At 37.1% G+C, this 72,089-nt stretch overlaps 4 protein-coding genes and 1 pseudogene across 12 annotated transcripts; 2 read left to right on the forward strand and 3 right to left on the reverse strand.

The window, feature by feature from the left end:
- Window positions 1–2,748: 2,748 nt before the first annotated feature.
- Window positions 2,749–11,891, forward strand: LOC141591883 (uncharacterized). 7 transcript variants are annotated; one of them, XM_074412371.1, is made up of 15 exons: window positions 2,749–3,097; window positions 3,270–3,385; window positions 4,174–4,256; window positions 4,646–4,815; window positions 6,899–6,990; window positions 7,930–7,999; window positions 8,077–8,175; window positions 8,451–8,522; window positions 8,608–8,722; window positions 8,916–8,984; window positions 9,489–9,810; window positions 9,904–9,980; window positions 10,206–10,280; window positions 10,541–10,862; window positions 11,444–11,891. In XM_074412371.1, exons 4-10 carry the CDS (start codon window positions 4,768–4,770, stop codon window positions 8,963–8,965), a joined length of 546 nt encoding a protein of 181 aa, XP_074268472.1. In that variant the 5' UTR covers window positions 2,749–3,097; window positions 3,270–3,385; window positions 4,174–4,256; window positions 4,646–4,767; the 3' UTR covers window positions 8,966–8,984; window positions 9,489–9,810; window positions 9,904–9,980; window positions 10,206–10,280; window positions 10,541–10,862; window positions 11,444–11,891. The 7 variants fall into 7 exon arrangements, with proteins under 7 accessions (XP_074268472.1, XP_074268475.1, XP_074268478.1 ...); XM_074412374.1 differs by having other exon boundaries at window positions 3,273–3,385; XM_074412377.1 differs by lacking the exon at window positions 2,749–3,097 and adding an exon at window positions 5,379–5,452 and having other exon boundaries at window positions 3,106–3,385.
- A 3,579-nt stretch (window positions 11,892–15,470) lies between these two features.
- Window positions 15,471–18,056, forward strand: LOC141591887 (uncharacterized). Its single transcript, XM_074412381.1, has 2 exons — window positions 15,471–16,224; window positions 17,476–18,056. Exons 1-2 carry the CDS (start codon window positions 15,644–15,646, stop codon window positions 17,882–17,884), a joined length of 990 nt encoding a protein of 329 aa, XP_074268482.1. The 5' UTR covers window positions 15,471–15,643; the 3' UTR covers window positions 17,885–18,056.
- A 4,005-nt stretch (window positions 18,057–22,061) lies between these two features.
- Window positions 22,062–30,733, reverse strand: LOC141591885 (transcriptional corepressor LEUNIG_HOMOLOG-like; annotated as a pseudogene).
- A 7,805-nt stretch (window positions 30,734–38,538) lies between these two features.
- Window positions 38,539–39,788, reverse strand: LOC141589825 (uncharacterized). Its single transcript, XM_074410449.1, has 2 exons — window positions 38,869–39,788; window positions 38,539–38,761 (listed from the first exon to the last, which is right to left on the reverse strand). The coding sequence occupies exons 1-2, from the start codon at window positions 39,786–39,788 to the stop codon at window positions 38,539–38,541; spliced, it is 1,143 nt and encodes a 380-aa protein (XP_074266550.1).
- Window positions 39,789–43,238: 3,450 nt separating this feature from the next.
- Window positions 43,239–59,240, reverse strand: LOC141591886 (chromatin modification-related protein EAF1 A-like). Of its 3 annotated transcripts, none has more exons than XM_074412380.1 (23): window positions 58,844–59,240; window positions 56,553–56,733; window positions 56,426–56,480; window positions 56,228–56,325; window positions 54,861–56,145; window positions 54,636–54,755; window positions 54,228–54,458; window positions 53,390–53,584; window positions 52,686–52,766; window positions 52,126–52,183; window positions 51,530–52,044; window positions 51,361–51,414; window positions 50,358–50,415; window positions 50,067–50,260; window positions 49,607–49,660; window positions 49,443–49,523; window positions 48,928–49,065; window positions 48,621–48,737; window positions 47,966–48,066; window positions 47,662–47,841; window positions 46,970–47,342; window positions 44,427–45,752; window positions 43,239–43,677 (listed from the first exon to the last, which is right to left on the reverse strand). In XM_074412380.1, exons 2-22 carry the CDS (start codon window positions 56,693–56,695, stop codon window positions 44,505–44,507), a joined length of 5,379 nt encoding a protein of 1,792 aa, XP_074268481.1. In that variant the 5' UTR covers window positions 56,696–56,733; window positions 58,844–59,240; the 3' UTR covers window positions 43,239–43,677; window positions 44,427–44,504. The 3 variants fall into 3 exon arrangements, with proteins under 3 accessions (XP_074268481.1, XP_074268479.1, XP_074268480.1); XM_074412378.1 differs by having other exon boundaries at window positions 56,553–56,764; XM_074412379.1 differs by having other exon boundaries at window positions 56,553–56,742; window positions 58,844–59,221.
- Window positions 59,241–72,089: the final 12,849 nt, after the last annotated feature.

The following is a 72,089-nucleotide window of genomic DNA, read 5'->3' on the forward strand; positions in this document are numbered from 1 at the left end:
TGTTATTTAAATAGTGTAAAAACTCTCAAAATGGTAAAAAAAAATGTTCAATCTGTCGTTATCAAACAAAACCTAAGTTTCTGCATTTTTTTGTCATGTTCAACTTAATCTTAACGGGATGTAAAAATGATGAAGTTCAGAAAGTAACGGTTAGTTTTCTGTTAGTTAGATGGACTTTTCAAGAGAGAGATGAAAGCTTTACATTTTAGACCGTTTTATGTGTGAACCGAAGGGATTAAGTAGTGGGCTAAAGGCTGTTTCGAGTGGGAATACGGTTGATTACGACGAGTTAGTTGACTAAAATTTTTCCTTACTAGATCTAGAAAGGGGGTAATAATTATGAGATAATAAAATTTGAAGAAAAAATGACAATAAAAATGAGATGAAGGTAGTTAGATTTATTTATGCAAAATGAAATAAATAGCAAAGTTCATGTATATATATATAATATTCAAACTTATTTAGTTTACAAACAAAGTACCCAAACACTTTATTTGAGTATCTAGAATGGAGGTAGGGAAGGGGGCGAGAAAAAGACTAGGAAGGAAAAGGGAGAGAGATAAGAGGGAAGATTGCTTCTTAAAATTTTCTTTGTTGAAGGAGAAATAAATTATCTTCGATAAGGTAGACGAGGATCCATATCATCTGGAGTAAAGAATGGTGTTTCATGGAGGTGAATGTGATTTATGACTTCTTAGATGTAAAACGTGGCAGAAAAGTAGTGATAGTAATAGTGGATTGGAGGTTGTTTCAAGTAGTAAGAACTAATCACAGTAGCTGATATTTTATTTTACGGGGAAATTAGTGGGGTGAAGGGAGGGTGCATTTGTGGAGGGTGTTGAATTTAACGAGGATAGTGATAATAAATAAGGTTATTTATCAGCAAAATATCGCTCGCATTAAAACATATAGGTAACATGAATAATAACAAGAAACCTCAAAAGATCATACTGATAAACTTAATCTTGACCCCATTAATTCAAATTAAAGTAAAATCTTAATTCTAACAACATTGTCAAGAGCAAGGGTTAGTTTCTATTGGATTGTGGATTTTTCTAGAACAAGGGTTTAGTTTTTCACTTGGTTGGATAAATTTGAGAGAAGTTTCGAAGACAAGGATCGATCTTTCAAGGGATGAGATTGTTTTAGATCATGTGTGTGAATAGGGAAGAACAACAGGGATCTGGGTGAAGGATTTTATTTCAAATGAGAAGATGGGGCAAGACTATTGTTATAGGGGGTGTCATAAAAATTGACCATGTAGTATTGCGTTGGAATTTGGTTCACATTCAAAGATACGTCTATAGTTTGACCGGGATATATAACATTTAACTACCTGTAAATGTTTTTACGTAACTACCATTTGACCCAACAATGATTAAATTATGGTTGTTATTCTAAAGAATGAGATTTTTTGCATCATTGAGTTGATTATGCAGAGTAGATATTATTGTTTTCCTTGACCAATTGAAAAACGCACAGGTATTAATGAATACTCCCTCCAATTCGCTATAATGTTCCCTGTTTCCCAAAACGGATTATTCAGGTAATGTTCCCCTTTCCTTTTTTAGTAACTTTTTTCTCTTATTTTATTCATTTCTCTCTCCTATAATCAAACCCCACATAACTTTTTTACTCCTATTTTATTACTTTTCTTACTATTTTGGCCCCACAACTCATTATTTAACTCCTATTAATTCATCTCTCTCTCCTAACATCAACCCCACCAATGTCCTTTATTCATTTTTAATAGTATTTCTTAAGTATCGTGCCAAAAGCAAATGGGAACAATATAACGAATTGGAGGGAGTATAATCTAAAAACCCTCAATCCCATGTATCATATATATAAACTTCATATTGGTTTTATTTTCCTAAAAAAACAACATTGTCGAGAGCAGGGGTTAGTTTCCATCGGATGGTGGAATTTTCTAGAAGTAGGAGTTTAGTTTTTCACTTGGTTGGATAAATTTGAGAAAAGTTTCGGAGACAAGGATCAATCTTTCAAGGTATGAGATTGTTTTAGATCATGTGTGTGAATAGGGAAGAAAAATAGGGGTTTGCGTAAAGATTTTGTTTCAAATGAGAAGATGGGGCCAAGACTATTGCTATAGGGGGGTGTCATAAGCAGCCCTAGCCATGTAGTATTTTGTCGGAATTTGGTGCACATTCAAACGTATTTCTATAGTTTGACCGGGAGATATAACATTCTAACTACCTCTAAATGTTTTTACATAATTACAATTTGATCCAGCAATGATTAAATTATGGTTGTTATTCGAAGCGGGAAATTTTCTTTGCATCATTGAGTTGATTATGCGAGTAGATATTATTGTTTTCCTTGACCAATTGAAAAACAAACAGGTATTAATGAACAAATTCTAAAAACTATCAGTCCAAGTATCATATATATAAACTTCATATTGATTTTATTTTCCTAAAAAAAAAGTATTTTATTAATCAAACACTCTTTTATTCTTATGTCAATATTATGTTAATGGAAATTATTTGTTGGTCATGCGGCATACATAAAATCAGAGACATGAACGATGTACTATATGTCTATATTTCATTTTATTGTGAAATTTATCACACATTATTTTAATATCCGTGCAACGCACGGGCAAAAAAACTAGTTATCATTAGCACAGGCTAATACTTTGACAAGCCTCTATTATATATATACCCCCATGTATACTTATTAACTTTTATTTAATTAATTATTCCACTCCTTTTTGAGTTACAGAAAGAACAATATGGATGATATCCTAACTCTTTAAAAAACCACAACTCCCTTTACTGTTCCCAGAACAGTATTTCCCGTGCCCCTCACGTGCACTAGAACAGATAGCCTCTATTGTCTTCCCCCCTCTCTATCTCTCCCTCTCTGTCTTTCTGATCTTTTGACGGGATTTGTCGTCTGTCGATTACCTTTTTTTTTGCCCTTCGTTCTTCTAATGTGTATCTAATCTAATTCTAATTCCACCACAAATTCGTTCTTTCTTCATCTTTGTTCAAGATTTTCCACAGTTTGTCTTCCTGCAGTTTCTGCTTTTTCATTGATGGGTGCTTTTGTTCAACGATGGGTCACACTTCAGGTCAGTCTTTTGCCTTTTTCCATATTCTTTTATGTATTTGTGCCATTTGATTAATAGTTGTGGCCTTATGTTCTGAATTTAGTTGCGCTATTTATAATTTTTGTTCGTTCATGCTCATATTTTCTCACGTTTTCCTAATTTTTTTGCATTTTGTGTCTTCTGGCACGGGAAGAAGCTCTGTCCTGCTACATGTATGCCCGTCATTGTCATTGATTGGCGGATGCAGTCCACGTGTTTGGTGATTTGCCTAATTGGGGACATTGTTCATGCAAGTGTCGGGTAGAAATGGTATGATCTTTCGCCTTTTCAGTCGCCTATTTTATTATTACAGATAATATGTTTCTTGCCTTTTTGGGGGGTCTTTGCATGTCGTCTTGCTTAACTTCTGCCTGTGATTTGGGATGGAGGGACTTGTGAAATGTGCATAATTGATGCTTCATTGATGGAGTTCTCGATTATATGCGTGATGTATGAATATTGGTCTGACTAGGTTAATTTAACGTTTTCTAAGTTTACTGGGGTTTAATGAGTGAAGTTAGTGACCATTTTAGAGGATGAATGATGGAGCTTGGTCAAAGTTAGGACGTTATGTATGATTGAGGGTGGAGGTTTTGAGCTTTATTTTTACCATTGGCGAGTTTAGCTATTGAGATTCTTCTTCGAGTCAATGGATTGCGACTTGAATAGTGTGGCTTGAAAAAATTTTGTACTAAGTTTGGCTAAATTTTTACTAGGTGAGACTAAATTTGGGGTAAAAAAATCAATTTGAGGATGTCCTGGCCGTTTTCATGAGATCATGACACAGACACAGAGTGACATAAGGTCAAGCCATGTTGGCCGGTTCCGAGAACAAATCTTCTCACACTGAGATTTAGTATCACGTCCTCCTATAACTCCACTTGATAGTTGATATGTTAGGGTTCTCCAAATGGTAATACTGTAATTTCCGACATCACTAATTTCACAAGTGAAATGTGATTTGGGCAACTTTCCTTAGTTATAGCAGACGATCTGTCTTTCATGTGATAACTTGAACATACTGTGTGAATAATCTCGTATCTTATTTTACTTTTTAGGAAGTGAATGCTATCCTTGGCGAGCAACTATCTGCTGAAGATGAAGAAGCTGTTTAGCAGAGTTTGACAGCCTAGAAGCAGAGGTACTGATCATAAAGCATCTCATATCAGTATTGGCAACTGTAATAAAACTAATTAACTAACCAACCTGGTAAAATAAAATGGAAAATAAAACTTTTAACGAAAATGCTGCGAGAAATTAGGTAAAATATGGATTTTTGCCACATGTTTTGCATGAATACCTTTGTGTATTTGGATTGGTCTTACGATAAACTCAAATAAATGGGAATACATAAGTATTTGGGCTGGTTGCATCGCTATTTCATACAAGACTTGCGTTTTCCCATCAAGTTCAATGCTTTCCACGCCATCTAGCTTTAAAGTATCTTGCTTGTGGTTCAGGGTTTGCACTTTGAAGTATAGTGTTGTGAGTGTGGTGGATTCTTATGATTATGTTTATTTGTTTCTGTAGCTCATGGTCGAAGATCTGCCAGAAGTACCAGATTCAGTTCCAGTTCCAGAAGTTGACGTTGACGAGGAGCTGGAACTCCCTGACGTTCCAACAAAAGGCCCCTATTGCTTCACGTGTTGCCAATGATGATGTCGATGAGGATTCTACCATTATACCCGAGAAAACTAAAGGTATTTGAATCTGCATCCAATTCAAATTTTCATACTTTCAATCAACACAGTCACCAGTTTTTCTTCGGAGTATCGTTTAGTAACATCCTTAAAAGAAATTACTCCGTAATTCCTAGACCTCGGGTCATTCACAATGTCTTGATATCTACCAAAATGAACAAATGACATGAAAACAACTATACAACTGCAGTAAAACATTGTGTACCATTTTTAATATCAAATATATATAGTCTCAGATCACTCACAATAATAATTGTCAAAGCAAAAACAGACGAAGTCGGATATACCAAGAACATAAAACCATCGCTCAGGATTATCTCTGACTTTTAGATAATTCTTATCACCTTAAAATGGCACTTGTCCTTTGCACCTCCATCACTACCTCAAGTATATCATGACACATGAGTAGGTTGCTTCATCAATATACTTAACCGCTTTACATAATTTTAGAATAGGTATGGGTGAATGATGAAGCTTCGATGCCTCTCCAGCGATCATGTATTTGACTAAGCTTAAATGGTTGTCTACGGATTTAACTCTTCCTTTACATGTGTTCCACAAAGGTGAAGATGAGCTCGGATTAATTTGAACCTGTCCGAGCCTTATACGTTGTTTCTTCTTATAATTATTGCAGTAGGTGCGTTTTATATTCTCGCCTTGATAATCTGGGTTTTGTGAATTTCTTATCCTCACTTCTCATCAACAACAAAGAGCCTTAGTTATCCTTAACCTCGATACCGAAATTATTCTTCCTTTTGGGATCACTATCCATATATATGTTAATCGGTATTGCTAGCTTTACTTATCCTGCTGGTGTTTGTTTTTTTTGGATTGCAAACGCTGTCTTTAATTGGGTTCTAATGAATTCTTCATAATCTGGTGGGTTTTCCATGTTTGGTGATGTTGCTGGCGTACTCTTGAGGGTAACAATTTGTACATGTATTTTAGTATTTGATGTTTTTTGACAGATTTAGTGTTTTTTTATTTATTTAATTTAAAGAAATTAATTTATTTATTTTTCTCTCCTTTACTTCACATTTTTTCAACAACCACTTTCTTATAGATTTTACCTGGTTCATTCCGGATCCTTAACTCTATTTCGGTTTTTAAAAATCGTTTTAATCTTTTCTCTCGTTTAAATTTTAAGTTTTTATAAAAGATAGACGGAATTCGATTTTAAAACCCCTAAGTTCACCTTGACTTTCCATTACATTTTCGTTCTCCCTTTTTGTTTTTCATCTTCCCTTTGTTATTCGCATTTTGAGGCGTGCGTTCACCCATGGACGGTTCGAAAGGATGATTCATGTCAGCCGACCCCAAATCATTTTGGGATTAAGGCTCTGATGTTGTTGTTGTTGTTGTTTTCTCCACTGGATTAGAATACTAGATACGGCGTATAAATCAAGTTTAAGCAGGAATCATATCAAGCGTGTTTGAAAGAAATTATTTCCACTTTGGGAGTTTTGGTGCAATTTGAACCTTGCACCACTATTATGTGCGTCATTTACTCAGCTGATGTGCCACATTTTATTTTGTTGCGGAAAAACACTATAAGATTGCCTTATTCCTATTTAGGACTTTAAGTATTCTGGGTCAGTTAATATAGATAGGAGTAAATGGCAAAAGGAAGACAAAAAAAACAGAAATATACAGCCTGTAAGTTCATGATTTGTGCAGACAATGAGTTTAACATAATCATGTTACTCTCCTTTATTTATTGAAAATAAGAATGGTTGCTACTTTGTTCAGGGTTTGTGTTCTAATTGGTGACTTGGGATTTACTTTGATAGATGAATTTAGTGAGATCGAAGCAAAGTTTCTGGCATTGTGATTTTAGTTCTTATGCATTTTTGGCTGATTACTGTGGTGTAGGGTTAGAGTTTTTCCTTTCTAGATTGTGGGAAAATTAAAGATTCTATATTGTTGAATAAATGTGAAATTATCGAATACTATACTGGTTGTTGTCGCACTTTCATAGTTCCATGTATCCATTAAATTGTCCATTTGGTGGTGTTGGATATATGACCGTGTCTTTTTTTTAGTTTTAATGCGGACTAATTACTATATTTATTGTTCCTATTAGGACATGGGTTTGCATGCATGGTTGACTCATGGGCATGCCTTTTACTCATACAATGCTAAAGAACTAGCTATTTCTGAAGCTTTTGAACTAAGGTGTGCTTCAAAGTTGCTGTCTTTTGTGAATTTTTGTTGTTTCTTTATTAAGGATTGGGTGAAGTCTTTGAGCAAGCGATATGAAATTAAACAAAGGGTTTTCTCCACCGTGAGTATTCTCCACAATATGTCCCTTTAGAAGATTGAGTGAAGAAAGATAGACACATTGGTGATTGGTGGTGTTGTTAATGTTATGAACATGGATTGCTTCTCTTTAGTTATATTCTGTAATATTATTGAGATTCAGGAGTAGTACATTAGTGGTTGGTCAAACTCAAACTAAGTAATTATGTTAAACAACTTTTATTGTTCAACTCAGATCCTTGTTAGATATTCGAAAGCAGTATAATTAAATCTGACCCTTAATTTCTTTGGACGTGAATTCAATTTGTTAATTCACTTAATTGGCCCATTGTTGGGAATATATTCTGATTTTCCTTAAGAATGATGGTAAATGTGTTGAATTATTTAAGAACTTCATACTTCCATTTAAGTATGAATAAATTGTCTTTGTATGATTTTAAAGAGGTTATTGAGTACTAGGTTCTGAATTTGTTGTTTCGTTTACATGGCTTAGTACGAATTCACTGTAGAGTAGTATGGACTTCGACTCAGTGATGTGGTGTCATTGGTGTGCGGAGAGGAGAACATTCATCATAAAACAATCTCCTTTCAATTTGACGCCCTAGCAAAGTAACATCTCTGTATGAGCGTAGTTGAATTCCCCATCGTCTGTACCAATCTTTTAAATGGATTTGATAACTTATGCTTTGCTAAGCAGTCACTAACAGAGAAGCCGCAGTTTGGTGTTGATATATGTTTAGATTTATTAAAGTTGATTACATGTGCTGATGTGTCGATATTATATTATATAAACAACATTGACATCTATTCCTTTTCTCCCTATTTGTTTGTATAAATCTTCTTATTATGTTGTAGGTTATGTACAAAAGTAGATGTGATAATCGACAATGAAATTATTGAGCGTGCTTCTGCTGACAAGCGTGAGGTATCCTATTCTTCGGGTCTGCCTTACAATATTGAATTGCAGTCACCTTGTGTAGAGTCTAAAGAATGAGTTTTCAGGCTGGGCTTCTAGGAAAGAAATATGAAGGAAAATATAAGCAAGTTGAAGAAATAGCTTCAAAGTTAACGATCGAAAGGGCCAAATTCCGAGAATATCAGGTATTGCGATTGTGCCTATAGACTTTTGATTGTTGTTAAACACGTAGAATTGTTGGTTTCAATGACGTGAAATTGTGAACAAAGCATTTACTTTCTTGGTAAATCTATTGATAAGACTTTTTAAAAGTTGACTGCTGAAGTTCTCATGGTGAAACTATTTCCTCTATACAATTCTCCAAGATTTTGAACAGAATAATTGCTACTCTTGAGCTATTAATTTGTAGGCTATTCTCTGTTGCTAACCTGAGTCTATTATATGCCATAAAACTTTCCAGGAGCGGAAAATGGAATTGCAACTAGCAATTACTAACATGGTACAAGGTGGAAATTCTGATGGTATTCTTCAGGTAAACTTTGATCCATCACTTTTTGGGTCTAATGCTATCTTCAAAGAAAATAGTAACTTCTACTGATGAGTTGCTTTATATCCAGGTATGTGCTGATAGAATACCGTCATATTTTGAGGAGCTATTGAAGGCTTTGTCTGAACGCTGTAAGAAACATGGTTTAGAAACTAAGTCGGAAGCATTAATTGAGCTCCCCAAAGGTAATGCTTGAAACTATTCTTGGTGCTTCCCTATTGTTCCTTGACCATTTGTGTTTCTTGTTTGGTGATTTATTTTTCCCAAAGAATATATATTCATCACTCTGGATTTTATTTGCCAGAGTAACCAGACAGGGTAGGAGAATGCATTAGCTTCTCTTTGGTATCTGACTTTTATGCTATATTTCTGTTAAAGGCTGGCAGTCCGGGATTCAAGAAGGAGCTGTGGTATGGGATGAAGAATGAGATCAGTTTGAAGATGAAGGTAACAGGGAAAAAAAATCCTTTCTTCCAATGCCCGCTTTTAGCCCCCTGTTCTCCCTCTGTGGAGAGTGCACTGCAGGATTTCTTCACAATCATCTTTTGTATAGCCATATTTAGTCGCGGAACATTCTCCCGTTGCAAATAACTTGAGTCTTGGGCTCTTGGCAATTGAATTTTGGCACCTTGTATAGTTTCCATTTCCAAATGGAGCCGAAGGCTCACTATTCTTTGGTTCTAGATTATAATGGAATATGATTCACTAAACAAATTACACTTTTTTTTTATGGTAAAGTAGCTGTCAATCTGTCATTGCGTGCAGTTCGATCTCAATGCAATTTTCATTATGAGTCATCCCCAAACATCCTCTCTTTGGTGTTAAGATTATGTAAATCCGACCCCTCTTACCATCGTATTTGATAGAGCTTTTGAGACACTGGGATATGTTAGTTTGATGTTGTATTGTTGTGTCTGTATGGTATCTGATTGCCTGATTGGTTACTTCCAGGATTACAATTTGACAAGGAAATTTTTTCGGGTATTCCAAATGCAAAAACCTCTCCAAATTCGACATTATTCGAGAATGGCACATATCCTCACAATGATTCATTTGACCCTGATTCACAGTCAAATGTCGATAACAAGTTAGAGAAGCAGTCCAGTAGAGGCGAGCGGGCTCTTGATAGTGAATCTGGGCATACTCACAGTGAAGATGATTCGGTAAAAAGCCCTCGTGGAAGCATGTCGCCTTGAACTACATCAGAAAGTCCGTCACAAGATTTTCCTAATGTATTTGCCAGGAGCTTTGAGGCAGACACAAATCTTCACCGGTATGGTTTACTAATTTTTGCCCATCTTCTCCTCTATCACAGACTCACAGTGTCTTATGAGTCTTAATATGGAGCTCCCTTGTTCTCTCACAGAAGTTTTAATGATCAAGGTTGGTGTACCTTTGATGGCACCGATGATGTGGATTTCGTTTTGGGGATTTAACTCCAAGGTATGCCAGCCCAGCTGTATATATCATCTACCTATATTACTCAGACAAACCTTTTTTCAAGTTTCGGACCCATGTATGTGTGAATAACAAACATGGCCTTTCATCTCAAACAGTCGGGCTTTTACCTAAAATGAAGTGATTTTTGCCCATCTTATCCTCTATCACAGACTCACAGTATCTTATGTCTTATGAGTCCTAATATGAAGCTCCCTTGTTCTCTCACAGAAGTTTTGACATCAAGGTTGGGGTAACTTTGATGACACTGATGATGTGGATTCCGTGTGGGGATTTAACTACAAGGTAAGCCAGCCAGCTAATCTACCTATATTACTCACACAGACCTTTTTTTTTTCAAGTTTTGGACCATGTATGTGTCTGAATAACCGGCATGGCCTTTCATCTCAAACAGTTAAGAAGAATATCAATTTTTGTGAGACCTTCTCATTTAAGAATTTGTGAAGAAATGTAATTATACATGTGTGAAGTATGATGTTCCTTGTTGATTACTCTATTAAAGATTTACCACTAGCAACATCCCTTTCCCTTTTCTGTCTTTGCAGTCTGGTTTTCATCACTCTTGCTCTTTGTTTGAGATTCTAATGGAGTAATGGTTACGGTTAGGGGTGGCTGCGTGGGCTTAGATGGGAGGAAATTTCGAACCTGAGAGCACTGTGCTACTGGCATCAATTGAAAATATGCAGTATACTGTCACAGTGGATGTCCTTCAGACAGTATTCTCAAGAGCTTTGCGAGTTCCACTTGTTTGCTTCCATTTTATCTTCTTAATTGATTGCCTTCTTGACCTGATCCGCGGTTTTTTTTGTGCCTTCAGATTTGTGCAGAGTGCCAGGTTTGACAAGAATGCCTTGATTCAGTACCCGGGTGAGTGCTTATGCTCTTCCTTTCTTTTTTTCTCATTTCGCAATTGGCCTGAGATTGTAGGGACTGTTAATCCATTGTGACTATTTGAGAGTACATCTTACGCTTCACAATCATGGCAGTACATATGAATTTAGTCTTGCTCCAGATTTGGGTCTCAGTGCGAATCTGGCAAATACCATCTCTGCAAAGCTGTCTAATAACATGTACGACTACTTGGTTCGAAGAACACGACTCCAATTAATAAAGGGTCTGAATAACCTAGGCATATGAATTTTATGACCATAGCTTCTTAATTTTGTTTATACTCTAATTCTCGTGTGAGATGGTCTTGTGATAATGTTATTGTGAAACCTCTGCTTGTTATTCTGAACACATCATTTTTTAATAATTAACCTACTATATATATAACATGGTTTTATTTTTTTGGCTTTTTTAATCAATGTCCAAATAACAATGAGCGAATTATTTAGTATTGACTCTTCCAGTATGCTGAAGTATGCAACTTTTAATGCATTTCTACGGCCTGTTGATCTTTGGTTAGTATTTGGTTCTGGTTTAAAGTTATTGTTATTTGTTGACAGCCTACAACCTATCCGCTAGATAAAGAAAAATGGAAATTGCCGCCAAAGGACATGAAGAAGAGAAAGTGAAAGATAACCAGAACGAGAATGAGGATTAAAAGATGACTATCCAGTATTTCTAATTTGTTAATGTCCTCATATCGTTTACACAAAATTATCATTCACGGGAATAGTTTCGCTAACAATTATGGAGCATTTCTATAAATTATATGTTTATTTGGTCTATGTAGTATTTGCCCTATATTCTAAAACAGATAGTACTAGGTTTGGTGCCCGGCTTCGCCCGGGCTACCTCTATTTACCGTTAAATTTTATTTTTAATATTTGTAATATATTTTTCTACGGCATATCTTGTAATTATGATGAAATGTAAAATTTATTTTCAAATTATGAGACACGTTTACTACCCCGCTATTAATATTATTAATTTCACGACATTCTTTCTTAATATCATTACGTTCACTACTAAAGTTACAAATTTTTCTTTTACTAATTCCTCTATTTTTTTGTTAAAGAATTATTAGAGTTAATTTTAGAAGCCTATATTTAAATAAATAAAATATTTCCTTGAGTCGATTGGTTATTTAATTGTTCATACTTTTTCTCATTGTTACCAGGAATTACTTTCACTACATTCGTAGTTACTTTCACTACTCCCACTATCATTATTATAGATCACTACTCCCACGGAACCGTTAATTTTATTAATCTCGTTTCTTGCTACTATTATTTTTACTACATTTAATTTAATGTATAATTTTATGATGATACTAATTAATTCCATAAGTGGGACATGTTAATTTTAAGGAAAATCACTATATTCTTGTGTTTTCTAAATTTAATTACTTTAATTTAATGTAATTTCCATAAATATTCTTCATCAAGGCATCTTTATATATACTTTTAACCAAAACTATATAATATTTACATTGAGGTCCCTTTATCGTGGTATTTCTAACAACGGTGTAACACCCCATATTTTAGTACCATTGGACCACTCGGTATAAGGATACTACCATCTCTGGTACCCGAGGCATGATAATCATAAGACAATGAAAAAACATACTTTATTAAATAAGTTTAAGTGATTACATCATAAAACCAATCGCTAGATAAAGAAAAATAATTTGTTCTCAAACTATAAACCAAGAAGAAAGGAACTGTCCTAATAAACACAACGAAAGACTAAAGACTCGAAATGCGATGACTCCATCCCCGGTATTTCTAGATCCCACGCGTATCCAAGATATACCTCAAGCTAAATCGTTTCACCACCCCGAATGGATCACCACGAGTTTTTAAAACATTTAAAGAATAGTACTAATCACACAATTTATATACATATCACAATAAGATTTGGTCTGAATGTCACACACACACACACACCACCAACCAATTCCCATCATCTCAACATAGTACTTGGTTTGGTGACCACGCCGATGGGGGACCGCACCCGTTCCCACCTAAGCCCCGCTCATCATACCGAGCGATAATTTTATTGTCCCATTAATGTGCACATCCCCTTTCGTGGCGGGTTCCACGAAGGGCGAAATTAGGGCGTGAGATCACTCCCAAAAGTGACCCCACTCAAACCGAGAACGCATCTCGAGAACCATCAACAAACACAACCACAATCACAATCACAATCACAATCATCATATCAAACAACTAACTACAACACATCACCAATATCCCATTTGGGACTAATCCTCGAGTAGAAATCCTACCCGGAAAGCAACACAATCATCGACGATCTAGCATTGTCTCAAAACCTCTCCTTTACAAATCCTTCTCCTATCACATAAACATACAAACACTACCGAATCACAATCTACACAAAAACCCCCAAATCCCTAAATTAGGGTTTAACCAGATTAAAGGAAAGACAATAAAAAGGGTACATAGATCTTACCCTCGACGCAAGGAACTCAACGGTATAAACAACGACAAGAACTCGACCGTCCGAACTCCGGAATTGCTAAGAATGCGATCAAGAAGATGAACTTGTTTGCTTTTCTCTTAAATTAAATTTAGGTTTTGTAAAAGTGATTTAGAACAATGACTAATTAAGCTTAAATACCTTAATCGCATAATTAACAAAACCCGAGAAAACTCCCCGTAAAAATAGGACACTCGATCGAGTACCCAAGGTACTCGATTTAAGTACCTACTCGATCGAGTTAATGTAATTTCCATAAATAGTACCCAACAGTCGAAACTATTTTATTTCGCAACTTACCCTTACTCGACAGAGTAAGGCCTACTCGATAGAGTACCCCAAGACTTATAAATACGGAGTATTACACACGGTACTATCGATTTAAAACTATATAGTATAATTAATTTGTATAGATTTCTTTAATTACATCGAAGTCCCTTGGTTTCTGGAATTAATATATAGTATTGATTGATTGATTGATTGATTAGTTATTTTGAGGATCCGAATGTAATTACCTCAATTTTTTTTCATTCAATGTCTTTTAATTATGTGAAGTACAACAAGAGTTTCAGGTATGTGAAACACTAGGACGCTTTAGCCTAAGTAAATGAACAATGAACTTTTAGGGAATCAGGGATCCATTGCAATCATCCATGTCAGATAATATCCCAAGCAACCATGTCCTATTTTGTTGCTATACTTCCGACTTACTTCCACTTAGCATTTTGCCAAATTGGGGCACCGCGTCCGATAGGGCGCGGTGCAACAACTAGTGTACAAAAGAATTAGAATACTTGGCTAATCGGAAATCCAAATTTGCCCCCTATTGGTGAATTATTGGAAATAGAATTCGAGCGTCAAACAATAACTATCGTCTTTCGCAATAAAGATAGAATGTGGGGTGTAATAATCTACGAAAAGATGTACTGAATTTATTAAATTAAATTTCTCACAAAACTTACATCTATTTCTAACACAAATTCTTATTTGTGACGTATTTAACCCGTTGCAAACTTGTGACGGATATACTCGTCACAAGGGCCAGGATGAACTTTTATAATACCCATTTTCACCTAATCAATTAAGAATATATAGAAAACAAAGTAAATGAACGAATTTGTAAGAAAAACATGTATTACATGTCTTAAGGAAATAATAGAAGATTGGTAATGCATTAACGTATCTATATATTATTATTACACAAAATCTCATTTGTGACGACACGTATCTGTCACTTTAGAGTGACGGATACCATTTTCTCTTACAAATGCCCCAAATAGAGGAGAGAGGGAAGCACATGAGGGTGCCCCCACCCAGGGGCGAGGCCACATACGGCTACGGTGTAGCAACCACTACACCAAAAAATTCAGTTAGAATTTCGTGATTTGCTACACCAATATTTACGGTTTTCACACTAATTATCTATACACTTTACCTTGAGTATATATTTTGCTACACCAGAATCAAAATCCTGGACTCGCCTCTGCCCCCACCTTGTCCCCCCTATTTGTTTTGTGAGTGGCATTATCCGTCACTTGCTCCGACCCGTCTTCAGCAAGACTAATTGTTATTATTAATGTAAAGTAATTTTTAATTACGCTTTTAACGTTGAGATGTTGGTGCAAAAACTTTACACTTTTTTTCAATTTTTTTTTTCCAATTGTTGAACATTATTGACTCACCCCTATAACACAATGACTTCTACGTTTTGTGCTCTCATTGAAAATAATAGTTAGTTCTAAATAAATAATAAATAAATGAGAATTAAATATTTATCTCATCTTATAATTTTACTGAAAACAAAAGTTATCTTCACGTATACTGAATAAACATTTGAAATTAGATAATTGAAGTGAGTAATAGACAACTCTTTCATATCTTTTAACATATTTCCATATAACCTCTATTATTGAACACGATTAAAAAGTGGAAAACAATTAAAGGAGAAACGATTTTTCAGAATGCGTTGCCAACGCACGACAAAAATCAGTAGATAATATGGAAGTCTTCCCTCATGCGGATGTTCTAAAACCCCATTTTTTTCAACGTCTGCTCCTAAAGTTAATAAAGCATGAGACCCTTACACTTTGACGCAAGAGGCCATTATACTTTATCCATACACCGGAACTAGTAGCCTCCAATCCAATTCCAAGTTCCACCAGCCTCCTCAACAAAACAAACTCTCCGTCCTCATGTTTCTCATTTTGATTGATGTCAACAAGCCTTTTAAAACCCTGAATTCTTGACTTGATTACACTCCCATGGCTTCCAGTATCCCATCTAGCAACCCTCTCAACTTCTCCTTCTTCCAGAAAAGAACTCATTTTAACCCTTCTATCACCTCTCTTTCCCTCAAACTACCCCATTCCAACTTAACCTCTAACTCCACCCTCCAAAACCCCATTTCCACTCCTTCACATTTTCACATTTGCCCTCACTTTCACTCCAATCTCCTCCCTCCAAGAGCAACCCAAAAGGGCAATTCAGAGATTTTCAACAATGAGTTCAAAGTTGCAATTATTGAAGAGAAACAACACCAAGCAGTGAAAACAGTGTTGTGGGTGTTGTTTTGGGCATCAGTTTCTCTAGCTGTTTATGCTTTTTCTAAAGATCCTAAGGCTTCTGCCATTGCTTCTTCAACTTCAGTTTCCACTGATTCTTCAATTAAAGCATCTAACTTTGGGTTGAAAATTGCTGCTTCTTTGAGGGGGTTAGGGTGGCCTGATGAAGTTGTTGTCCTATCTCTTGCTACTCTCCCTGTAATCGAGCTTCGTGGGGCGATTCCTGTTGGTTATTGGATGCAACTCAACCCTTTCCTTCTCACTCTTTTATCCATTTTCGGGTCAGTATTTATTTTTAGTTTGGGAGTAAACTCAAATGGTTTACTTTGAATTCATTTTCTTTCAAATGGAAACAACCTCATTGTGTTGCTAACACAGGGACAAGGTTGCGTGCATTTGACCCCCTTACCCTGCAAATTTTGGGAGACTGCTGTCTTAGTCGACTCCAAGTTTGCTATGTTGTTGTTGAACAATGCTCTGCATGTAATTCTTATGGTATATGATAAGGGTTCTATTTTATACATAATTTAATCATAGTGTTATTAGGTTGTTGCCACTCCTGACTATTTTTGCTACTGATTTGGTACTTTTTCTATGTAAATAATGAGCTCCATTGTTAGGTGTCTGACTCAATCTCGGGGCTTATAACATTCCTTACCTTCGAATCAAATGTCTTATCAGGACTCTAGGGTGAGATTGTACGCTTTTGGAGATCAATCTCAAGTTTAGATCTGTTTTGGTTTATGGAGTTGATGTTAGTATGCTGAAGTGAATTGTTGACTATTTTGCATTATGAATTAGAAACCAAACATGAAAAGTTGCAGTTAGCTTCCTTCTACTTCCTGTTCCAGGAAACCTCTTTAGCAAATGGATCTTCAGGAATAAAGATCATCACAATGCCGATCACATTCCGGGAGTGTCTTCAGTAGTTTGAGTAATCTACCATCACATTTCCTTTGGTGATGTTGTAAGAATCTTACACTTCCTCTTGCCACATTCCAGAGAGTTTTGAGTTTTGTGAAATTTTCTCTGGGATGACCTTTTGACATACTCCTTAAGTCTGTAGTAGTTTACATCCATGTAGGTCAATAAATTTGAAGAGGGTAAATACAATTGAATGGCTTACTTGATGAAGGCCTTCTTAATTTAGTGGTCAGAGCCATTTATGGTCTCCAAAATTTTGCCAAATTGATATGTCCTGGTATATTACTGATTGAGTGTTGACTATGTCATTATGTTGAATATATAAACAAATTGATACGGAGTACTATTAATTAATCTATTATAGGAATGCCGCCTTGTTCATTTTGCCTTATGTGAATGTGTGAAACCTTTCTGGGTGGGAAGTCGGTTGTGCTCCTTATACACTTGAGTATCGCTAATGGTATTACGACACTCCATCCTAAATCTAAGAATCTGAAGCTTTTCCACAAAGTAGCGGAGCCTGACACTCAGAATATTTCTAATTGAGTCAAAATAACATAGGGAGTAGTCGGAATTATGACCATCTAGTTTCGTTATTCAATTTGCAGGAACATGATTCCAGTTCCATTCATCATACTCTACTTGAAAAAGTTTGCTACTTTTCTTGCTGGGAAGAGCCACACTGTTTCCAAAGTTTTGGACCTGCTATTTGAGAGGGCGAAGAACAAGGCGGGCCCAATAGAAGAGTTCCAATGGCTTGGTCTAATGTTGTTTGTGGCTGTCCCCTTCCCGGGGACAGGAGCGTGGACTGGTGCAATCATTGCTTCGGTGCTAGACATGCCCTTCTGGTCTGCACTGTCGGCAAATTTCTTAGGCGTGGTCCTGGCCGGACTTCTAGTGAATCTTCTGGTAAATCTCGGGCTCAAGTACGCCGTTATAACTGGTGTTATTCTCTTTTTCGTTTCAACGTTTATGTGGAGTATCCTTCGGAGTCTTAGTAGGTCTTCATCGAAATGATCTGTCATTTGTAATCAATTTGCTCTCTTTCATTCTACCTTGTCAATGTGTCTTGAGATTCTAGATGAATAAGAAACAAGCTAACTTATTTTGTGGCCTCTGATTCCAGACCGTCATTCTTAATTTCTTGCTAGCTTGAGACTAGTTTATGATGTGGATGACCGTTATGTTGCGGAAGATGTATGTCGTAGCATTTGGAAATATCATACTCGCATTGAATTTACATTTTTTTTTTTTCGGAAATTGCACGCGGTGCCCTTGGGGTTTGACATTCTACCCGAAATACCCAATTTTTTGATCTGGGAGCTTTAAAATGCCATAACTCGTGTTTACGAGTTTAGAAAGAACAATTTTTTTTTTCAAATTGATCATCTTTCCGAGAACTACGATTTGGAAAAAAAATTGTCATATTTGGATCCCGTGGCTAGGAGGTTTTGGATGTCAGCGCGCCTAGGCGCAAGGCGCACTGAGGTGCCAACTCGCATCCGACACTTCGAACGGTCAATTTGAGAAAAAAACATCGTCACTTTCCGGCATCGGGTGCATTTTTTTTTGCTTTCCCAAATTGTTCTATAACACACTTTGATATCCAAAACTTTGGAGAGATAGTCTCTTGCTAATTTATTGAGAGACCGCTTTTGTTGTACCATTTGTTTACTTTTTCGTACCCCTTTTATCATTGATTGTGGTTCAAAATGTCTCCTAAATTTGGTACTCCTTCCATTAAATTTCAAACACACCATTTCTCTTTTACACGTTTGTCAATGCACAAATTAGAACGTAAATATCTTGAATTTTACATTGTAAAAAAATATAAAAGCTTGATATTCTTATTGTACTTATAAAAACGAATCCGACAAGATCCCATATGAATATTTTTATGTTATACATTGCCTAGAATTTTGAAGATTCTCTCTATTAGTGAATAGTGTCAAAAAATGAAATGATGTGTTTGGTTTTGAATGGAGGGAGTATATGTTTTCATAATTATTGTGCCTATTTTATTATACTTGTTAAATCACGTGCACCAATTTACTCAATCTTGCGCATTTTTCCGCCTTATTCCGACTTTACCCCTCTCGCTTTTCACACACAATTAGAGAGCACAATAATAAAAAGCAAAGAAATCTCAAAAGAAAAAAAGCGCGGATTTGGTCCCACCCTCCCTACCACCCGTCATAAACTGACCGACAACGGGGGGAGGGGGGGGGGGGAGTTGGCTCGTCGGCTGACGGAGGGTAATGCACGGTGGTCTACTGGTCTGGGATTGTGAGGAGGACATTTTCCAACAATTGATATGGTGATTCTTATGAATGTTGATTGCTAAAATGCAAGTAGTACTTCAATTGGCATTAAAAGTTGTAAGAACATCTCCAATTGTTCTCTTTAAGGACCTGCTTGCCATTTTTGCAAAATGATAAGCATGTAGCTTATCATTAGAGATGAAAAAAATGAGATGTAGTTTGCAAGTATGGTAGCTCTACCAAGCTACATGCTTGCTTTGAAAATAAAATAAAATGTAAATTCTCATTGGATAAAAGCAAGAATGTGGAACTCATACAAGTTACAAGATGTTGTAGTTCGTCATTGGAGCAATACGTAGCTGAAAAGCAAGGTAACTTAAAAAATCGATGTGGCAAACCAAGCTACAGTATATTGTTGTTGTCCGATGGAGATGCTCTAAATAGGCTGAAAGTTTATAGTCAATTCAAATATTGTTCTGCATCGAAAAACCCTAATTGTAAAATTCATATTTAAAAAAAAAAATATATTCATTTAATCGATTGAAAGACATGAATTGTTGATAAAATGACGAAATTACTTCTGATATATGTGAATCTAGATCCATAATTGACGAACTATAAAGAATGGGTGAAATGTTAGAGTGTGAGAAGGTGGAGAACTTTTTTTATTTTGTTTTAAAGATGGAGGGTAGGATTGGAATATTAAGGGTAAAGTGCGCGAGATTTAGTAAACTGGTGCGTGGGATTTAGCAAATACGATTATATATTGTAACCATATTTAATAGTACCTCATTTTATAGTATTCGTACTCATTTTATTGTTTTTTATGCCATTTTCAATCAATTTGTAATTGGTCTCTTAATAAGTTTATTGAGAGGCCGTCTCTCAAGAGACATTAGTGTCGTCGTGTGTAGGGGTGTGGGAAAAAATTGCAATAATGGAATGGGAAAAACCGAAAAACTATATCTTTTTTCGGTTTGGTTTTCCGAACTATTCGGACCAAGTTGTCCGGTGAAGCAAGCCGCTATCTTTGAGGTTGGGAATTTTTCAAAAAGGTTAATCAAATCGTTTTACTAAAAATTAAAGAAAAAAAAGTATTCAATATAGTACAAAAATCTCTCTTTCGTGTCATTTTCCAAATTCATCTATTACAAGACTAACATATCACCTAAATCAACTTATAATAATAATAATACTAACTAATAGCACCGCTTTGGCGAGCATTGACGGGTCGTGATTTGTCCAAAATCGAAGATTGTTCGGCCTCTTTTATAAAAAATCCTATCATCCGGCTTACTTATCGGTTTATAGCAAGAACTCTACTTGCTTGCCGCGGCCCCTCAACTGTAAATGAGCTTGACTTCACCTTCATGGAATCCTAGTTGAAGATACAAGGAAAGAGTGGTTATCATTTCAATGCCCCATTGGTACTCCTTGAAAGGTGGGCGCATTACTCATTCATAATACTCTCCAAAGGTTGAAAATCTGATCTATGTTAATTCGACACTTCACTTTGTCTTCATGTCAACATAAGCACCACTTCGACACTTAATTTTAGGCGGAAACTTTTTCAAATATAGCCGCGTATAGTTAACTTATTTAGCAATGCAGTTAAATGGTTATCTCAGGAAGAGTATGGTTATTCTTCTTGTTTGTTAAAAAAACTCTAGACTCATAACTCTAATCTAAGTTTGAAATTCGTTAGCATTAAAATCGTCCTTGTGACTTATTTTACGAGAGAGAAAATGTAGGATATATCACAAAATAACAAAGATTTCAGAGATTACTCCTGCAGTAGACTGAAAGACAGTTACGACCAAATGCTAAATATGGTTCCGATGTATATTTCATAATGCACATGTATCTCTAAGGGTCTGTTTGGATAGGAGGATTTGGAGGGAAAGAGAGGGGAGGGAAAAGAAGGGATGATAAATCATTTGTTTGGTTAGCAAAATGGAGGTGGAGGAATTTTGAGGGGAGGGAAAATGAATCCCTCCATTTCCCCCTCCAAGCCAAATTATTTTCTCTCCAACAAAGGCAAGATTTGGAGGGAAAATAACCTCCTCCATTCTCCCTCCCCTTCCCTTCCATCCCTTTCTCTTCCCTCCTTCTCCCTCCCCTCCCTTTCTCTCCACTTTTGCTATCCAAACACACCCTAAGAGTAAATTCCGTCGCTCTCAGGAATGTATGTTCAATGGATTTAAGAAAAGAAATGTATCTTGTGTGTGCATTCCTCACTAGTCACTAGCTCTGGCTAGGACATTCCAACGTACCAGATACCTGTTCTAAATGCTGTCTAAATTCATCCGTTTGCTCACTGAAGGGGATTCCATCAGCTCTGAAAGGGAAATCCGTCATCCTCCTACTTATAATAGCTCAGCAGAGGTCTAACTCGACTAAAGAGGATCAAAAGGAGCTTGGTTAGCGCTCAACACGTGCCCTGAACTGCTGAACAGACCTTTGGTTTAAAGTGAAACACAACAAAGTCTTCCTTGGTTCAGCCTTTTGGACAGGCATTTTCACTGATGGAAGGGTTTGCAAGGGCTTCTTTCTTACTCGAAACCCAACCATCTCGTCTTCCTGTCTCTGCGCGACTGCGCAGTACCCTTTCCAGTATTATTGAATCTAGTATTTCATGAACAGAGCTATGCGAAGAACTTGTAACGTTGGAGGCTTTTAGGATTTTAGGATTAGGAACATGACGATATTTCGAATCTGACTATTGGAAGATAGGGATACCAAATTCAGTACATTGGCTTGCTTCAGTGAAAAAATTATAAGTACTCAATATGATTTTTCGAGTATGAGTTAATACCGCATCTAAAGTAGGTTACTGTGGCATCAAAATGCGGACACAGCAACCGTTGTCAGTATCCAACGCATCAACTAACCTTTGCTTCAAAACCAATAATATTAAGAGGATTCGACAAGAATTTCAACAAAGCCTTTGCTATAATGCTAAAAGATGTAGAGAATTCGACAAGGAAATTCGACCAGAACAAAAATACTATGAGAAGTGGATCAGATGTACTAAAAACACTGGATGGACTAAATACAACAGGACGACTATATATTTGCCTTAGGCACCACGAACATAAATCAACATAAACATCAATTGCCGGCTCTACATATTCTCATTATCAAACACTAGCTGCATTGTTCATGTCTAGACCACCTCCATTGACCACACTTGAATGCCATAAATAGTAACAGAAGCCTGCGGTCAGGGCCACGGTATCTATTGCTGATCCCGGCTTACCACCTGGACATTTATTTCTCAGACTTGTCTGAAATTTCAGGATTATATTACTAAATATGAATTAAGGATATGTAATTTGAATATAACTATTATTTCCAGAGTTTAACAGAGCCATCATGTCCTGCTGAAGCAACCATTCCAGTGGAAGACGCTGCCAACGCTGATACAATGTTCTCATGCGCTCGAATTGACATGCTCCGGTTTTCAGCCATGTTCCATAACTCCAAATTCTGATCAAGTTGAAATTACCAAACTTTTTATTCATGGATAAATTATTGATGCTTTTTTTACTAGAAACCGAATAAATTCATCCATTCATCAATTTCTAGTTTCAGAGACAATGCCAATCTCACATGTGCTGCAAGTAGAAAGCTTGGACTGAATGTCCTATCCAAATCTGACTATTGTACCGGATATCCATATTCGAAAATCCAACTTTTCACTGTCCGATCCAAGCCACTTCGGAAATTCTATTTTAAATTCTATTTTTTTCAGATAGGATACAAATGGATTACCAGCTCGAATCAGATAATCAGATATAGGATAAAGAAAAGCTATATTAATTTGTTCAACACTAAATAAAGAAAACCATTTTGGGATCAAGGCCCTCATGTTCTGGTGCTTTTTTTGGGTATTCTTTCATTACCAATCATGTCGAATTATTATGTTAATCAACCATCCGGGCATCCATGTAACATTGATTTTCCTCCTGAAGGGTATTGGTATTACAACTTAATGACTTATATTCCTTTGTTTCATACATTTACACATATAAATTATAAATGACTTCAACAAGCAAATTCTTAGTTATTTAATATTTTCCCCCATTCTCTTTGTTTGATGAAGGGTAAAATGAAGGGGGAAAAAATTGAAAACAAAAAATATAAATCCTTCCAACTGTCCCAAGTGTAGCCTATTGTCCTTCAAAAAATGCCAATCATTCCCTTCTCCACCCATTTTTCCTAAGCAACAAAGAAAGCCTGGAACTCTATTTTCTAGTGATAACTTTTTACATTGAAGCAAATAATATTCCGTGGGAATATTTCCTCCGAATCTAACAGAGCCTTAGGGATAGGACCTATTCAAATCTAAATACAGATAGATCATCGATTAGCAAGGGTATTTTCTCAATACATCACTGATTAGGAAGGGTATTTTCAGGCATACCATGTGTATACAACAGAAACGATAACTCGCATTCCATTCATTGGACACACAAAAAGCCATTGTTGAAGGTTTCACTGAATTATGATTTTATAAGATCTTTCAAGGAGGAAGGAAAAAAAAGCAACTTACCCGTGTCCCTCCGACAACCAATAGGGTTGAGTAACTAGGATGAAAGACGCATGAATTGAACTGATTCCCACTCAACTCATGAACGCAGTCTCCTGATGTCAAGGACCAAACTTTTACACAATCTTGACTAACTGACGCCAGAAGTTCTCCACTTGCATCCCAGCAAAGATAGTTTACAACATCAGTATGTGCCTATTTTCAAACATTAACCATGTGGACAGGTTAGGTCTAGCAAAGGTGTTAGCTTGGCCAACAAATGACAAGTAAACTCAAACTAACCTGGAAGGAATGCATCAGTCTGTCTGATTCGATATCAAAGATGGACACAACTTTGTCTGACGCAGCTGCAAGAAGCTGTCCTACTCTGGGTTGAAATCTCACTAATGCAGTACCACCCTGATATGTCCAACTATAAGTATCTCAAACCACTGCAAAAACATTCTCAAAGCCAAAGATATGGAGTACTAACCTTAGACACACGAACACAGGAAAATGGACTCATGGCCCAATAGTGGATTTCATTGTTACTGTCACAAAAACAGAAAAGGTCGTTCTTTTTAGGGTGGAAATCCAGAGACATCACATGAGCACCTCGCCCAGGGTAGGCATTCAAACAATAGCTCGGCTGCATGAAGACGACAAAAAATGTCAACTAGGTATTGAAGTTCAAGCAAATTATCAGAAAAGAGCTAAGTGTAACTTGAAAACCAACATTAGATGCATCCCATAGCCGCACAGATCCATCAAATGAAGCAGTAGCCAAATGGGTTGAATTTGGCCTGAAACGAACATCTGTAATTACAGATTTGTGCTCCTCCGGAGTACTCTCTGTTGCCAGGGTATCCATGTTCCAGAGGACAGCCTAAGCAACAAAAGGATATAACAGAAATTACATTGTTATTGCAAACATATATAAACCATTGGGTGTGCCATGTTCCCTGACTACCAACGTTATCATTGGGCGTGCAGAGATATTAGTGACAGAAAAAGTTGAGTAAAAAGTATCACACCTTCTTGTCGTGGCCGGCACTAGCTACAAACTTCCCATCTGATGAAAAATGACAGCTTGTCACAGTGTTCCTTGTACGTATACAGCCCACTTCAGCAAATGAAAAGGCTGAAAAAAAAAATAGTTTATACATGAAGTTCAAAATTTCAAAACCATTGCAAGGAATGCATTATTTACTATACAATCCACATACCTTTGGGGGCCTCCTTTGGTTCAGCTGGACTTTGTTTAAGTGTCGCATAAAGATCTCTTCCATCCCCTGCATCATGTGACAAGAATGATTCGACATTATCTTCAAGGGCTACATCTCCAAAATGCTCTATATCGTCCTGAACCAAAAGAAAAATTTCAGTCGACATGCAGAGATTATATAAGTCAAACGCAGCACCTACAGGTAAGGTATTCATTTAAGAAGATACCAGCTGATTTGAAGAAGAAGCCAATCCTCCAGTCCCTTCGGCGCCATACATCATTAAACTCTTAGGCATGCTGTTGGCCTGCTGGAGGCTGTTGGCTGTCCCACTGCCATCACCAGGTGTATGCGTTGAAGGGGGAGAATTAGGTGAAGGACCTACTGTATTGCCTGTGCCGGTACTATTTGCCGGTCCAGATGAAGAGTGTTGTTTCCTTTTTCTATTCTGTTGCATAAAAATAATATTAAAAAGACTTGGAGCAAAATAGCTCTTTCATTCCATGTCATTTGCAAATTAAATGAAAAAGTCCACTTGTTAAAGTATGATTACGTTTCACCATACTGCGTATAAAAATGGAGAAGTGAGGTATACAGTTTGACCATATGGTCATATCATATAGTCATATACACAAATACATCTTCATTTATATGAGCTACACAAATAGGCTACTTCTGAGGAGAGCATAACTTTTACGACGAGTGTTGGAACAAAAGATATACCGGTTTGTTTACATTAAATGACATATTATATCCACAATTTAAGAGGACTGAACTATATGTGCTATTTTTGTATGGACATGGGAGTACCCAATCTTAGCTAGAAACGGCGAATGAGAGAGAAGTAGAATTTTAAAGAATACGCCATACCAGGATACCCCCTATAAAAACGGATCATATCCGGTACAAGGTGGACAAGACGTACGATTGGAGTCAGTAATTCAGTATCATAAATGCAAAAAAGGTCTCAATTTGAAAATAAACAATTAGACAGGAAAATATGATATTAACAACAGAGAATTATGATAAGTTCCATGAGAAGGCGCACAACCTGTTGAGCTTGCTGCTGTTGTAACTGTTCTTGCTGCTGTGTAGGAGGCTGTTGGATTTGGCTCATCTTCATCTGTGAAATAAAGATAAAGAATGTAGGAAATGAAATAATGATTGAAAACCAGATGGACATATAATAAAAGATCCAAAATTCTACTAAAAGTGAAAAAGATGACAGTGTATGCTGAAGATTAACCAGGGGAATATGATGCTACATCAGTCTACATCTACTTTTTGCTTTCCAAAAGATAGACAGGAGCATTTCCATGCTTAACGTGTTCCATAAGGTGAAAAATAAAAATACAGAGATTTGAAGAGACGAGAACGTGTTTAAATTCACTGAAAAAAAACAGGAAAAAAAAATGATACATGTGCCTGCTGATCACATAGCTGTCAATTTTTTTTGAAAAAAAAAAATCTGTAATCCCCTGATTACTGAACTCCAAAATTGTAGGTGTTTATAACAATGGATACCCTCATCCATGCTATATTGACATTGCATATAAGCAGGTTACTACCATAATACCACTATATTAGTCAGTAGGAAACTTGCTTGGTCACCCACAAATTTGAATAATTCCAACATACCAACTGCTTGTTGCCAATGTCAGTAATTCGGCTACAGCGATGTTAAACATTCATAGCATGAGTGCAATATCTAACATGAGATGTAGGGTTAGAGATTGATGAAAACATCCTTAATATCCCTAACAGCCATCTTTACACAAAGTTCAGCTCTATTCTCATTTGATCCCTTGCAGTATGCTCTTTTTGATAGAGGGTGATATAAGACAATTACAAATTTGTAATACCATTTATTTGGGACAAACCAAGATGAGATAGTGATCAGTCTACTTTGGATGGAAGCAGTGCAAATTAAAGCAAATGGTGAAAAGAGCTTTCAGACCTGTGGTGAACTAGATTGCATCGGAGAGCAAACGTCACTTCTTGTCGATTGGGCTTCTTTGATATTCAAGGTACCTTTAGGAAGTCCACCAAACCTCCTAGGATCATTATCTCCATAACTTGGTGAACTTCCAAGACTATTTTGTGCCTGAGCCTGTGACATGACTTGTTTCTTCTTTGTGCCGCCAAAAGAATTTGATTTTGCATTAGTGGTGCTTGCTTTTGTGATTGCATTCTTAACTGATCAATTCCCTGCTTAAAATACAGAGTACTTACCCCAAGTAAATATCAAGAAATATGACCACAGACCAAACATGTTAGATGATCTTGAAAAGAATGGAAACTTACAGTTAGGGGCCAACCCTTCAGAGGTAGATTGTTGATACCGGAATTTATACCTATTCAAAGTTCTCGTCATAGTTAAAATTAAAAGCCGTATTTGATAAATAGACACTGAAAGATAAACTATTCAGTAAACAATATTTTTACATAACATGGAATACCAACAAAAGATACTAAGGGTTTGACAACTTATGCAAAAGGCGAGCTCGATGATTAAGCTCTTAAGCTATCATAAGCAATCTCGTATTTCTCGTCTACGTAAAAAGAGAATAGGCAAGTGCTGGTGAAAGTACAAAATAAAATAAAAACGAAAAAATTGAAAGAGTATAATCAAAAGAAATATACAGAGTAATAATTAAGACGTGTAGGAACCAAATTGATCTGTTAAAGAATTAAAATCATATTTTCTCCTTCTAGTTTATTCACATGGCCTCATTAAACCTATTTGCTCTATGCTCTTGACAATTTAATACGAGTAATAATTGCAAGAACAAATAGGAAGACAGAAAACAAATTCAAGTCATCATATTAAGACCTGCACCTGGAAGCCCAGATTTGGATTGCAAAATTGTCTGTCCATAGATTGATGAAGGATCCATCTGCATAGATTTTTGAGATGCACCTACATTCACCTCTGTCTTGATCTCCTATTATGTCATACGTTACAAGTCAATATTTTGTCATACTTGGGAGGATGCTTGTCAATGTTAAGAAAAAAAATAGTTAGTATATGTGAAAAATAAGAAAGATTTGCTACTTACCGTGGCCAAATGAGGTCGTGACTGGATTTGCTGCAACGCTGCAGACATGTTCCCAGAATTGCCTTGAACCAACTGGCTGAATCAAGAACAATGGCAAATATAACAAGCTTTCCAGTCTAAGAAGAGGCGTTTGCAAAAGCTAAGACACATAAATTTTGGTAAGGAGAGACATTTTTACCCTTGCTGATTGCCTGCTGGTTTTAGAAGGGCTATCCTGTTATCCATCATACCTGGAAATCCATCTGAATCAATTGATGAGAGAGTTCGCGCAACCTTCACTAATTCTAAGCACACATAACTAAGATAAACCCGTCATCTAATAGAAGTTCATACCATTAACAGGTCCACCAAGCGGAGGGTGAATAGCACCACCTCTCTGCATCTGAGCGTTCCGCTGCTGCATGATTTGCATCTGTTGCATGTGTAGTTGCTGCTGTTGCTGCTGCTGCTGCTGCTGCTGTTCTCTGGTCTTCATTTGTTGCGTCTGATAATAAATTTATAGGAGAAAACAACTCAATCCAGTTTCAACAGAACAGTTGTGCATGGAAGCTACTCTATCCGAGGATTGCCATCTTTGGGGTACATCTAAAAATACACAAATTTAATGCTAAATAGTAGCCAGGATTATTTCTTAAGAATCACCCTCCTCCTCCCCCTCCCAAAAACATAGTAAATTGTACATGTGTTGAAAATAGTGCATGTGGTTATATGATCCATAAGAATAAAAAATTAAATATTGAAGATTTCAACAGTAAAATAGTAGCATTTTTTTAATAGTGTCGGGGAGAGGCCTCTCAGGTAAGTAAAGCTAGCAGTCTAGCCTCTCAGGTAAGTAAAGCTAGCAGTCTAGCACAAGGTGAAAAAGGTCCTGCTAAAGATCACCTTCCTTCTATTTCTAAACCATTAAAACAAATCCTCAGCCAAATAGCAACATGCTTTCTACGTAAGAAACTATCCTTTAAAATGCTACAAAATTAGAAGTTAGATTTCTAATTAAATTCATAAAAGCTCAGATATATATATATAGGTTATACAGCAAAAAGGTGAAGACTAAAAAGGTGAGCACTAACTGTAGAAGAAAAAACACCTCGATATAAGCTGCTGCAGCTTCAGAGTGCTTTTCATTTGTTCTAGCAATAAAGATATCCCAGAAAACAGACCACCATTCGAAAAGAAAACCACCAGGAGCATCAATAGCTGCAAAACCTTAAGGAATTAAACATGTTGCAGCCGGTGATGACTGCAAACTTAATGGACAACAACAAATCTACATAATTTGGAAGTAAATGATGGTAATTTACCAACTGGATCGGTAGCCACCTTCCCTTCCTCCATGAAGGCTTTTGCAGAATTATGCAGTTTTCTTTTTAACAAATAATCATGGATATATACGTCCAGCCTGCATGGTAGCGCAAGTCAAACAACGTGAATTAAGCGTTTTAGTACAGTTTTGGGGGCTGAAGATGAATGCAACTTACCCTATGTAACATACTATTACTAAACAAAATTATTCCGTGTATTTTATAGCTCAAAAATGTCGTGCATTAGTCATATACTATATGTACAGAGCATCAAGGAAGCTAATAAAACTAAAGCCAACACCAAACCTTCCTCCCAAAACAACAACATCAGAGCCTTAATCCCAAAATGATTTGGGGTCGGCTGACATGAATCATCCTTTAGAACCGTCCATGGGTGAACGCACACCTCAAAATGCGAAAAAATTGAAAAGAAAAATTGAAAAACAAAAGGGAAGTGAAACATAATCATATAGTCAAACCACTTCATAAAAAATCAATCTTGAACAACGAGAAGCCAACCTCGAACCTTCCTCCCAGAACCAGGCTAAAAACATTTAAGTCTTAAACATTAAAAAAATACATAGACATTCTGAAACTACACGATATTTCAAACCACTTCATAAAAAATCAATTTGAACAACGAGGTCTCCACCTAGTGGTTAAGACTAAGGTACGATATCTCCACGTTCAAAACCCCTTCTACATCAATCATATCAAGCCTTTAATCCCTCGTTTCGAACCGAAACAGAAAAAGCTTGCATCTTTCTTTAAATAGTCACATCAATTCATTACTTGCTAACTAAATTTTGACTTCTAAATCCCTAATTTCCTAAAATTTCCTAAAATTCTACTCAAAACCCGAAAACCTAACAATAATTAATACATTTTTCAATCATATGTTCATACAAAACAAATATTACCTAATAATTTAACGAAAAAAAATCAAAATTTAAAACTTCTGTAACACAAAAAAAAAGTGTAAATAAATCAGTTTTACTTACATCTTATCAGCTTCCCAGTTACTCTGCGACATTATTTCTCCACCTATTTTTTAATCTGTTACCTGAAAAATTTAAACTTTTTGCAACATTCAGTAAAATCAACAATTACATATCAAAATCAAATAAAAATCGAAAAAGATCATGAATTTACAAGATCCACTAACACAAATCACAAAAACAAAACACGATAAAATTAAGTAACAAAAAATTAATAATAAAAGATCTTAACCTGAAATAGAAGTAAGATGATCACTGAAAAGAGAGAAAGAGGAGTGAAGAAGTAATTGTTTATTATGATGATGATGATGATTATGTATTTATGTGTGTATTTATGTAGATTTATTTCTAAAAAAAAGGTGTGATTAAAAAATTAAAATTGGGAGAAAATCATGGGATTGTTGAGGAAATTGGAAAAAAATTGCAGAAAGTGATAATTAAATTATTAAAGTGAGGAAGAATAATGTGGGAAAATAATATCAAGGGTGTTTGTGTGATGTGGTACAGCTAAGTCTATTTTAATATTAGTCACGAGTGTGGGGTGTGTCCTGTGGGGTGTTGCCACAACTTTGTTCCGGGACGAAGATTTCTTAGTCAAGTGGTTAAGACGAGTGCGACTATAAACCTAAGCATTGGGTGTGGTGTGTGGGATGCTGCCACAACTTCGTTTTTGAATGAATATTTCTTAGTTTAGTGATAATCTCTCTGAAAATTGGAGATTTTGTTTCTAAAAGAGGAGAGTCAGATGATCAATTTCCTCGACTCACGTGATTTATTCAGAATGTGAGATATATAAATGACAATAGAGGTGACCATATGAACAAGTTGGTCCGGACATACCCGAATTTATGTCAACTTTTTCCGGCCCTTGTGACCTGTTCCTAGCCGATCAGGGCCAGTTACGAACCCAGATTCCTAGCGTGACCTACCAAAAAATTTGTCCAGCTTGGCTTAGCTTGATCAAGCCACATGCCGATTTTGGGTTAACCTGGGTTAGTTTGGCCCAGTCCTCTTCCTCTCATGGGAAAGTCCTAGGTAGAGTCAAGAGTGGGTTAGGTCTGGTGGAGCCTGGACTTTCATGACCAGGACTTGATGACTGTATCACCCTCATTTTAACCGTGGAAACCTGTTTATCATAAATTAAATGAGCAGAATATAGATCATGGGATATTATTAATCTAGTTTACGATACATATTGAGATTTCTTTTCCAATGTGTATAACAAGGCATTTTCCAACATCGTCGGATTTAAGAGCTCTAAGATAGTTTAAAATTTAGCAGAGTACACTTTTATTACCAAGTGATTTTAGAATAAACCCTCATTTTTATTTATGATTAGTCAGTTGCTTGCTCTTAAGGATATGAGCTTTTGCGATGATGTCAACAAGCAGTATTAGAGCCACCAATTTAGTTAGAGACCGCAAAAGTTGAGGTTTGGTGGTTAGATAACCCCTTCAACAGATACCATAATGCTACATTACACGATGATGCTAGTCAACAAAATGAAGTTGGGTATATAGGCCCTGTTCTTTAATTTGGACCTGAAACTAATCGATCCGAATCGAATCGAACTTATAGGATCTCGAATCGAATCGAATCGAACTTATAGGATCGAATCAATCGAACTTATAGAATCGAATCGAATCGAACTTATAGGATCTCGAATCGAATCGAATCGAACTTATAGGATCTCGAATCGAATCGAACTTATAGAATCGAATCGAATCGAACTTATAGGATCTCGAATCGAACTTATAGGATCTCGAATCGAATCGAATCGAACTTATAGGATCGAAGTGAACTTAAATTAAGTGAGGTATAAGATCTCAATCGAACTTATAGGATCGAATCGAATCGAATCGAACTTATAGGATCTGAACTTAACTTATAAGATCTGAACTGAACTGAACTTATAGGATCTGAACTGAACTGAACTTATAGGATCTGAACTGAACTGAACTTATAGGATCTGAAGTGAACTTAAATTAAGTGATTTTAAGTCCAAAAGAACAGGGTCATAGTACTAGTAGTGTCCTAATTCCGATAAACAAATAAAAGGTTGTTGGGATGTTTAAGCTTAATCACAAATTTATTAGGTAATAGAGTTTAAGTAATCTAAATCAGCTATTTTAGGTGCCTATAATTTTGCACAAACTCAAAGTCGTGCATCTTTATAAATGTGAGCATTAATTAAAAATCGGCTAACTATTTAAGTTGCTTAATAAATCACAAGTTCACGACCATTTAATCAATTTATTTTCAAAGAAAGGCTAAGACAACTTTAATTAAACGGTTTTTTCCCATGGTATCCTTGTGGTTTGTCACTTTGTCCATAATACCCCTCTTTTTAAGAATGTGTCTATAGTACCCCTGAGGTTCAATATTTGTGTCTGGTGTGTCACTGTCGTTACAACTTCCGTTATGATCCTACATTTGATCGGCAAAACTTCATCTAATGACGGTTATACTTCCTAATCACCTATCCCACTTACTTGTAATCCTTATCACAAACACAAACCAAAAAAGTAAATTTTGATTTCAAACTTCGTCTAATGTGTCTATGGTACCCTGGGGTTCAATTTTTGGATGCATATGTTGTAGTTTTTGGATGGATGAACTTTGTAATTTCTTGGTGGCATATGATTTGTTGTAATTTTTTGGATGAATGAACTTTGAATATAACTGTTGAATGGAGGTGTTGGATATGTATTATGAGGAGGTGTTGAATGTGTATCTATAAAACTATATTAAAAGAGTAACCTTAAAAAGCCACGTAGACAAAGCCACGTAGGCGAAGAAAAAAACATGCGTGCATTACGAATGCCACATTGGCTTAGGAAAAAGCCACGCACACTCTTCCAATTGCCACGCACACACTCCCTATTGCCACGCATATCAATTTATTTAACCATTATTTCCTTTATTTAATGAAATGACCTTTTAACTTTCCTTTCATCATTACTATATATACTCAGTAGTTATGTACCATATTTTTTATTTTCCTTTCATTCATAAAATTGAGAGAATTAGTAATAAAAATTTTCATATATATAACTATTATATTCACCCTAATTTTCAGTTTTATTCAAAAAAATTTATAAAATCTTTTTAAAAGACTAGTCTAAAAAATGTGACATGGCAAGTTTATTGTGATGTGGCATGACAAAAAAAAGTGACATCAATTACCAATTTAAGAAAATTAAAAAATTTAAGTTAAAAAAATTAAGGTATAAACACAAAAAAGAAAGAAAAAAAATATGGTAAACTATTGATCTCCTCTCATAATTTTTGTTATTTATTTACCTTATTTATTTAACCATTATTTCTTTTATTTAATAAAATGACCTTTTAACTTTCCTTTCATCATTACTATATATACTCAATAGTTATGTACCATATTTTTTTATTTTCCTTTCATTCATAAAATTTGAGAGAATTAGTAATAGAATTTTTCATATATATATATAAATATTATATTCACCCTAATTTTCAATTTTATTCAAAAAATAGCACCTAAAGTAAACATAGAAAAGTAAATTAATTGTTTCGTTTTTTATTATTCTTATGTTTTGTATTAATTTATTATTATTTTTTGTGTTTGTATTAATATTGCATGGGAATGAATTTCCAACTTTATTCAAAATTAAGGTATAAATTAAACACAAAAAATAAAGAAAAAAATGTTGTAAACTATTGATCTCCTCTCATAAATTTTGTTATTTATTTACCTTATTTATTTAACCATTATTTCCTTTATTTAATGAAATGACCTTTTAACTTTTTTTTCATCATTACTATATATACTCGGTAGTTATGTACCATATTTTTTATTTTCTTTTCATTCATAAAATTTGAGAGAATTAGTAATAGAATTTTTCATATATATAACTATTATATTCACCCTAATTTTCAATTTTATTCAAAAAATAGCACCTAAAGTATACATATAAAAGTAAATTAATTGTTTCGTTTTTATTATTCTTATGTTTTGTATTAATTTGTTATTAGTTTTTGTGTTTGTATTAATATTGCAGGAGAATGAATTTCCAACTTTATTCAAAAAATTGGTAAGTAAGGTATAGCTAAAGAACTAAATTAATTATTTCGCCTTTTGTTTTTATTATATTTTGAATTAATAAGAATATTATTAGTTATTTTTTTGTGTTTATATTAATATTGCAGGATAATGAATTTTCAACTTTATTCAAAAAATTGGTAGGCAAAGTATACATAGAGAACTAAATTAATTGTTTCACTTTATATTTTTGTTATATTTTGAATTAATTAGAATTTTATTAGTTTTTTTTTGTGTTTGTATTAATTTTATAGGAGGATGACATAATCGCGTATCAATAACAATACACAAGATTGGAAATAATGGCTATGGATCTTCTTTATAGATTTTTACTTTGTTTCAATGGCTTTCACTTTTGTCGGTTTTTCTTTTTTTTTCTATAATGGTGTATTTGAAATATCGAATGGTAGCAAAAATCTTTGATAAGTTGTTGACATGTTGTTACATTATTATCCTTCACTCTTTCCTACACTTGAGTCTCCTTTGTAACACTTATGTTCTATTTTTATTTTGTCAAACAGGTTACAAATCAAACTGCTAGCCAAACTGTTAAAGTACGATGCACATATGTCAATTTGATCTTATCATAGTCTTATAATATGCATAATAAATGCTATGCATAATTAGTAATTAGTTAGAAACTAATTTTTATTCTTCAATTCATTGTTCCAATTCCAATGCTTCCAGGCCTTTAAATCATTTTTTTTTTATTTTCCATCAAATATACTATTCTGTAACTCACAATAATTTTTGGATAAATAAATTTTTTGAATGATTTGTTTATATTTTATTTTCTCATGAATTAGGAAAGGCTAATATTTTGTATGAAGTATAATAGTATTGTTTTGATTATAATTCATGTCACATGAATTTGCCATGTCATATTAAAAATATGCAACATCACATTTAGATATGTCACGTCGCATTAAATTTTAATCTAGGTGGCCTTTTGGATCCTACGTGACTTTGTCTGGGTGACGTTTATTTGTCATTTAAGGGTAGCATTTTAATTATATTTTATAGATTAAACAAATGATTGAGAGAGAGGGACTACTCCATATAAGTTATTCACAAATTAAACACTTAAACACAATCAATTATTAACGATCCCGTGATTTTCACGGGCTCCAAAACTAGTTATAGTATGAAATAGATAATGAGTAGTTACTGAAGGGGAAAAGTGTATATATTGCAAACCTCGGGGGTATTTGGTACAAACTTTATTTTTGAATAAAATTGATAAAATCTTAATTTTCTCACCAAATTTAGTTTGCCTTAATCAAACTCCGTTACTCCTAATTTAACGTGCATAACCCAACAAGGGTATCATTAACACAAATATTGAACTTTAGGGGCACTATAGACACATTCTTAAAAAGAGGGGTACCATGGACAAAGTGACAAACCATAAGGGTACCATGAGAAAAATCCGTTAATTAAAAGAACTTATTAAATTCATTGGAAGAACCTATTTATCTGCACAAAATCGTACAGTGCAACAACCTATATATACATTATGAGAGTCTAGAATCAAACCCCTAAACAGTTTAAGAGATGGCCCTTACCACTCATATTGACTAAAATTAATGGAGACCTAGAATTATACAACATCAAACACCGCAACGTATTAAGGTCATTTACAAATCTTAAATCACAAGATCGGTTTAAATTTTGTATAGGTCCAAACTAAATGCTCTCATGAAGCCATCATAGAAAGGATATGTTTGTCTTAAGATAGACCAATTATTCAAGGGAAATATAGCAAATCACCCCCATAAGTTTGATACTATGTGCAATTAAGCCCCGTAACTTATAAATGTAGCAAATAGGCCCCATAAGTTTCTCTTAATGTGCAATTTACCACATATCTTATTTTTAGTAATGAAATAAATGAAATTTACTAAATTAAATATATTTACTATTATTAAAAATCAAAAATATTGATCAAATATTAAACCTAATATTCCTAATTATTAGAAAGCATGTTTAAATTTTTTTCATTTATTTATTTTGGTGAAACAATATTCATAATATGCGAAAATTTATTTTTTAGTGAAGTTACAATGAAAGTTACATGTCCAAATTTTTTTGATCTTAAATTTGGTTCAAATTTTTTGTTGAATATGTAAATATTATATTTAATTTTTAATCGATATATTTAAAATGATTTTTATAATAGAAAATAATAGGTTTTAGTTAAAAAAAATGGTAGAAAATTTGATTTGGGCTTAATTGCACATTTTTGAAAACTTATGGGGGTAATTTGCTACAAGTGAAACTTAGGGGGTTGAATTGCACATAGTATATAAGTTATGGGGGTAATTTGCTACTCCCTCCAAATTACTATCTTTGCCCCATTTCCTCTTAATGGCAAAGTTTTAGTGTTTGCCCCATTTCTCAACTTTCCTTATTTAACCATATTTTTGACCATTTAGTCCTTGTGACCTTTTCTTATTTACAAAAGTTGCCACTTCATTATGGGCCTAATCTATTTCCCTTAACACAATAAACCCACCTTAACAAACCTAAACCATTCCCCTCATCTTAATTTTTTCACCCAAAAACATAACACTCCCTCCCTTTTTTTGGATCAACCCAAAACTCCCTCCATATTTTTGGGTCAATCCAAAACTCCCTCCATATTTCTGGGTCAGTCCAAAACTCCCTCCAAATATTGGATATTTATCCAACAACCGTCTCTATATCTTCCTTACCCAAAATTTGAAAACCCTAAAAATCTCTCTAGAAACTTCACTTGCTCTCCTCTCATTACTGCCGTTTTTCATTTCGTCTCTTCATCTATCCCTCTTTGTCTCACTAAAAACCCTCAATCGTCTTCACAATCTTCTCCTTACGTGTTCGTTCTCCTTTCCTGTTCATCCTGTTCTTATCACTTGCTTTCCATTTCTGCTCATGTCATCTTCAAAATATTCCTACAAAGGCGATTTACTGTTACCCTATTCCGCATTACATGGGTATGTTTGGAAGATTCATTAAAGAACAATAAGGTCGGTCCATTACTGAAGAAAAATAAAGAAGGCGGTGAAGGGAAACTGGAGGAGGGAGGGTCTGATGACATTGACGATGAGAATATAAGCTTGCCCAATTTAATTTTGGGAATACTGTGTCCCAAATTTAAAGAAATGCCTGAGTATAAAGGTATACATGCCTACCTTTGGTTTAATGCTGGTAATCTTTTCAGCTTTTGAGATTGTAATAAAACTGCTGGGTATTTTTGTGCTGTTGTTATGTTGTTCCTGCATATCATTTGCTGATTATTTAACTTGTTTTACTGTTGTATTTGTGAGTTAGTGCTTAAGTGTTTTCAGAGTTCAGTGACTTGAAATGCATATTGCTATGAGAACTCAATGGCGAAAACTGATTGTTTAACACTTAACCAGTAACTTACTTTTACACAATACACATGTTTTATTCAATCCATATATATGTTCAATGATGACATTGTGAATGATTAATAAGCTGTGATGAGGATTCCACCGTGTTATGTTCATGAGTTATGTGATTTTGACTTCTGTTTATGTAAGAAGTCTATCATAGACCAATACACGACAGATTCATTATTCTACTTACTCCTTGAATGTGCATGGCTTTTGGAGACCTTAGACTGAATTGCTCCATGATAATAATGCACTAGCTATGAGAGTATTGGATTGAATTTAACTTGTTTTACTGCTGTATTTGTTGGTTAGTGCTTAAGTGTTTTGAGAGTTCAATGATAATAATGCAGATTGCTTTGAGAACTCAATGACAACCACTGATTGTTTAACACTTAAGCAGTAGCTTACTTTTACACCATACACATGTTTTATTCAGTCCATATATAAGAGTTGTGATGAGGATTCCACCAAGTTATGTTCATGAGTTATGTGATTTTTGAGATTGGTTTATGTAGGAGGTCTTTCACAGTCCACCACTTGACAGATTCATTCTTGCACATAATTCTTGAATTAGTAATTTGGATTTAGGAGACCTTTTTCATACTCAGTAAAGGCTCAATGATAAAATTGCTAATTGCTCTGAGAGCTGTTTTCATTAAACTTCAAAACATTGTTCACCACAATACATTACTTGTCTATATTACAACAAAAGTTGACTATCTTAGTGATGTTTATATTGTAAGCATTCTATGATTAGAATGTTTCCAATATAAACATTCATCTCATTTCAAAAGACTGTGGAGCACATTACATAACTTGTATGCATTACATTTGATGATTTAAAGTCATTGGCACAATAATTTCTTCTAATCCTTGATCCTTCCCTGCTGCATTTAAATCTTGTAGACATTCCATTACAATATCCTTGTTTGCATCTAAATTTCTTGGCAAAGTACCTGCTGCCCTTTGTGCTTGTTTGCCTAGATGTGGTAACTTGAAATCATTGTGTCCCTTATTCTTTAGAACCTCCAACATCACAGCTTGTAGACTTAACCACACATCATCTAAACATAAAGCAGGCTCTTCTTCCCACGCTTGCACAACATTGTTGACTAACTGATCAACTGTTTTTGCCCTTAGCCTTTTTGTAATGACCTGAATTGACTGAAAAACCCTAAGTCTAGCACATTTAAATCAGGTGAGTTAGGGGGTTGTTGATTCAAACTGATGTTAAAACCATCTGCAGTGGCTGCATTCAGAAAATCATAATCTGTGCATTTAATATGTGGCTTTGCATTGTCTTGTTGTATACTTATATTCTTAGAGGCTGATGCCGGCCACTTGCTTTTAATGGCTGGAAGAATCTTAGAAATAAGCATATCCTTGACAACTTGTTTAGTGATTGATGTTATTGACTTGGTTTCCAAAGTACCCGCCACCCTATTTTTTGAGTTCCTTTTTGCTGGCTCTTTGAATGTGAATGGAAAAATCCCAATTTTTCCATCAAATACAAGGGTACCATTACCATCATACATTGGCCTAGAAACTGCTGCCATGAACATCACCTTTGTAATGAAGCTTTTGGATTTGCATGCTCTATATGGATTTAACTCTTCACATAGAAGAAAAAACTTAGCTTGGTCTTGAGTAATGTAAAACCACTTCTCATCCATATGAATTTCAAATGACATTTCTTTAAATCTTAAGGAATTAGATATTCTGTCATACCTTAACTTAGAAAGAGCAAAGTACATCCTCTTGTACTTATTTTCATCAGTGAGCATTGGCTTCAATGCTGATGTATGTGATCTGATGAGTCCAACTTTAACCCATTTCTGGACAGTAGATGGTGAAACTCCTATTGCTTTACTGAAAGTGATTAATGACCCTCTTTCACTCATGGGGATTAATAAAATCTTCTGTACTGGAAGTTCTATTATGGCCCTGCCTTTCTTCCCCTTTATTTTTGATTCTAGATGGAGTGCATCTCCACTTGTTCTCTGATTTTGTGTAAGATTCCATATCCTGAATATGGTTTTCCTGTCAACATTAAACTGGTCAGCTACTTTCTGCATTGTTCCTCTCTCTGGCTTGCCATGTACTGTGGCTTCGAGTAGAATACAGCCTATTTTATGTCTGTCATCGTTTGAAAGGTTTGGACCACGTATTTTGTTTATGACTTAAACAGGTAAGTTTGTATTCTGATTATATTATGGTTGTTTATATAATGGATATGAGACTAACTTTTTTTTCAAGTGCAGTTCCTTGGATAACTGTCAAAGAAAAAAGAGAAGAGAAGAAGAGGAAAGAAGATATGGAGGAGCTGAAAAGGAAAGAACTGATGGAAGAGGGAAATAAGGAAGAAAATATGTGAAGAAATTTGGTTGTGTAATCTAGATATTTATGTAAAGTAAGCAACTGATGTAGTTTTTGGTGGGAGAAAAGGGGGGGAAATATTTATGAGTGTTTAAATCCCCCTCCATTTTGTATTTTGGGGGAAAATTACTTGCTTTATTACATCTCCCAATAAGTTTGTAATCACTTATTAACCTCTAATTAACTTAACCATTCCCATAATACTACTCAGAATTTTTAGCTTAACAAACATCCACTTGCTTTCTTTTCATTACTTTTTCATTGTTTATTACTTACCTTAATTTTTGTGCCCAAATGAAATGGGGCAAAGATAGTAATTTGGAGGGAGTATTATTCAATAACACAAATTGTTTAATAAGACATCTCATAGTATAAGACCGGCCTTATAAGTAAAAGCCCAAAGGAAAAAAAAAAATACCAAAAAAAATTGAAAAACACGTACTAATTGGTAACTGTCAACTACACACAATGGACTCCAGTAGTCCACTCCTCCACCCTCTTCACCTCTCTCAAACTCTCTGGCTACTACAAGCGACGACTTCAATTCCAGCCCAACTATACTCCTAGCGCAACTCCTCCGCACGATTCATCTCATGGCCATTAATTTGTAAACATTAAGCTTTCAAACTAAAACTAAAAGTTATTAATTTTAAAACCATACTTGACAAAATATAAACCAATACTTTCTATTGAAAAGACGCAAGACAAAAACTTGAGTTTTCATGATAATTGTTTAAAGTTTTAAAACTAAAACTTTTAGTTTTGAAGTTACATCTTGTAGATGTTTAACAATCTGTATGAAAAAGTTAGAATTATGAGTTTACCATGTACAACTTTTAAATGACTTTGAAATCCATAATTTTCAACTTAAAACTCAGTGTTCTCAATATAAAAACATAAGTGTTCCGGGTGTAATTCCGGAGCAGGATTATGACCACTTAAGCTTGTAGAATGACGTCGTTTGCTTGTCTCTTCCTTTCGCTCTCTCCTGTAAAGATGAACAAACTGAGGGCTCGGCTTGGTACCGAGCGTACTCACTCCGACGCTCAAGTCAGTAAACTTAAAGAGATAAGTTGAGATAAGTTGTGTGTTAACTTGACAAAGTATATTGTAGAGAGATAAGAGAGTTTATACCAGATTATTAGATGTTTTTCGGATAGTTTTTTTTGGATCCTTTTCTCAATGAGAGAAGTGGAGTATTTATAGGCTTTCACCTTTTGTCACGTAGTGGCCAAGTGGCTAGCAGGTGGAAAGACTATCTTACCCTCGGCCGAGGGACCCATGCCGGGCCGGCGGGCCTGGTTGACTCCATGCCGAGGGGACTGGATGTGAGTAAGCGGATATGCCTCTCGGCCGGCTAGTTGCCGAGACCGAGACCCAAGTGACAGGCCGACAGGCTATGTCGGTTAGGCTGTCTAATACGTTGACTTGCTGTCCTTTGGCTTTGACCTTCTCAATATGTTGACTCGGTCAGCGGGTGCAGAATATGCCCCATCAATAAGTATTTAAGATAAAACAATTAGCTAAAGTTTAGAACTATGGAACTTTAATTTTAAAATATGAAACTTTCAAGATCAAATTCCAAACCTAGGTAGTTGATTATCAGCATTCTTCATCTTCAGTTTTAATTTATGGTGATAAGAAGGACAATCTGGGAAAGGGTGAGATGTGAATTTGAGAAACGGAGTGGCAGCTGAAGACGTGGACTGCAGAGGGAGTAGATGAGAACGTTAACGGCGGCAGCGTCACGGTGTTGACTGTTGATGTTGAGAACGTTGACGATGGTTGTGGTGGAGGACGTGCACTAGAAGTGGAGAAATAGGGTTTTCAATTTTTTGTTTTTGTTTTTATTCATTTAACCCCCTATTATTGGGCTACTCTCATTTATTGGGCCCGTCCTATGCTATAGGACGGTCCTATAGGAGAGTAGCTGATTCAATAATAATTTCACCTTTTAAGTTGTACAAAGCTGCCAAAAAACACAAACTCGTCATGAAATTTTATGAAATCCCCAAAAGTTTAGCATCATGGTATATTCGCTTGCAATCTTTCATGATTAAATGAAGACTCATTTTCAGTAGAGCTGACAAATAATGACGCGACTTAAATACGACACGAAATTAACGAGTTTTGGTGATGTTTAATGATCCATATATAAATGGATCGACATAAACACGACACAATATTTAAGTGGGCCGAGTTTGACTTGAGCTCTCTAAACACGAACTTGACACGAAAGGCCTACTTACTAAATAAATCCTATTTTTTCTCGATTGTCCATCACATAAACAAATTTACATGTTCCAAATATTGACATGAAACGAAACACGACATGAACCAGACATGAAATTAACGATTTAGGGTTGGGATTTGATGACCCATTTATTTAAGTAGGTAGACATGAGTACTAACACAACACGAGATTTAACTTGGTTGAGTTTGGTTTGAAGGATTCATGACCTGCTTACATGTGACGCGAAAACAAACCAGACATGACTCGATATGTATGCCAGGTTTAATTTTCAGTTAATGATTTACGAATACCACCTCGTCATATATAGCATTATTTTGAGGGTAATTTCGAGTAAAATGTTAACCTAGTCTCTACCGTATTTTATGAGAGGTCCAACTTGATCACGAACAATCCCCTGACTTTAAGGCTACGGTTACACTCGAACCCATGTCCAAAGCTTGTCATAGTCCATAGTGGCGAATGGGCTTTCACCTCTTGGAAATAACACTACCCTTTTCTTTAGGGTTGGTGACATAATTCGAACAAGTGCGATGTTGAACGGATCAAATTTTCAAAAATCACAAGGTGTTTGATGCAGATAAATTCACCAATAAAGTCCAGGAATGACGGTACTCGACCCGAGATTTGAAACCCGTCAATATTAAAATTGTTCATTGCTCCCTTGACCCCCCCAAAAAAAAAAAAAGAAAAAAAAAGAAAAGGCAACAGAAGGCATTTGAGACTTTTTTTTTTTTTTTTTTTTTTTTTTTTTTTTTTTTGTCAAAGTGAAAAAGATTGCTGTCTTAGGCTATAGACGTAGCTATAGCATAAGCAATCCTACCAAAAATACATGAACAGAGTGCATGAAGAGTAGAGGTTTATACATTACCAACATAGGCTCGAACAGAAACCAAGATGATGACTAAAAGGATATCATTAACACTACACAGTTATATTCACAAAAATTTTCATGGGCCTTTGCCTATAACAATGTAAGCTACCCCCTTTGATCCCAGTAAAAGAATAATACATGAACTAAACTATTGGGTTGAAAAGGAATGGTGCCCTAAACTAAGTTGCCGGAAACCCAAAATCGGGTGTGAGAAAAAGGATGGGGGAAGGGTTAATGATATAGAGGGACAACACCCTGTAGTAGGCCTGTCTGTACACGTACCTACCTCTATATCCTCTATCATTACGAAGCTCTAAGCAGTGATAATATACAAGAATAAGATTAGCCCAAAAAAAGCCTCGCCTAAATTGTCAAGTCAGTAACCTGGGAATAACAATCATCATCATCATCATCATCCGATATGCTTCTGCTTGTAATGGCCTTGCAAAACTAGCAGCTTCATCTGAAACATAGCCGGGAAGAAAGAGTATCTCAAGTATTAAACAAAACCATTATGTCAGTCAGGTAACGGACATCGTAAATTCAAAGCATAAACAGGAAAACAAGGCACCCTTAGCTTCATCAGAACAAAGGAGTTCTATGAGCGAGAGGAGGTTGGGGGATAAGGGTAAGCCGGTAAGGTAATAGACTTAATACTATTGGACTATTAACCAAAATTAGACTGCACTTGTCAAATACAGAGTAATCAGTACTATGGAGCAACGGGATACGGAGTTCTTTGGACCATGGCGGTTTATGATGTTACAAAATGTACTTCCTATGTTCATGAATAAACTTACAGTTTCTTGTGCATCAAAACTGACAAGTATAGTAAGAACTAAGATGTGCTCGAAAATGCAAGTTGAGTAAAGATGATGGCTCACAACTCACAAATCATAATGGCCACACATAACACACAAAAGGGAAGATTCCTAGTGGTACTTCTGTTCATCGTCATCCACGAAAATCAAGAAGTTAATTCATGGATGAGTATCAACTTTATCATTACGAGAAGGGGTGATGGGCGGGGGTCAATGAGGTCATATTTCTTAATGCTGTCAAGATGGCACAAACACAATGCATGCTTCATCCTAGAAAAAAAATATGGGTATGCTACTTAACGTCAAAGCAAAGATGCAGTTTGCTATCACGCTCAGATATCTAATCACTCAGACTTGATCAAATCAATATGGGATATGAGATCTTCCATACCTGTACATAGCTGTTACAAGGGAATCAGACTTGATCAAGGAGGGAACAAGTGTGCTGCAAATTACTCAAGTCTCTGATTTACGTCAAGCCACCTTGAATCTGTGACTGTTTTTGTAGCAATTGTGATTCTTGTTGTTGCCATTGTGCTTCAAGCTCATGAGATATCAAGTTGCTACCCGATGGCTGCTTCTCCACGACAAGACCTTGGCTTCCTAACGAAAAAGGCTCAATACCCAATGAATTTGTGACACCTTGGCTGGTACTAGGGCCTACTACTGGGGATTCACTAGTCATAGAAGAATCACACACAGAAGTCCGACTTCTTTCCCCAACATTGCCAGCAGAATCAACACATGCTAATGGCGGGCCAATGCTTGAAGACTTGTGCTCTGTTAAGGAGTGATCGACTTGAGACTTGGTTAAGGAATCAGAATTCATTTGACGATTTTGTTGACTTATTCTCTGAAGAGAAGCCTGAGATTGAGTCACCATTTTTAATGTTGGCTTTCCTTGCAACTGCTGACGATTACGAGAAAGCACAACTGTCGACGAAGGACCTTGGTTTGAACCTAAAACCTTGACCTGATTGACACCCTCTAAGTGAGAAGATATTTGCTGAACAGGCTTAGTTGAGTGCGGGATTAGAGGTTTTGATGGTGGCAGCGTATCTAGAGTAGACCCTGAATATACCTCCTCAGCAACTTGGCTTGCGGAGTTGGCTAAACTAAGCCCATTCAAATGTGATGTATCGTTAGTAAGAGTGTGATGTATGACCATGTTACCTCTTTCAGTTCCCTTCATAAGTTTAGAAGTCGGTTGAGAATGTGATTGTTGACGATGTTGTGGATGTTGCCGGCCTGATTGCTGGTACTGCTGCGCTTGCCCTTGCCGTTGCTTACCCCCTTGATTTATCGCTCCACTGGGACCATTTTGTGCACTTCGCCCAAGTCCTTGCACGTTCTTATGTTGCTGATGTGGCACCGGATCCACATGAGTCACTGGAGGTGAGGTGGTTAGAGAAGGCAATGGGACAGGTTGAGATGAAGATGGAGATGACATAGGATGCTGTTGATGTTGATGGTGCAACATTCTCTGTTGCATTTGCCTCTCTCTTGAAATGCGATAGGCTTGTTGCTCAGGAATGGCACCGTGATTTGATGTTGATAGATGAGATTGAGGACTGTTAAGCACATGAGAGTGCTGATGGCCAGGATATGCTTGAAGAGGTGAAGTTGCCTGATTATTAGAGAATCCAGGACTGAGACCTCCAAAGGCAGGGACTCCTGGCAAAGCCATCGGCTTCTGATGTTCTGAACTTTGACCAGACTATTTAACAAGAGCGAAATGGCCAACGATGCATACTAGAGTTAGCAAGGTAATCAGTAATTTTAACAGAATATTACTAGAAGTATCCACATGTCCAGGAAATGCACGATGTATAAGTATCAATTAGGTAATATAACAAATGACAAATCAACATTTTCAACCTCAAAACTCCACCATCAAGGCATCCCCAACCTCCTAAGGGCCAAAAGGAAAGTAACAAGGAATACTAAATAGTCATAGCCATTTGGCCCAAAGGCTATTGGCTAATGCTACTACCTCCACCCCAAAATTATTGTTTCTGTTGACCAATGTCAATTTTGACCATTAATTTCTCCAAATATAACGAGAATAGATATAGAATGTAAAATTTGTACTGTTTGCTTTACAAAAACAATTACTCTCTCCGTCCAAGAATAATCTTCACATAAATCAAAATATATGAGTGAAAATTTTTACGAAAGAAAATCGTGGTTGGAGAGAGGGATTAAATTTTTTTAATATTTGTAACTATTGTATATTTTGAGAAATTATCGGTAAAAGTAGAAATAGTTTGACCAGTCAAGTCAAATGGGGACAATATAAAAGGATGAAAGACCTGAGTTTTTTTTAACAAGTTTCTTCTTCGGATAGTGAGTTATTATGTAGTTACTTGAGCCACACCACTTGAAGAGTTAACACACTGATATTTTGTTCTACCTTAAGAGTTACGAAACGGTCTTCTTTCAATTTTTGTTGCTAATTTTTTTTTTTTTTTTGAAAAAAAAAACAGCTTCAGCAAATATAATTTCAGTAAAATTAAGAAAAACAGAACATAACCTAATCATCTTAGAGCATAATAGACTTTAGTCACTCTAATCCTAATGTCCTCAATCAACTACTCCAGTGTACTTTACTCCCTCTGTTTCATACGGTCTATGAATTTATTAGTCGCATAGAAATATCAATAATTGTACTTTTGTTCTTTTTTGCACTTTTGAATAATATACTATATTTGTTATAGAGGTGCTAAAAAAACAAAAAAAACATAAATATTGATATTTCTAATCCTACTCTATTTAGTTCTTATATAAATATGAAAATGGAAGGTAGTTTTGAAACAGAGAGAGTATCAATCAGAACAAAACATACTATATAGACAATACATTAGTGTCACTGGGCAGTGGGCAGCACATCCACAGAGGAGGAGGGGGGGATCAAGCAAATACTGGAAAACTTACCCGCACACTATGCAGTGAGTCACGAGGTCTATACATAGTACTTCCATTTCCGCGACCTGAAGCTGTTCCAGAGTGCACATTGATGTTACCAGGCATCCCTCCCACGTTGGAGGTCATACTTGATGAATTCAGCATTGGTGTCGATGGAATTCCTTGAACTCTTGGTCTTGCCATTGGTACGCTTCGGTTTATACCAGGCATCACGTTAACACCATTTCCACCAGGATGCATACGCACACCCCTATCAGAACCAGAAAGCGATCCAGGAGAAGAGAAGTTTGGTGTCTGAACATTTCTTCCAGGAAGCATGGAATTAAACTGATGGAGTCTCTGCTGCTCCTCAATGGGCCTAGGAACTGAGTATCTAGCATCCCTAACAAGATTAAGAGACTCAACTCGTAAGTATGCAAACATATCAAATATAAAAGAGCAGACCACCACACTAGAGCAAAATTGGGTCAGTTCCGGTGACCAATTTTTCTTGTCTTGTCGGTCAAGTCTAGGAAAGAGTAAACCTTGGCATTATTGGGTCATGGGTCTTATTGGGCCGGTTTGGCCTATTGGTCACGACAGTTCTGCTTCACAAACTTTTCATGTTTTACAGGGTCAAGTTCAGGGAAGTTTGGGTCGGTTTTCTCTGGTCAATCATTTTTCTACACAATACCAATAATTCAAATTGTTGAACAAATTACCGGGAACTAGTGAGCTGAGGGGATGCCAGATTGTTTGCTAAAGACATGCCTTGTGAACCTTGAGGACTTTGGAGCGGCGAATTGAGCCCGCTAGTAGAGTTTATTACAGGTGTACTGCCTAACCCATCAGCAGAGAGATTCTCTTGATTGGATGTAGCAGTATCAGAAAGATCAAGTGGTCTGTGAAAAAGGAGAAAACATAAAGGTTCTGAGTTACTTGTGCCAAATTAGAAGATTTTCTTCGAAAGATAATTCCAGCCTTGGCACATAACCAAATGAACTGAGAGATAGAGTAACAACTCACGTCAGTACTCCTCCATTCAAATTATTAGGGATGACTTGGGAGAGTGAGAGAACATGTGAACCGTGAGCAGGTGCTATATGCTTCAAATCCTGATTATCATTCTTCAAAACAGGGATTTGTGAGTTAAAAAAAACTGGCAAGCCCATAGGCATACGCTTAAGCTTACAAGTCTAAAAGCATCATCACACTATACAAGCTTGCATTCTTCATTATTTTGAAGTAGTAATACACCATAAGTTACAGATTGGAATCCTTAGAAGAGATTTATGGGTGTCTGATTCACTTCCCTTTTCTCTGGGAGTTTCGGGAAATTCCCTAACAGGGCAGTTTTCGAAAACTTGCATCGGATGGGTCAATCACTCAATAGCGAAGTACCAAAAAGTGAAGAGGGAATGCCAATTATCTCACCATTTTCCACTAATTTCGAGAAAGAGCACAGTAATGAAGAATTAAAATTTAAGTTCACATTCCAAAAAAGCTTCTAGTTAAGTACTTTATTTGCAAGCTGAAGATTAATACGTCACAAATGTGTTTAGTACACGAAGACATTATTGACCGGACTGAAGAGGATACAATCATATGCTTCCATATTTGCCAGTTGACCAAAAGTTAACAAAAACAATTCTTCTAATCTCTTCATCAACAAACATAGTACCTTTTTCTTTCGAAAAAATAGTTGCTGTTCAATAAGAATAATCTTCTCAAAACGGGACTTAATGTTATCCTCTTCCACGTGTGCATGAAGACTTCGGAACAATTGCCTTGCACTACCCTGAATAGATGAAATATAACAAATTGAGCAGAAGCCAGGCTTCTAAAACCAGAGTACAAACCAGATAGGGTAAATCCAATTTTACACGAAGATGGTGAAGCCCGATATAAAAAAAAAAATAAAAAAAATAAAAAAAAAAACAATGAAAAAAAACAATGAAAAAAAAGTGGGATAAATACGAAGAGATTGCCTTTGGAATCCCAGGTAATGTAGAAGGATAAGGTTGGGAAGATCCTGAATCTTCACCACTGTCAGCACCATCATCGGAAGGCCTGTCCATCAAAAATTTGTGCCGCTCCTTGCATTCATGAGGCTTGCGGAAAATGCACTGCATAAAAAAGAGGCAACAATAGACTGATCACCTCCTCTACCATTATTCTATAGAAGAAGTAAAAACAAAATTTACAATAAACACAACAATTAATGGATAAAACATGTTTAGTTTAAACGTTTTGACGAAAGTTTTGAGTATTTACATAATCAGCAATATTCATTTATGATTACGAATTCACAAATTATCCGATTATTGTAGAACTCACCTCACAATCGTAAAAAACTTGCACAAAACCCTTTTTAGATTTAATATTATCATCGAGGTTCTTGCGTAAGGATATATTCCACACTAGATAATTTAAAAAAACTAATCTAAATGCGCAGTTTCCAGACAGAAAGAAAAGGCTATTGAAAGGGAGGAGGGGTTTGTACCTTGAATTGCAGAATACTGTTTATAGCATCACTCACAAGCTCCCAATTTGGACCCATATCATGAACGAGCACAACAAGGGCCTGAGGAATGAGAGGATAGAAGAACTCAGGAAAACTCCGAACATAAATGGAGGCATCGTACACCCAAAAGGAAGAAAAAGAACCTGATCTTCGACAATAGTCCATGGGCTTCCTGAACCAAGTTGTCCTGTAGACACCTACAAGTAGAATTCAGAGTTAAATTCTTATAATAACTAAAGCAATAATAACAACATTATCCCAGTGCCTTGCATATGGCCATGTATGAAGGTTAAGTGTACACAACTTTACCCATGTCAAAATTATGTGACCAATTATTACAAAATAAGTGCAAACAATTAAGTAATCATTTTGCTTTAATCATATTCCAAACAATGTCAAAGATTATTGAGTTTTCGGCTCCACCAAAACTGGAAATCATAATTTAACAACCAAAACCCAAAATATGTGGAGTCTGAGAACTCTTGATGAACAAAATTTAGCGATGCCCAAACTAGTTGAAATTAGAAAGGGGAGTGTTCCTCTTAAAGGTTCTGTTGTCCGTTTGATTTAATAATTAAGCATGCAACTCGAGAAAGACATTACCTTGAGTCCTTTGCCTTTTTTACCCCTATCTCGAACACCAATAAATTTAATCAATTTATTTTGGCTGGACATGTTACTCATTTGGGAAGCCACTGGTGAAGCAGCTGACCCACTCATGAGGGTGGCATTATCAAATGATTTATCCAATGAGTGCTTTGCTAACTTTGGCTTCTTAGCATGCTGACCAAATAAACCTAATGATGGAGGAGGAGGCAGGTTGAAAATAATTAGTTAGCTCGAAAAAGTAATAGTATGAACGGACAAATTTAACTAGGAAAAAATAAGCCTTACTGCTATTTCCATTGGATTCAGGCTGGTGATTGACCGATCGCTTTCTCACAAGATCATTCTGCATCATCAAAAATCATCCATATGTTTGAGAATGGGAGACGACAGGCAGAAGTTTGTAGAAGGACCTTACAAGATATGCAGGTGAAGTCCACAGAGTACAAACATAGAAGCTAACAACAATCTCATTCTAAGATAAATATTGCCACTTACTTTTACAATCTACTGAAAAGAAAAGGATGACTAAACAAGATTACAAGAATACATGCACACACTTCTCATGAACTGCAAGAACACAACCAAAGAATCTTGCTTCTGTATCTTTCAATCACTTTTACAATGTCTTAGGGAGCCAATTTCATGTATATTAGTTGGCAGCTTGGCACTCTGGCAGATAGCTAATAGCTAAACAGGTTAAATCACCGTGTTCTTCAGTACACACTCTTTCTGTTTCTATAAAATTATCATCGCTTGGCCTTCATTTGATTTTCTATGGTATGAACCCTGCTTACTTTCAATTCTTATAATGAAAAATTACCCTTTGCTTCAATGCTTACTCTATTCTTCCCTAAACTAATAAAGCCAGTACATGTTCCTTCACGCTTTTGTTCTATTGCTATCTTTAGCAGGTGGCTAAGGAAGAAGATCTTTACTCATACCGGGGGATGCTCCAAGAAGATAAATGGAACTTGAAGCACAACTAATTTTTGTTATGTCTAGATTTGTCACTTTTACAATTTTAGGATATCAACTAATGAACAATCTGTCTACTGAATACTCTTTACCACAACAGAACGAAAAGGCAATCTGGAGCATAGATTATAGCCATTGTTTTCATGTCAAAAAAGCATTTGCTTTATGAAATGCTGGGACTCTCTTACGTTCTATTCCTCCACCACTTAAACTTCTGTTCCATCCTTTTAAAAGGGTTGTACACTTATATTTACTAACGGCCACATAAAAATTAGACACAAATGAAGGTCTTTGAATTTAGAAGACGGTTCACCTGTTCATTCTGCATGGTGGAGTCCAACTGCCATCTCTGGTCGTGTGATAAACTCTGTATCATAAACAGACTTCCAACAATGAGCAAGGACAAATTTCGGAATATGAAATATAGATTTACTCAATTAACACCGAAAGACCAGGAATCTGTGGTTTGAGACTCAACATACCTGATGCTTAATTTTCTTCTTTTTCTTAGGTTTTGCCGACTTTTCTGCAGAATCAAACATAGACTGGTTCTCATAGTTCATTGTTGAATCAACCTCTAACCCTCTTAGGCCAACTGACCCACCATGCGGAGTGTTCTGATCATCCTGGAAAGAATTGGTATCTTCACTGGAAGCGTCCGCTCTACTTAGCACTGGTGCAACACCAACAGAGCCGGTACCAAAGGGGCCCACAACCCTTTGCCTAGAGGCAGTACGCATCCTTTTGATGGGGATAGGATCGACATGAAGATTGTTGACAGGCCTTTTTCCCATTACAGTCAACTGTGTGGGCCCATTCCTGGTCTCTGCACAGTGCCCATAGCTAAAATCATCTCCAAATTTATAAGATCTAGCAGCATAAGACTTTATGATTTTCAGTTTCTTTTTTGACGGCTTCCCAGTATGTAATGCTCCATGCTGATAATACAAATTTTCCCCTTCATTTTCTTCACAGTCTTTATCTTCATATTCACATTCTACAACAGTAAGCCAAGAATGAAAATTGAATGCCAAATTATTATTCAAATAGAAGAAAACTCGTCAACCTAATCATGTACCTGCTGCTGCACTATGGGTTGATGTAACAACTTCCTCTAGAGTACTGTTGCCAATCCTCTGCACAAAGTCCACAAACAAAGCACATGAAAAAGAAAGTAAAAGGTTACAACAGCGAATGGAAACTAAAAGACTCACTGGAAGCTGTATCCATGATACATATCTCAAAGTAGTAAGTGATTTGTCGTCCAAAGCTCAAGGACCCTAAAACTAGTTGGAGCTATCTTGAGATAATAAGCATCTGGGGAAAGTTTCTTTTTTTGTGGGGTTACAGAAGGCAGTGGTAGCACTAGGGTTTGAACAGTTGAACCTATGATCTTAATGAGTCTGCTGTACAGTAGATTATTGCTTGTTTTCATGCAGAGATTGACGTGCAACCAAAATCTCCAGATCCTTGAATTTGGAGTAGCACGATCAAAAAGAAAAAAAAATCCAAAATCAAGAAGAGAAATCTGATGAATATTTCTGGAACAAAACCGAGCATCCGAGCTGATTGCTTTATTTGGACTAACTTATTTTTTGTGGATCTAGTATGCAAATGGCAAAGATAATGGGTGTATACCTCAAACTCCTCCAAACACGACTCAATTGATTTTCTGTACATTTCCATTGCACCCGGAGGAACCGCATAGAAAAGATTTTCCTGATAATAGTAAATGGGAAATAAGATATAGAAACAATTGCCGTACACAAAGCATGCAATGTTACGAATGAAAACTATGTCCTGAATATTAAAAAGCATGTCACCTAACATAAAAGGAAAAAGAGCATCTGGTTTGCAAGCATACACCACAGAGTTCCAGGTGTAAATTAATTAATTAACAACTTGAAGATATCTGAGCAGACATATATACTTGATTCAAACATAGATCCCAGTACGGCATAGAGATTAAGAAAAACATCATTACAAACTCATTTTGCCACAGAGCTGATTCATATCTGAGCAGACATATACAGTTGACCACAATGGTTTAAGGTAAAAAAAATCCTAACGCCAACCAAGTTGCTCTGATTTGAACAAGGAATCATAACTGCATAATCTAACAACTGACTTAACAAGCACAAACAAAAGAGTGCCCCACGTCCATAAAAAGGGTTCGCATTTCACACTCAACCACACAAGCGTGCCTGGGAAGGAAATGAACTAATGGCTCGGAACATAAACAATGTGCACGGACAACGGAAGTAGCAAATTAGCAATTAATCATTCTCAGGAACAGCATGAACAATAAATAAAATGCAAGGCAGGGAACAAATAAAGCATACTTCAGAAAACTGATCCTCCCAAGAAAGTTCAGGTAAGCCAATATCGCAAGTAACATTTGTGACCCCGGGAACTTCAATTTCTACAAGAGGTTTCGAAAGGCTATTACACTGTACAAATCTCACAGCATATCCATAAATAGCATGGTTCAGTTTCCTTTTAGTGGACTTCATCATATCTGAAGACGCCTTATTATCCTGATTGCAACATGCAACAAAAAAAGAGAACATTCTTAAGGCATAGCTGTCTCTATTATTCAACATTAACAATTAAGATCTTATGCAGCAAAATGATATACACTCCCCAATTTTTAGATATGGGAATGCAGGATATGCTAGAAAATTATAAATGAACAATTACACTAGCTTTTCAGAATCAAATTTTGCTTTCATTTTCAAGTTATGTTCTCTGTAGTTTATCACGGTAGTGAGAACTTTCTAAAACCCTCACATAATTGCATTTCTATGAGTGATGCTCTGACATAACACAACAATTTTGTCACTTCAGTTAAGCCAAAAACTATTATATCTAATGAGAAAGTTGTGTCCAAAAGTGAATCATGCACCCGTGTATGACCCTCCAAGCTGACAGATTAAAATAGTTACTATGCATTTAGGATGTCACATACATGCCTAATACTAAACACTATAAACAGTTAGTCCAGAGTTGATAAGACATTATAATTTCTGTCACAACAGCAGTAAAGGATTCGTATGATTAAATCTGAGAAATGACCAAATTGGAAAAAAAAATTGGAGGATAATGAACCCAAGCATTCATGGGTTATGCAACAATAATCAGAACTGTAGTGAAATGTCCACCCTTGCTTTTCGTCTGTACCATATCAATAGTCTCCAGTGGAAGTTCATGCTTGCATTTCTCAAGCTGAGAACTATCGGCCTTCTCAACACTGAGCCTAGCTGCATGCCAGAACTCCAACACAGCCTTTGCCAAGGTATGGGCTACACTCTTCTGGTTTGAAAATTTATTTCGTTCCTCCAATCTTATTCGAGAAGCAAAAGCTACACGGCGGCAATTTTGAGCAGCAGCAGTCATCTTCCAGAGACGCTCCTGGAAATTAGCACAGAGACTTTTAAATTGGAAATAGCGACTAATTATCTTGTCGGCTGATTAGCAACACAATGTATACAGTACGTCAGTACATATAACGAATAAAGATAAGAACACTGCAAAGACTAAAATGCAGGCGAAAGAAAGAGGGAGGGAGGTCCGTGACAAATTACCAACCTGTGCAAAATCATTTGCCAACCAAGACATTTCCTCCAGCACAAGGTCCCAGTGACATTTCTGTCGGTGCTCTCTCGGAAACAAACCAATAGATAATGCAGCAATCCTTTTTCGTTTTGCCTATCAAAATAAGCCACTACAATTCGTTAGCACCAGATGAAAACAATATACCGCCATCAAAAAGAAAAGATATCATTTAGAAAAAGAGAAGAAACTCAAAATCACCACTATCATTCGTGCTTCTTCCAAGATCCTATCCTCTTGTGCCCTGTCCAGTGGCTTAGACTGGTTTTCAGTACAAGGTAGAATTTCTAACACAGATGAATCGGAAGCAAGATCCAGAATAGGTCTCACAGGGCAAGAAGTCTCCACCTCGGGACCACAGTTATCAAGCTGGCCAAGCTCTTTCTCTGATTTTATTTCAGCACTATCATGTTTTTCTTGTCCTTCAACACACGGGACGCCCTTAGCCTCATCCTGCAGAAAAGATTTGTCCTTATCAACTTCAGCATGATCTTGTTTGATAGACCCATTTCCTTGGTGGCTAGTAGGACTCTGGCCCTCATTAATAAAAGGAGCAATTTCCATGGCATTAGTGACATGATCCTCACTTGGCATATCTTTGCTGACTGACTTCTCTCCAACTGATACCATTTGTCCCTTAAGGGCTCCATTACTATCTACATTATCTAACTTAGTAAGCAAATCACTATCGATATTCCCATTTCCATTTAAAATGGCAGTGTGGCTGGAAGTGGATTCGGAAAATAAGCCCTCTGTTACGCCAGGCACTTTGTTATTAAGAGCATCAGTTGTCGTACGCTTGTCATCTCCATCAACTTTACCAGTCTCATTCAGGTGTGAAGCAGCAGCATTATACTCTGTATTTTCTGCGCCCATGAAGGGAGGACAATCAACATCTAAATTAACTATGCTATCCCTTCCTACATCAATAGAAGGTTCAACATTTGTTACGGTATCAAGAGCCTCATTGGCTTTTAAACACATATTTCGCACTTCCTCCAGCTTTTCCTTTTGAATTGATGAATTTTTCCCTTCAGCAAACTTAGTGACTCTTGAAGTCATAGGATGCATCACATGTGTGCCATCAACCTCCATTTCAATCTGATTCTCAGATGCGACAGGTTTAGAAAGTATCCCATGACGAGCAGGCATAGAAGAGTCATGCCCCTCACCAGAAGGCATATCAGCAGAACTAGAACGAAGGTCAACATGATTTGGCCTAGATCGATTCCTTCGTCTATATGCTTGGCAATCTTCTAAATTCTTCACAGTCTGGCCCCTACCAAGCTGAGAAAAATGCTCTAACAAAGGAATGTTGCTTCTACCAGGACACAGTGGCTTCATATCACTTTGAAGTATCTCATTTTCACAATCAAAGTTATCAGCACTATTTGGTTCACATGTAGTAGTTACCCCCAATCGCCCGCTACTTTCGACTGAATCTCCATGAGGCGATGGAGTCAATGCGAAACTACCTTTTGCTTCACTGCATCAAGAACACAGTAGCCAGTGATATTGCAGTTCACAATTTGCATACCTGCAGAAACAAATTCAAGCTTGAAAATTACCTAGTCAAATTTTGATCCAGCTGTTGATCAGTGTGTGATGTAGACTGGACACTGACTGATACTGCATGACCAAATTTGAAATCAAGAGGATCTCCGCCCTGCACAAAAAGGAAGTCAACCCTCCAAAAGTTTAGCAAAATATGAATGCACAGCAAAAAAAATGCTGACATACAGAATAAAAAGCAGAGCTAATCTTACTTTCTCAAGAAACTCGAGCTCTCTTTTCCTTTCCTCTCGAATATCATATTCCAGTCTGAGATGAACACAAAAGTTGTACGTAAAGCAACACGGATATCATGATTGTCAAGAAAAAAATCCTTGTTACCTTAGCTCAGCTTGTGCCTTCTCTATTGCTGCGCGGCGCGGAGAGGGCTTGGTGCCAATACCAACATCGCCGTCCAGAACTCCTCCCATGGCATCTGGCTCAGCATTTATGAGGGAAGTAGATCCTGAACTAAATCCATGCATTCCTCTAAGAAAAGCTATAAGTTCTCCCCTTCCATTGCCTATAGAATCTGGACAGGTCTCAGAAAAAAACTGACAGAAAGCAGACATCTCAAAACCAGATAATAAACCTAAAGGGAAAAATCCCAGTACTCAACCAGACGCTACACTAATAGATGCTTGCCGCGCCAAACTCGAAAGGAAAGCACATATTCAATGAAAGTTATGATTTAGTGCGATGACAAAGGACAAAGAAGTATGCTAATAGAAGACTTACAAGGACCAGGTCAAAGCAAAAATACAGGGCATAAAAGGTGAAAAATTGCATGCACTACTTAAGGGAAAATAACAGTTGTACAATGATTTTTTTTTTGACAAGTGAAGTTGTACAGAGAAAATTGCAGTGTTTCAATTAGACATAGACTCTACATTTGTCACCGCCAAAATCAAATTACATAATAGTTGCTGAGGTTTCTTGAGTGTTACAAAGCACAATAAAATCAAATGAAATCGAAAAAGAAGCCATTAAACAATATTTTCAGAACTCGAGCTGTTGATGGATCAAAAGCTGGTTGTTAATCCCAAGCATTGTCATCATCTTATTCACTACTATAACTTTAAAAGCCTAAGGAGCTATACACACGTGGAAGACTAAGTAATCATCAAATATCAACGGTAATAAAGTATAAACGCAACAGAAAAGAATAAAAAAAAGAACTACGTAGTATAGTGTGACCCTTACATTCATTGTTGATTAATCTTTTCATGAATTCAACAAAAACCATGCCTATGCTTATAAGGAAAGATAACTCTTTCCACTCCAGTTCCTCACTTGTGCACAGTTAACGGAAAACATTTTTTGCAATTTATATCCTAGGTCTATTGGACATCCGACTATCGGCATGACAAGCATGATCTACATCAAACACAAAAAAAACTATTGTTTTATGCAAAAAAGAAAAAAAAAATCAGTATATCCAGTCAACAAATCCAAAACACTCAATTGTTTATGCATCATCAATGGTGTGAGATGAACAGAACCACCCTAAAATCTAGAATTGATCCTGCAATAAATGAGTTAGGGGTTTAAAGCTCCTTTGCTAAATCATCTGGATACTCAGTTGAATGGAAATTTGACATATATAATACGACTCAAGCAAAATACAAAGAATTCTCATCAAGCTCAAGACATATACTCTTGAAAAATACGGTCGGCAGCTATGTTGCTCGGACTCTTGAATATTACCTCACGTACCCGTGTCGGACACTCAACACTCGGATATGGGTAGGACACTCGAACACTTCATTTAAGACCAAACACCTGAATTTTTTTCCTAAAATAGCCGAATCCGACACTTGGACACGCACCCATGTCGAATACTTCTAAACGAGTCCGAGCAACATAGGTCGGCGGGCAGCCCAATCAACAAATTACACTAACAGCACTGCCCAACTATGGTTTAATAACATAGCATGTAGTATATCTGTATATATAAGAGGAAAGAACGTTCAGCAACGGTAAGATTTTGTACTTCTACGACTTATGTGGAAAATAAGAAGTATGACCGCATCTATCAAATGCCGATTACCAATGCAGCTTTAAATGGCGAGATTGTTAACACGACTGACACAATACTGTAGCCAGAAAGCCCACAGAAGCTGCAGAAAATGAATACTTATTACCAGCAAAGTACACAATGGAACCTGAAATGCAACTTCAAATACGAAGTAATCATAGGCGCAAATGCACCAATAAACCAAACAATGTCACCTAATCCCACACAAATTAAAATCACAGAGATACCAGCTTGATATTAAGTCCACATTTCATACAGTAAGTGATCAAAGTAAAACCTAGACATCGAGTACTTCATTTCGGAACACGAACATACTGATGCTAACACTTTGAAACAAATGCCACACATAAACAAGCTCACAGACCACAAATACAAGCAAAACTCAAACACTCCATCACAATCTCAGCAACAATTGCGCAACACAATGCATAAATAATCCCATTTCAGCAACATTCAACACGCCAATTGACTTTCCCCCATGAAATTAAACTAAAATAAACCAATTCCCAATTTCACAACCCTAGTTCTCCACATTCTAGGGTTTCCGACAATCAATTGCGAAAATTAGGTCAAAATTGGAAGTCGAGAAGATCACCTGAGCAAAATCAAACCACTCGCAAACGCGAAATCCGAACCCGCGAAAGCTAGGGTTCAAGTTCGATCAATCAAGTGTCGGAAAATCCGTGCCCTAATTGATTTCGAAAACTAGGGTTTTTTTTTTAGGGCTTACAAATCGATTCAGAAAATCGACATGATTGAAAGGATGTATAATGTTGGAATCAATTGAGTGAAAAATCAATTGAGAGGGAAAATTTGGGAAATTAAAATGAGAAAAGAGGGATTTAATTCAATTCAATTTCTAGGGTTAAAAAATGTCGAAGCATGCAATCACGTTCCCAAATCGAAACAATTGTTTTGCTGCTTTTTTCTTTTTCCTTTTTTTTTGTTGGGTCAAAGAAAAAAATAAAAGGCTATTTTCGGACTTTAACGTTGTTTTCTCCTTTGTTTAAGAATATTATATTCTCCCCCTCGTGCGTTTTTTTTTCTTGGCTTCCTAAATGAATAAATGTGGAGGGGTACTTTAAGAAAATATTAGGAATAGCCGGAGTCGTTTGGTTGCACTTAAGGAATTTGCTTTGTCTTAAAATGATAATTTGTCCCCTTAACTTTGTTTACTGGTGAAATTAGGCTCCAATTGTAGCAATCAAGCCCCTTAATTTTAACAAAAAAAAAAGTGAAATTCAACCCTAATTTTTACATTTCACTTAAATCTCAACAAAAAATCATTTTATATTTTTCAACTAATAACACATAAAAGTTACTAATTTTAAAATTATATAAATTTAATTATTCATCTAAATAATAATTTTACACTCATCCATATTAAACTAAATAAAATATGATAATATTTTATAAACTATTCTTACATATATAACTAATTGTCTAAAAATTGTAAAATTATAAAAACAATACCTAGTATTACAATTATATATTATATAAAAGTTATTAGGTTATTAAATTAATTTTTTTATTCGATTAATTGGATTATAAAAATGAATTTTGGTGGAATTTCATAAAAAATAAATAATAGGATCTAATTTCATTTTTTTTGTTAAAGTTAAGAGGCTTAATTATTACAAGGAAACTTAAGGGTCCTAATTTCATCATTTAACAAAATTAAGGGGGTAAATTGTCACTTTCGCAGCCTAGAAAGTGATGGATCACACGATTTTAGAATTCATGTTAAATGCATTTCATATAGGCGTTTCCACTTACCTAGAGAGACTAGGTAAGCAATTTACTCTATTATAGAAGAATTTGAATTCATGTGAAGTTCCAAGTCATGTGGTTTAGGGTAACCGAACAACTTAAACATTTTTCAATTTACATGAATTGGAATTCCCGTGTTATTTAGTAGGTAATCAAACGACCCCGACTAAAAAAATCTACCTCTACCATCTCAATTATTTGTTTACCTTTTTTTTTTCTTTTTTCTTTTTTCATTTATTCTTCGTGTGTTGCATTTGTTAATTTTAATCAAAGAAAAACAAATGATTTGTCGAAAGACGTATATGAGATGATTTAATAGTAAATATTTACCTCATCCATTTTCATTCTTAGAACTTTTTCTATTCTTTGTGATGAGTATTTGAAAATTTTAATCATAGGAAAATAAATTATCTGACTAAGAAAATATATGAGATAAATTAAAATTAAAATTATCGAGGTACGGAATATTTTTGATTTAGTACCTTTTCATTGTAACATTTAGACTCTGTTTGGTAAAATTAACTGAAAAGATAAGTGAAAACTAAAAAGGTAACTGAAACCTAAAAAGGTAACTGATAAGATAGTTGAAAATTAGGGTCTGATAAGGTAACTGATTATATAAAAATGTGTTTGACAAACTAGCTGAAAAGATAGATGATTTTGGTAAAATGACGTAAAAGGATATAATAATTATTTAATATTATATATTAAAGGGGTCAAAAATGGAATTTTTTTTTCCAAATTGGGTCTTAACAACAAACAATTTAACGAAATAAGGTGACTTTGAAACTAATTACCCAAAATGGGTTCACGTAGGCTCGGTTTTGGCGATGCTAGGTTCAAGATTAAGGTCGCTTTGCCGGAGAGCGACTTGGGACAAAGTCGCTTAGCTGGTCAGCGATTTGGGTCTTTGCAAAAAATAAAAAAAAATAATAAAAAAAAAAAAACAAGAAAATGTAGCATGAGAGTTTCGAACCCGTGATTTTCATCCCACTTTAGGTACTTGAACCAATAACCAACAAACCAAGATAACTTTGATGACTATTGTAGGCGATTAGAATTAATATGTACATCAACGAGTAATAAATGTGTATTGGGACATGGAACAATAATTACGAAGTATTAAGTTTAAACACTTTAGTTTAACATAAAAATTTCCTTGTACTAGTGGTTAAGTTCTACAGAGTAAGTGGTAGTTTTGTGGAAGGTCTTGTGTTCAATTCCGCATAATCACATTCTTTTTTCCCTGCAAAGACCCAAGTCGCTGACACCGACCCTAACCGACTTTGTCCTAAGTCGCTCTCCCGGTGAGCGACCTTAATCCTGAACCTAGCATCGCAAAAAATCGAGCCTACGTGGACCCATTTAGGGTAATTAGTTTCAAAATCACCCCATTTTGTTAAAATGTTTGTTATTAAGCCCCATTTTAGAAAAAAAATTCTAAAAAAATGGAAGACAACTTATTTCTCAAGCTACATGAGGTAGCATTTTATTTCAGATAGCTTATTTGGTCAAATAAGCTACTTACCAAACACTTGCAAAAAAATCCGATACCTAAAATTTTGGCCAATTAAATCACTTTGGTCAAATAAGCTACCTGAAGTGTCTTGCCAAATAGAGCCCTAGATCAACAACAGATTTGTTCATATTAGGAAGTTTTTAAAATTTCAACTAGGTTTGTGACCCGTGAAATTCACGGGTTTATCTGTTTTAATTTTGTTATTTTTATCGTATTGTTTATATTTGTCCGAGCAATTAGCTGATCCATTTAAAAAATGTAGTCTTGAAATACATAAAATTTAGTTAGTTAACGCCTTATTTCTTTGACAATTAAACTATATATTGTACTTTAGTTGTTGTTTTGATTAATATACTAATAACATGTGGTTTAAAAAAAAAAACAAAAAAAATACCTTCAAATCATCAATGAGTTGAGTAATTCATGGCACCCATGTAAAAAAAAAAATTAAATGGTTAATAGTGCCTTTTAATTAGATTGTATAGATTTTGTACTAAAATTTCTAAGTGAAAGTTTGAAGGTCTCTCTGTCATTTAGGATAAATAAAGTTAATAAGTGAAGATGAAAGTGCAAATTAATGCATAGTGTTGAATTATTTTCTCTTTTTTTTTCTTTCTTTTTTTGTGAATGATAAATCTCACAATGTAAGAAGCTTAAAACATATATGATTATATGGTTTTTTATCTTCTCAATATTTTAATCCTCATATTTTTTTTTTTATAGTAACATAGTTATGAAGTTTAATAAATGATAGTCTTAGTATATCATTTATATCAATTAGTCAAAAATCCTAAATTTTAATTTTTTACATAAACGATAAAATGAGTTGAATATATAGTAGCCTATTACAAATTTCATTGCAATCTTATTATATTTTTTGTATATATACATTAGATAGATGATATGACATGTACGCATAAATATTAGATAATAATTTACATTTAGCCATTATCCATGTCAATAGGATTTTTTTATCTAACTTGTTAATAAGATTGAGATCCTCGCAACTCCAATTTCATTCTATGAGAGCTATTATTCAAAGGAAAAATGATGAATAAAAAAGCAACACATATTCAGTTAATGTATTATACAACTGGTTGTACATACAAGTGATACAACTTATTCAATGTAATTGAGCTTTTTTATAAACTTATCGAGCTCTAATAACAAAATTATCGAGCTATGAAACAAAGTTATTGAGCTTCACAGAATAATTATTAAACTCAATAACTTCGTAAAATAGCTCAATAACTTGTAAAATAGCTCAACAACTTTGTGTAAGAGCTCAACAACTTTGAGGCGGATGTACAATGATATTATACAACTGGTTGTAGGATAGTATTTGTGAAATAAATACCTTTGCAAGTTTTCTAAAATCCTAAAAAAAATTTATAAACCTAAAAATAATTAGTCATTCATATTCAATTTGTGTTGTCAATCTTGTAGTTAGTTTGTAATATAGTATTGAGTGAAATGAAGGGAGTATTTATTTATACAATTCTAGTATTTTCTTCTTCATATAGTCTTCTTTCTCCAATGAAATATTCCTACAAAAACAAAAAGAAAAACTACTGAGTGATTAATAACAAACAAAATGAGGGAATTTGATTTATGTAATATTAACCTTAATGTTATTAATTTAAGTTTTCCCGTAAATAATTAAAAAAAGGGCATTGAATCATAAAGATGTAAGTGTATTTACCTTTGAATAGCACAATTCCACAAATCTTGATAGTCCCTAAATGAAACAAAGCAACATATATGAGAAGGTTAAAAATGTGAAGAATGCTTCATAACCAATGAAACTTTAAAATAAATAAATAAATTATTAATTTAAAAGTTTAATAGACTTACCTTGATGCTGATAAAATGATAAGAAAGATTATTAACACATATTTACAATTCTTCTGACGATGGGGGCAAAAAGATATTGGCTTATTTTGGCTCACAAATGTTGTCTTCCATCAAACATTTACAGCCAAATGACGATGCATTTTATGACTTTTGGCATCTTTTTATTATTATTGTCAAATTTAATATATACATAAATATGTAGCAAAGTTTTATGACTTTTGAGCATTCTTTTTCATTATTATAAAAATTTATTATAGACATAAATATAGAGTAAGGAGAAATGAAATGTAAAAGGTTTATTTTTTTTATTTTTTTTTTACAAAATCCACATTGCATGAGAATTGTTTAGGGAGTTATTTTATGAAAGTAAAAGATGGTATATATTTGGCCTTGTTTTTTATTTATAAATTACATTTATAGATTTATATATGTATCCAATTAATGAAATTGAGCAAGTTTATTGCAATAAGATTTAAGAGGGAATTGCATATATAAACAGTCTAAAATTAGAGTGATGTAAATTTTTATTTGTCGTTAAACCTATTCTAGTTTGAAAAATTTAAAGGTCAATGTTTAATGTTAAATATTTTATTATTTGTCCTTAATCTTTACAAATTCTTCATTATTTTATAAACGACGTAAAATTAGAATTATGTGTTATTTATCCGTTTATTAGAATATTCTAATAATAAAGTAGAAATTTTAAATTTAGTATGAATTTTATTTGATTTTTAATTGTTGTTTAATTTATCTTGAAATTAAAAAGGCCAAATTTTAATGTTTGTTATGCTATTTGCATTTAAAATTTTAGATTTTTTTTTGTCTCACAAATTTTGTTATCCATCAAAAATTTATAAAAAATTGAGGATATTTTTTATGACTTTTGAACATCTTTTTTCATTATTATCAAATTTAATATACGCATAAATATGAAGCAAAGTTCATGACTTTTGAGTATCATTTCCTTTTGATGGGGCATATTCTGCACCCGCTGACCGAGTCAACATATTGACCAAGGTCAAAGCCAAAAGACAACAAGTCAAAGGAAAAGCGACCTAACCGACGAAGCACGTCGACTGTCACTGGGTCTCGGCTAGGCAACTAGCCGGCCGAGAAGCATATCCGCGTACTCACATCCAGTCCCCTCGGCATGGAGTCAACCAGGCCTGCCGGACTGTCATGGGTCCCTCGGCCGAGGGTAAGACAGTCTTTCCACCTGCTATGCCACTTGGCCACTTGGCCACTACGTGACAAAAGGTGAAAGTCTATAAATACTCCACATCTCTCATTGAGAAACTAACGGAATAATCTGGTATAAACTCCCTTATCTCTCTACAATATACTTTGCCAAGTTAACATACAACTTATCTCTCTAAGTTTACTGACTTGAGTGTCAGAGTGAGTACGTTCGGCCCCAAGCCGAGCCCTCAGTTTGTTCATCTTGACAGGAAAGAGTGAAAGGAAGAGACGAGCAACGACATCATTCTACAAGCTTAAGTGGTCACAATCCTGCTCCGGAATTACACCCGGAACAATTGGCGCCGTCTGTGGGGACAGATACTAAAAGCTAGTCACCTACATTACACAAAAAAAAAAAAAAAAAAAAAACCATTCAGCGAGCTAAGAAGATGTCAAAGCAACAAGAAACTGTGATTGAAGGAACTGCATTCTTCCAATATGACACGTTCCGTAATTCTGAGATCGGGCAGTCCCCCACCGGCCGAGTCACTGAGCCGGTGATGTTCGGGATGCCGAAAGAGCCAGAAACACCGCTGCCTACCGACCAAGTCACCGTCATGGGACATGTGGTCGATGCGGCCAAATTAAAGCTATTCCTGGACCTGATGGGTAGTACGCCGATCACCCCTGTCATGACGACGGTGACGGCAGCGCATCCACAGGTGACCAGGGCCCATAAAGTGACTCCGAACAACTTGACCGGAGCAATACAAGGAGCTGGGCATGCTAGGACGCCAGCAGAGCCCGTGGTGCCAGTGGCAGACCTGAGTCCTTCCCCCACTCGCGGGAGGACAGCGTCGCCGCGGCAACAATGAGGCCAGCCCCGAAGGAATGAAAGAAGTCCGACTCACCAAAGTCGGACAAGAAGCCCTTCCCGCCAGAGGGAGAGAAGTCGGACTAAGGTTGCGAGGAGCCGATCGCCGCGTGTCATTCGACACGTGGTCAGCGGCCCCTCAGTACCTATGTCCTCGAGATCCTTGTGCCGACTAAACTGAAGCTGCCGCCCTTATCATACAAAGGGGATAGCGACCCGACCGACCATGCCGAGGCTTTCGAGTCGTACATGTCGGTATGGGAGCAGCCTGATGAGGTGTGGTGCCGAGTCTTCCCAACGACCTTGCATGGGATGGCTCAGAGTTGGTACAAGGGGCTACCTAATGGCTCGGTATCTTTGTTATGCCGACCGAGAGACAATTTCATAGCCCAAGATGCTTGCAACAAGAGAAGGGCCGTGGAAACATCGAATCTCCTAACTATCCGACGGGGAGGACGAGTCCCTCCGAAGCTACGTGAAAAGATTCGACGCTAAGGTTCGCAGATCCGCGAGCCGAACACCGAAGGCCCTGGCGGCCTTCGGCGATGAAAGGCCTCCGAAAGGCGAGTTCAAAAACAAGCCGATCAAGTGCGAAGACCTCAACCTAGACTCCGCCGAAAGATGGCCGACCGAGCCGTAAAGGTGGAAGACTATCACAAAACCTGGGTAGGCCACAGTGAAGTGGGCACCCGAGAGGAAGAAGAGCCGGGACAACGTAGATGAAGGACGCCGTGACGGGAATAGGTCACTACCGAGAGATTTAATAGGAAACAACACTCGGCGGGCACCGGGGGGAGTTCGAGACCGTACAACCAGAAGCGGCACTGTCTCACCCCCCGGTCGCCTCTCCCGGCCGATGTCTTTACCCTAAGCAAGAATGATGGACAGAAGTGGGTAAGGCCCCCAAGGCGAGGGGGACGGTGACACAAGCTTGAGTTTTGCGAATACCACGCCACACCGGCCACAAAACCGACAACTGTCGACATCTAAGGAACGCCATCGAAGAGCTAATCCGAAAGGGGAGCCTCGGCAAGTATGTAGCTGGAGGCCCAGGAGCAAGCGCCGACGGGACGAATAGAAAATCAGTCTTCCAACGGATGGGAGTAATCCAGGTTGTCATCGAGGGAAACGAGAACGGTGGGTCAGCTAATGGGCACAAACAAAAGACTGAATGAGTTATACCAAGCCATCAACTTTGTGCCCAAAACAGCGATCCCCGCTTCCACCATCCCCGATATAACCATTGGAAAGAAGGACTACGAGGGAGTCGTCGCCCGCACAACGACCCGCTTGTAGTCCACCGGATATAGCCAACCACTTGGTCAAAAGGTGCCTGATTGACACAGGCGCCTACACGAACATCATGTTCAGAGAGTGCTTTCTTAATCTCGGTCTGAAGATAGGAGACCTGAGCCCCTGCATTAACCCGCTATACAACTTCTCTGGGGCCGGCCTGGTACTCCTGGGGTCAATCAGACTGCCGGTGATGTTCGGCCAAGGGGATGCGGCTAAAAATGTTTTATCTGAGTTCGTGGTTATCGATGGTTCGTCTGCCTACAATGTTCTCATAGGCCGGGTCACTTTGAGCGAGGCCGATGCAGTGATGTCCATCCGGGCCATGACATTGATGTACGTCTCGGACCGGGGGGAAGTACAAAAGCTCGTCTCAAAGGACGAGAGAGTTGAAATCGTCAATATCCAAGTGTCTGCCAGGGGGTGCAACATGCAATCCCTCAAAGTTGCGAAGAAATCGGAGAAAGGGAAGAGCCCATCCTTGCAGCAGGAACGCGAACCGATGGATACTAATGTCGGCATGGTCGAAGGAGCCGAGATCGAGGAAGTGGAAATTGACCCAGAGCGCACCGTAACTATCAGTGTCGACCTGGAGCCAAAATTTAGAGCTGATCTCCTAGACCTACTGAGGAAGAACAAAGATGTCTTCGCATACTCAGCTGCCGAGATGCCAGGCGTGAGCCGGGAGGTGATCGTTCACAAGCTGAACGTACTCTCCACCGCTCGGCCTGTCAAGCAGAAGATGAGGAACTCCTCGGCCGAGAAGGATGAGGCCATCAAAGCTGAAATAGACAAATTGTTAGCGGCGGGCTTTATCATGCCTTGTACTTACCCTGAATGGCTAGCAAATGTTGTAATGGTGAGGAAATCGTCAGGGGCATGGAGGATGTGTGTTGATTTTACCAATCTTAATAAAGTGTGCCCTAAAGATTGCTATCCCTTGCCTCGAATAGATAGTTTAATTGACGCCACGGCAGGCTACACTATGCTAAGCCTGCTAGACGCCTTTTCAGGGTATCATCAGGTATTTATGGCCGAGGAAGATATGCCTAAATGCGCATTCATCACCATTCACGGCACATTCATGTATAAAATGATGCCGTTCGGTTTGAAGAACGCTGGCGCAACTTACACCAGGTTGGTGGACAAAGTGTTCCAAAATCAAAAAGGGCGAAACATCGAGGCTTACGTCGACGATGCTATTGTAAAAAGCAAGTCTGACAGCGAGCACTTAGCCGATTTAGGCGAGACATTTTGTTCACTAAGGAAATATAAAATTAAGCTTAACCCAAAGAAAAGCAACTTCGGCGTCCGGGCCGGCAAGTTCCTCGGCGTGCTCGTCAGCGCCAGGGGAATTGATGCCAATCCGGAGAAAGTCCAAGTAATACTAGACCTACCGGAGCCGAGAAATCGAAAAGAGGTTATGACGCTTACCGGAAGGATGGCGGCTCTCGCCCGCTTCATCTCTCGGTCGGCCGACAAGAGCACTCCGTTCTTTAAAGTGCTGAAGGGGAATAAAGACTTTAGCTGGGGGGAGGAACAGAGCACGGCTTTCAGGCAACTGAAAGCCCACCTTCTGACACTACCGACCCTGTCCAGGCCGACGCTAGGGGAGACGCTATATCTATACTTAGCAGTTACCTCGGCCACGGTTAGTGCCGTAATCGTCAGGGAAGAAAATAAGCAACAATACCCAATTTACTTTATCAGCCATACACTGCTGGCCGCCGAAAGAAATTACCCACTAATCGAAAAGGCAACCCTCGCCGTCGTCGTTGCCGCAAGGAAGCTGAAACCCTACTTCGACGCACATCCCGTGACGGTCTTAACCGACCAGCCATTGGAGAAAGCATTAGAAAAATTCGAAAAATCCGGCATACTTATCAAATGGGCAGTGGAGCTCTCCGGCTTTGGCATTCAGTACAAGCCGAGGCCTTCGATAAAGGGGCAAGCGCTTGTAGACTTCCTGGCCGAGTGCACATATCAAGAAGAATCACATCCCGGCGTGTGGGAAGTATATACCGACGGGTCCTCCACGGCGAACAGCTCAGGAGCCGACATCCTTATCATCAGCCCTAACGGAGACGAGTTTGAGTACGCCTTGAAGTTTACCTTCTCGGCCTCAAATAACGAATTCGAATATGAGGCGGTGATAACTGGAGTCGAGTTAGCTAGAGCTGCCGGGGCGGAGCATATTGTGTTGAAAACAGACTCGCTCTTAGTGACTAATCAAATCCGAGGAGAGTATGAGACTCGAGACGATGGGATGGTAAGGTACCTGGAGAGGGTAAAAGCTGACACCTCAAAATTGAAATCCTTCCAAATACAAAGTGCATCCTGTGTGTCGAGAACAACCGAGCCGACGCTCTCTCAAAACTTGCCGAGTTCAAGCACCAAAAATGTCGGTCGAACCGTCTTTGGTGGATATCGAAATGCTAAAAGAATCTTTGAGACCGTCGGCATGGTGGGCGACATCAGCCGAGACGACGTGGATGACTCGATAATGAAATACAAGTGACAAAAGAGTTGCCGGAGGACCGCATGATCTGTCTCGAGAAGATAAGAAGGATCGCCGCAAGGTACTTAGTGTTCGAAGGAGAATTGTATAGAAGGTCCGTAATAAGACCACTCTTGAAATGTGTCGGCCCACCGACGCGAGCTTATCTTTCGACAGAGATTCACGAAGGCATCTGCGGACACCACATGGGGGCGAGAACGCTAGCCCACAAAGCTCTCCGAGCCGGCTACTTCTGGCCTACCATGCCGAAAGATTCCAGGGCAAAAACCAAGAAGTGCAAGAATTGTCAGATGCATGCTCCGGTAATACATGCACCTTCCCGAGACCTGCAAGTACTTAGTCCCCTACCATTTGCACAGTGGGGGATGGATTTATTAGGACCATTTCCGACGGCCTCCGGAGGAAGGAAGTACCTGATTGTCGCCGTTGACTACTTCACCAAATGGGTCGAGGTTGTCGCGGTACCTGCCAAGACCACGGCGGCCGTAAGAAAGGTGATTTGGGAGAACATCATAACTCGTTTTGGGTTTCCCCAAGTCATTGTATTCGACCACGGCCGATAGTTTTGGAGCGACATGGTGATGAATTGGTTGGAAGAGCTCGGTATCAAATTTGCATACTCCTTCGTCTGCCACCCTCAGAGCAATGGGCAGGCGGAGGCAGCTAATAAAACAATACGGAACGGGTTGAAGAAGAAGGTAGAAGATTTAAAGGGAAAATGGGCTGATGAACTACCCGGCGTCCTGTGGTCCCTTCGAACCACGGAGAAAGAAGCAACAGTGGTGCGATCCATTCCACCTAGTCTATGGGTCCGAGGCCGTCCCCGCTAATTGAAGCAGCGGTGCCGAGCATTTAACGCAAACCTTTAACCTGACGAAAATGAAGAAGGCCCGAGAGCCTCCTAGACACTGGTCGAAGAAAGTCGAGATACGACACGGCTCAACTTGGCAGTATATCAAAACCGAATGAGAAGAGCCTACAACCGTAGGGTCCACAAACGGGACTTGAGAGTAGGAGACCTAGTCCTGAGAAAGTCGGCCGCAACCAATAAAGGAAACATCCATGGTAAGATGACGGCCAATCGGGAGGGACCCTACGGGGTGGTTGAAGAAATGAGGCTAGGGGACATACCTGGGCCGACAGACATGGAGGGTGTGCCTCTAATGATCCACCTTTGGAACACGAGACAACCTTAGGAAATATTTCGTATAGCGGCGGAGGTGTCCGAGACCGTTGTGGGCACCCCAACGCGTGATTATATCTTATGAAGAGTGATCCAAGTTTTCCATCGAAATGCTTGTCCCCTCCGTAGTCGTACCAAAGTAGACGCCACGGCCAAAGCCGGACAGTCACTACAAATGCAGTTGATACTGCGAAAGCGACCAACATGCTTAAGAACGTATAAGTACGGTTGAGAAACGCAATCTGATCGCCTCGGCCAATCCGGAGTGGCAGAGGAAGCGATCAATATGTCTATAGATACGAATGCAGTCGAGCCGTAACCTCGATTGCCTCGGCCAAAGCCGGGAGTGACGGGGAAACGACCGATATGCTAACATGTTTACAACAGCAGTTGGGAAGCGCAAATCTGACCGCCTCGGCCAGACCGAGAGTGGAGGAGGAAGCGACCGACATGCCAACATGTTGCTAAGCAAATGGGGAAACGTGAATCTTGCTACCTCGGCCTGTTCAGGTGCAGCAGAGGGCACGACCAATATGCTAAAAAACGTTTAAGTACAGTTGAGATACACAATCTAACTGCCTCGGCCAAGCCGAAGGTAAAACGAAAAAGCGCTCAATATGTTTAAAAACGTAAGAAGACAACTGAATGGAGGATGAGATCAAAGCCTCGGCCAAGCCGAAGGCAAATAAACAAACTTTATTAAAAATGTTTACAAGTGAGACAAAATCAAGTCGACGGCCGTCCCCATAGGGATAGCCTAAGCACAACCTACCAAAGTTTAACAAAAAAGAAGGAACAACAAAAGATTACAACATTAAGACATGAAGCGCCAAAAGGATGGCAGGGAGGAAAGGCTCAATAGTTGGCCCCCGAACAGCTGAAGCTGTCCGAAGGGCCGGGTGAATCTGGTGACGACCGCCCGTCTCCCTATGCTTGTTGCTGCTCGCCACCGGCAGCAGTAGCAGCATCACCAACGGTGGGCGGCCCAGAGGACGACTTGGCAGCTTCACTTGCCTTTGCCCTCTCAGCCTCCTCTCTAGCCTCCTTCACCTTATCATCATGGGCCGCCTTGGCCGCAGCTTCCTGAGCAGCCTTCGCCGCCTTCGCCTCGGCCGCGGCCTTGGCCTCCGCAGCAGCCGCCTTCTCATCCAGAAGCCTGTCAAAATCTTGCCACGGAAAGGTGCCTTCAGGAAGGAGCTCCTTAATCGCATCCCTTGTAGCATCTTCACTTGGTCCCGTGCACGGCACACATTTCAGGGATGATGACGGTTTTCAGCATCTCAATATCCTTCTCCCTCTGAGCAAGGATAGCCTTTGTGCCCTTATGCTCCTTCGCCTCGGCCAAATGCAGGGACTTCCATCTTTCCCTCTACTCAACCATGGCCTTATAACCACCCTCAAGCTTGTTTCTCTCCTCCCGAGCCTTAGCGGCATCGCCCAACGCAGACTCAACCTTAGCTCTCTCGGCCAGGACCACCTTCTCAGCGTCCTCCTTAAGCTTTCGCTCAGCGAGGAAGTCCTTCATGGTGGCCAGGAAGTCCTTCTTCGTCCTCTCGGCCTCCTTCCTAGCAGCGGCAAGCTCAAGCCTAAGCCGTTCGAGCGTAGGGGCAGTTTGAGCCACGAGCTTTTCTTGCTTGATAAGATGAGTGCC

Source organism: Silene latifolia, chromosome 7 (assembly GCF_048544455.1).
Source record: "Silene latifolia isolate original U9 population chromosome 7, ASM4854445v1, whole genome shotgun sequence".
NCBI lineage: Eukaryota > Viridiplantae > Streptophyta > Magnoliopsida > Caryophyllales > Caryophyllaceae > Silene > Silene latifolia.

Bases quoted from the DNA above. Each gene is read 5' to 3' on its own strand.
- LOC141591887 (XM_074412381.1), top strand. From the start codon at position 15,644: ATGGCTTCCAGTATCCCATCTAGCAACCCTCTCAACTTCTCCTTCTTC. The intron at 16,225-17,475 runs GTCAGTATTTAT...TTCAATTTGCAG, and splicing joins ACTCTTTTATCCATTTTCGG to GAACATGATTCCAGTTCCAT.
- LOC141591883 (XM_074412371.1), top strand. From the start codon at position 4,768: ATGATGATGTCGATGAGGATTCTACCATTATACCCGAGAAAACTAAAG. The intron at 4,816-6,898 runs GTATTTGAATCT...TGTTCCTATTAG, and splicing joins TATACCCGAGAAAACTAAAG to GACATGGGTTTGCATGCATG. The intron at 8,176-8,450 runs GTATTGCGATTG...AAAACTTTCCAG, and splicing joins CCAAATTCCGAGAATATCAG to GAGCGGAAAATGGAATTGCA.
- LOC141589825 (XM_074410449.1), bottom strand. From the start codon at position 39,788: ATGCAGAAAGTAGCTGACCAGTTTAATGTTGACAGGAAAACCATATTC. The intron at 38,762-38,868 runs GTCATTACAAAA...TGTGTGGTTAAG, and splicing joins GGGTTTTTCAGTCAATTCAG to TCTACAAGCTGTGATGTTGG.
- LOC141591886 (XM_074412380.1), bottom strand. From the start codon at position 56,695: ATGCATGGATTTAGTTCAGGATCTACTTCCCTCATAAATGCTGAGCCA. The intron at 52,045-52,125 runs GTACATGATTAG...TTACTGTTGTAG, and splicing joins AACCCATAGTGCAGCAGCAG to AATGTGAATATGAAGATAAA. The intron at 50,416-51,360 runs GTGAACCGTCTT...TTGATGATGCAG, and splicing joins CCACCATGCAGAATGAACAG to AATGATCTTGTGAGAAAGCG.